Source organism: Lepidothrix coronata, unplaced genomic scaffold, assembly GCF_001604755.1.
Source record: "Lepidothrix coronata isolate B3197 unplaced genomic scaffold, Lepidothrix_coronata-1.0 Scaffold124, whole genome shotgun sequence".
Taxonomy (NCBI): domain Eukaryota; kingdom Metazoa; phylum Chordata; class Aves; order Passeriformes; family Pipridae; genus Lepidothrix; species Lepidothrix coronata.
In genome coordinates, this window is record NW_016690304.1 from 957,211 (window position 1) to 1,029,299 (window position 72,089).

General features: G+C 40.8%; 2 long non-coding RNA genes across 2 annotated transcripts; both read right to left on the minus strand.

Annotated features, from left to right (window-relative positions):
• Positions 1 to 20,599: 20,599 nt before the first annotated feature.
• Positions 20,600 to 30,938, minus strand: LOC108502745. The gene is made up of 5 exons (XR_001876583.1): positions 30,733 to 30,938; positions 22,606 to 22,709; positions 22,033 to 22,192; positions 21,344 to 21,472; positions 20,600 to 20,678 (listed from the first exon to the last, which is right to left on the minus strand). It is a non-coding gene; the product is annotated as an uncharacterized LOC108502745 (long non-coding RNA).
• A 639-nt stretch (positions 30,939 to 31,577) lies between these two features.
• On the minus strand, positions 31,578 to 36,905 carry LOC108502746. Its single transcript, XR_001876584.1, has 3 exons — positions 36,794 to 36,905; positions 35,337 to 35,427; positions 31,578 to 31,684 (listed from the first exon to the last, which is right to left on the minus strand). It is a non-coding gene; the product is annotated as an uncharacterized LOC108502746 (long non-coding RNA).
• Positions 36,906 to 72,089: the final 35,184 nt, after the last annotated feature.

The window sequence follows — 72,089 nt, forward strand, 5'->3', positions numbered from 1 at the left end:
AGGAAAAAAATCCAAAACACCAGCAAAACTAACACACTCTTGACAGTATCATCTACCAAAGGACTTGAGAGGGAAAGGTCTGAAGAGGAAATGAATGCTGAAGATACAGAGGACACTTGGGCCAGCAAGATGCTTTATTGGTGACCAAAGAAATTCTGATATATGATGGTTCTGTGAAGATCAGTAAATGATCAGTGATCTAATCCAGGCATTAGTTTCTTCCACTTCTAGCAATGGGTGGAAAATGAAAACTTACTCATATACATCTCCAGATTCTGAAGGCCTTTCTTTATAATGAAGACCAGCAAAGCCAGGTCCCACCACCTTCATATTTCTTAAATCCTGAATTTACGTGATGGGTACAGCACTTGGAAAATGGAAGGGCTGAGGCACGACTGACCCTGTGACTCTACAGTGGTCAATGTGGGGAAAAGGTTCCTCCCAGAGCTGCCCAGGGGTCACTTACAGCCTCGACCACCCTGTTAAAGGCAGCTCTGAAACACCTCCTGGGTATTAAGCTCATACACAGCACAGCACTTCAGTGTTTTCATCTTCCCTGCCTATGGGAGGAATGGAAGACAGCAATCTGGCTAAATATTCTCATAAAAGATAAAGGACAAGTTTCAGGGACAATATTTTATCTTAAGTTGGATGCTGATAATAAATACAGTTTTTGTAAACTTTACAGAAAATACCTTTTCAAAACTCAAATTGAAGCAACGACAGCCAATGCAGGGATCAATGGGGATATTCACTGAAGAATGTTGACATCCTTACTGGAGATCCTTACATCTGCTTCCAGGGGAGGGTTCATTTTGATACACTTACACAAAAAAACCCAGCAAGGCACTTTTTCAGGCCTGTGATGTGGGTTTCAGGACCTCACAACCTGAGATCAAACATAACCAGTCAAGAACAAAACACAGACATCATCCTCTCCTTGAATAAAGTTCACCAGCATTTATCAGATACTGACAGCCCTGCTCCTCTCCTGGATTTATTTTGTAAAATCTTACCTTTTCAGATTGCCCCTAACAAAAAGCATTAGCTTTGTGGGTCTACAAAATACAACATTATTTTTCTAAAGAATACAAGATTACAAACACAGTATAAAAGAACCAGAAATAATTAATAAATATTATGGTTATTCTAAAAGTATTTTCAAGCAGAAGAGAACACATGACTTGCCAAAGTTTCTTAAAATCACTTAGTTAATATTTAATTATCTACATGAAAGAAACAAACCTTGTCAGTCAACTGGAGGTCCTGAGAGACACTTAGATTGGAATCATCACATAATTTTTGATGCTTGAAGAACTGGTGTCTTATCATGTAATTTCCCAGGTCAAATTCTAAGACTAGAGGATCTTTTCTCCCTCCTCAGCTGCCTAACCCCTTGTACAGCCATGGCAGGTTGCTATTATCCTACACTGCCAAAACAAACTAGACAAAGCCCAAACCACTATCACACAATGCACTTTACTAAAACCGTGGATCATATTTTTATAAGAAACACTGTTAAAGTACTATGATGAGCAAAGGATGTCCTAGATATGTTGACTTGGCTCTAAAAATAAGTTAATTTTGTGTCAAAGCTTGTATTGGCACAGTGCAGCATTTGTGGAAACAGGTACAGTTGCTAAATTTTTTCCTCCAACTTAATTATCTAAACAAAATTTAACGTATACACGAAGAAGACAGTATCTTGCCCTCATATTATCCTTTCCTGCTTCTTTTTTCAGTGCTCACACTATGATCTTAAAGGTCTTTCCCAACCTTAACAATTCAATGATTCTGTGATATTCAATAGTCTTGGTATTAACCAACTTGAAAGGACAGTATTGGGAAGAATAAGTCAATAATTAAAAGAACAACCAACAGACAGAAGAAATACATGACAATGGAATTGAGAGATTTAACAGCAGAATTTAAGTCCTAAATTTGTAAAAGACACTACAATTGTAGAAGTCATATAAACATACACAGCTGCCTAAGTTTATATGAAGATAAAAGTTTTATTTCCAAAAATAAAGTAAACCTCTTTAATTTTCCAAACCAAGTATTTTGTTCCTTTCTCAATATTTCAGAGAGCCTTGAGTCCAAGGACACATCAAACTGTTACCCAAGAAAGAAGGTATCAAACATGACCTTGATGGGAATAGATGGTCTGCCTTGAAAGTAAAAGCATTTACTGAATAGCTAAAGACTAAGACATGTTCTGCAATTAAAGCAACTACATATCTTTGAACCACGCTTTCATTAGTTTTGATGAATTTATTTTCGAAGCTACAGCCCTTACACTCGCCTTAATGTATTTTAGAAAGAGAAAAAAACCTCATCACTTTTTCAAGGGTGTTTTATTTAGTTTTTATCAACTGTCATTGAAGTGTCTGCATTGGCAGTAACTCCAGTGAGGGGCTCCTGTCAGTAAAACCATGCAAACCGCAAACTTCCTTTCCTCTTCAAACAGGAAACTTGCTGGAAAACTTGGGATCACAAGAGAATCAAAATCTGCCTTCAATGCTTCTTGGAAATTACCTTGCCCCTGCCCGCAGTGCACATTTTAAAGCACACACGGTCACTATGCCTATTACCCTGTGCCTTCACGGTGGCAAAAAAGGAAAAAAGAACACAAATACTCTTATTTTGGAAAGAGTTTTCAACGAAATCCCCCTTTAAAATGAAGGTTTGGTGTCTTTACTGGAATTCATAAACGAACAAGAAGGAAACTGCCATTCCAAGATCAGCCCCAGTCCTGAGGATTGTATGGAACAGCCACATGGGTCAAGCAGCAGAAGCACCCACTACTGCAATTAGGAACAATAGGTTTTACAAGCTTACTGTCTATTTCCACCAAAGCAACAGTTCATTTGTTCAAGTTTAATAGTTTATTATACCTTTAATTGTAAAAGTTATTCCCATGCCACTTTAACTTCAGAAAATTATCTCATATAGTGAGTGAGTAAAATATTAAGTCACAGAGAAAGCACTGGCTGAATGAGATTTGGGAATTTATTGCTGTGTAAATGAGGTCATGAAAGCCTCAAGAGCTCCCTGCAGGATGACTTTATAGTGGAACTGCAATTTTGGAATATACATGCAGACGATAATTCTAAAGCCACAGAACATTAGATCCAAAACATTGACGTGGGATTTTGATGAAAGAAGCTGGTGAATTTACTCAAAAATAAACAGAAATAAACTGCATGCAGATCAGCTGTAATTACTCGAGATACCAAGAGAAAGTATTTTTGAACAACGTTATGACAGAAATGTTTGCATTAACATGTGGCTACTTATAATCAAACATTTAAAGAGGTTTCTTCAGTAAATACAGTAAAGCTTCAGGGTTACTTTTCCATCTCCAAAAGCGAGTTGGAGCACAGGTACTGATTCCACATAAAGCATGAACTCACAACTATGAAAATGTTCTGCTTTTGTCATTGCTAAAGAGTCACAGGAATTTATTTCTCAGCCTAATAAATCTCAGCACAAGAAATGAATGCAGCAAGCTATGGAATGGATCTGGATTTGTGGGCTATCCTGAAGAGAGAGGGCTCTACACAGCCCCTCCTAAAGGTGCAAGGGCTTTCCAGACAGAGCCACTGTGTCTTTTTGTAAATAAACTTGCAGGTTTTTTCCCTTCCATTAAGATTATAAGCCTTGACCCCATGATCATTTACACTTGCAAGAAAATAAACACAAACCTTCGCTGTGGAGTTTCCTCGACCTTAAGGAATCCCTGTCACCTCTTTGCTGGCGAAGAAAAAATGGTCCCCAGCTGCATAAGTCCTCTGCAGGGAAAGTTCATCTTATTGCCTGTCAGGAGGCCTCAGATTCCAGCTAAATTTACCTTTCAACCCTGCTCAGACATGTCTGTGACAACTTCTGCTTCATCCTAATCAAATCACACTCCATGTAGATTAAGGTGATTGACTCTCAAAATCTAGGCAGTGTTCCATTTTAGTTAGTGAGCTCCCACTCCCTCATCTGAGGTTACATTTTTAAAAAAAAAAAAGCAGAGAAATATATAGAAATAAAGGATAAAAGTGATAAGGACAAGGAAGAATTTATAGGAAAAAAGTAACAGCAGACAAGAAGGCACAAATACACGCCTTCAAATTGCAAGCTGCATGCTCTGACTGGACAGGAGTTGGTTACTGCCTTCCTGATGCTCAGCTCAGCCCCTCTCTCTCTCATGAACAGGTTTTCTTCTTGTGTTCAATTTTGCAAGCACAACAAAGGAGAAGCCCACATTGCCCTGCTAAAAGCAATCAAACAGAAAGAACTCAGTGCCTTTCCAGAGCAACAAATGCTGGATGACAGAAACGAACTAATATAGTCTTGAAATACTTGGAGTAAGTCAAGGAATGCGAGGAGAAAACTAAGGGAGATCTAAATGACATCTTCAGCTCCCCAGTGGAGCAGACCAAGCTGGACTTCTGCTGGGGTAGGGGGGTGATAATTGTAGAAAAAGAAATTGTGGGTTGAGCATAAGGGGGAAAAAAAGCCCCCACTGAGGGCACAGGGACTCCAGGGTCATAGGATGGTATCCAACCCCGGAAATATTCAAAACTCAGCTGGACAAAGCCCAGAATAATCCAGTCTGCATTTATAATTAGCTCTGCTCTGAGAAAGAAACTGAACCTCATGATCTTCAGAGATCACATAAATTTCGTGCCCTGACTGTGATGCTTTGTATCCCTGTTGGAGGGCTGGCCCCAGTGTTTTCTATGTGCTGTGTGCAAGTTGAGTTAGAGGGAACAAACTCCTTTCTTCAGAACAAACTAAGTGATCTTTCCTGAATCACCAGGATGTTTATACATCTCCTCTCTTCTGTCTTTCCTTCTCCCTCTTCCTTGCTGCCTCTCTCGTGCTCAAAATAAGGAAATGAGTTTGTGTCTCAACATCTAGATGTTTTTCTGCCCTTGAGGAAGGGGGAATGCCATTCCAATGGATTTCTCTGATTCTTTGTCTCTCTAGCAGAAAGAAATGTTATTGCAATAAAGACCAGGACATGTGCTCATTAGCCAAAATGCACAAGGTCACTGAATGAAGTAAACCAATGACTGAGGGACAGAAACTATATATTCTGCTGCTGCTGTTTCACTGCTTGCAAATGAGTCAGCAGAACTGACCAGTTATTGTTATGTGAAATCAATGACAATCTCTTTGTGGGCAGCAACAATTTTACAAAAGAATATGAGACACTAACACAAAATAAAGGATTAGAGAGATCCTGAGAATATAACTGATTCAAATCTCAGTTACAGGAAGGACTTTCTGAGTACAAAAAGAACTGGAAACCAGACTCTGAGTCAATGTCTACTATCAGCTCAGAGGTGCCCAGATCTCACCTAAATGTTACTGCAAACTGCCTGCCATCATCTTCACTGCCACCCTCATGATTTGCAGCTGCTGTTGAACATGCTGGAGCAATTTCAGCAGAACTCCAGCCCTTTGAATGCCCGTGAGTGTAACAACTATTTTGGCAAACCCCTCGAATTTCCCAGAAATACAAAGTTGGCACTGAAATAAAATGTTATGTAACTACTTATTTATTAGGGAAATCATAAATGGTATTTTTAAAGGACAGAATGAGGCAATCTTAATAATTCAGCAGCATCTTTCCTCCTCTCTCACTTTCTCATTTGATGTTAAGGGTTTCCCAAAAAATCTACAAATCCTATGAGTCTAAAAAAAAAAAAGTAAAGGATTTTCCAGTTTATAAACCAAATGTGGTTGTGGTAAGTTCATCTCTTTCTAGGCATATTACACAGGAAGAGATATATGATATAAAGGAAAAAAGCCAAAAATTGAAACTTTAAAGAGGAGAAGCAAGCTTTTTCACACTACATGTATTTAACCCAACATGCTCACTGACCTAAAAGACCAGTAAGGTCAACAGCTTAGTAAGACCTAAAAGGAGGATTAGCCATTTATATAGGCACTAAGAATTTCCATGGTTCTTCTGATACCATTCAACATTTATAAAGTATATTAATCCTTATACTTTGGGTATGACACAGCCACTTGCTGTCAAGGGTTAAGGAAGAGTGTGATGGGCCTGAGCACCATAAGTAGATGGCCCAGCCTTTTCTCCTAATTCCAGTGCTGGACCAAACCATATTTCTGTCTCACTGAAATTTGTTTCTCTGAGAGCTGTACCTTGATGGGGTGTAAAAAGGCTTGTGAGCACCACGGACACAGCAAGGGATACCAACAGCAATCAAAGGGGAAAGCACATGTGCAAAGCACCCAAATGATTCTGTGGACTCAGCTAGAGGAAGGTGACAATAAATTATGACTGACATTCTTTCTAATTAATTTTAAAAAAAGGATAAGTTACAAAAGTAACATGGAAACCTCCTTACCAAGGACACTAAAGGACCAGACTGTTGTTCAAACCCAGAAACAAAGTGGCTTTCCAGAACACTAAACCCACAACAGACACACTGTGGGTGAAATGAATTAACATAATCTTTTAAATCCTTGGAATACATTAAAGACATCTAGCAGCTAACAAAAAGGAAATTGAAAATGAAAAACGAAAATAAGAGCTGTAACACAAGGAGACAGGCATTTATTGCTCAAATGGAACAATAATGTGATGCCTTTCAACTCAGGAAGAAAAGCAGAAAATACATTTTCCACAATTAGCAGCAAATTGGCATTCATACAGCACAAAAAATATAACTTCCATACTAAGTTGTACAAGGAGGAGAATAAAGCTCATTCTTCTCACATCCAAGACTAACAAAATTCCCCAGACTTGCATCTGCTTGACAGTAGGAAAATTTCAGCACAAACTGGGCTGAACATTTACTAAGAAAAACAACTGGGAAAAAAAGAGCCATGGCAAAACAAGGCTTGGTTCTTAATTCAGAAGAGTGACATTAGATCTTCTCACTGAGGAAACAACACTGCTTCACAAACGAAATCACCCCAAAAGAAATCAGACTCTTTCCATGAAATGTGTGTGCATGGAGAGAAAGGTTCACACATCATTCAGCACGAACATGCTGATGGCATGCACACATGCCATCCTTGGATCTGACCCCACTTTTGGTGTAAATGGCAATTTTTCTGTGTTCCAGCTGCGTAGCCACCCACAAGAAGGGCCAGGAAGCCCTTTGATCCTTTCTAGGGATGGCCGAGTTTGGGCTGGGGGGGAATTAAAGGAGAAAAGCTTCCATCACTTTGAGGCGGTTTCTAAGTTACAGCCTAGCACATGAAAGAAAAGGTGGCATCCAGCATAGCAAGAGATAACCACCATGAACCAACAAATTCAGAATGAACACCAGCAATATCATCTATGGACACACTTCGGAAAGAAAAGAATACAGGGAAGGAGTTGGTCTGTCAATCTACACATCTCAGCACTGATCTAAAAAATCAGTTTTTGCCAAAAAATAATGGCATGTGTTACTAAGGTGGCAGAGAAAACACAAGAATTCATCACGAAAAATTTCCTTACAGCATGATTATACTGTGTATGTAGCCTGGACTGCAATCCTGCTGAGTCTGCCAGCCCACCTCTGTGGGCAGGAGCAGCCCACTCTGAGGGCAGATCCCCGTGAGGGAGATGTAGAGCAAATCCACCGTGGCTGTTTACAGAGAAGGTGACAAAGTATCTGATAAATACTGTTAGCATTCTGCTACAAATTCACAGTCTGTGTGTTAGGATGCTGCCTGAGGCTCTCCAACACAGGCTGCTGGCTGAATCCAAACAGCCAGAGACGACTCAGCACAGGAAAGGCCAGAGGCAGGCAACAAGCCTGGCTGGGTAGGTCAGCAATGGGAGAAAACAGCTGACTCAGGAATTATATTGCATTACTCCAACTGAACCTAAAATCTGAGCTGCGATGCAAATACAATGTAAATATACCCTTTAAGACACCAAATTGTAGAATCATAGTCAGAGAATCATAGGATGGTTTGAGTTGCAAGGGGCCTTAAAGACCATCCAGTTCCACTCCCTGCCATGGGTGGGGGCACCTTCCACCAGCCCAGGTTGCTCCAAGCCCCGTCCAACCTGGCCTTGGACACTTCCAGGGATCCAGGGGCAGCCACAGCTTCTCTGGGCAACCTGTGCCAGGGCCTCCCCACCCTCACAGGGAAGAATTTTTTCCCACTATCCCATCTAACCCTGCCCTCTGGCAGTGGGAAGCCATTCCCCCTTGTCCTATCCCTCCAGGCCACTGTGAAAAGTCTCTCTTCATCTTTCTTGTAGACTCCCTTCAGGTATGTGCATATTAGTTATACTTGAACATTGCAAAAGTTGGAAATCTACTAGAAATAGGTGCAAAACTGAAAGTTATCATTGATTCCAAGACCTACAACAATCTTGTATCCGTAAGCTTGCGCAGGAATATAAATAAAAAAATATTGGCATGTATGTTAAACCCACATCAAAATGTTTCTTAAAAAAAAAATTAAAATAATCTAGCTATGATAGGACAGATACTTTATGAAAATAACTGCATGGATTAAATTTTGAATCTTAATAATATTCCAAAGTTACAAAAATGTTTAAAAACAAGTTGCACAGAAATTTTCAATGCAGTTCACATATTTTCCCTCCACATGCAGGTATTAAAAGACATAGGAAATCATGTGGGTTTGAAATTACCTGCTTCCTAAAGATCTCTCCTCTTAATTTCAAATAATTAGAGGTTGGCTAATCTTCAGAAACATGAAATGCATCCCACTACTTAGTCAGAGTAAAGATTGATAATGTAAAGTATTTCTATTCCTTTAGTCATTTTTCTCAGAACAAAGGGATTTCACCTGATAATAAGTGGTATCAAAAAATGTATGGGAAGATCTACAGTGTAATACAAGATACACAAGAGGCTGAAGTGGCTGTAAGCAATAAAATGGAGATTCTACCCAGGGAAGTGGCAAAATAGACAACTTGTGGTGGGCTTCTTCACATCTAATATTAGATTAACTTAGTTTGGGGGTCTGCATCTGAATCAGTCTTTTGGATCAACTGTATAGTCAGTGGATACAGGTGTTTTGGGGTTTTTTTGTTTGTTTTACTTTTTTTTTGTTTGTTTTTTTTTGTTTGTTTGTTTGTTTGGGGTTTTTTTTTGAGAAAAACCCACAAACAAAAAAAACCCATGTCAACCTTGTAATGTGACTCATACTCTACAGTCTGGAATTTTTGCATGAAGGAACTTCAGAATGTGGGAGCAGATCACTACTATTTAAAGTCAATTATAAACTGTACCTTTAAGTAGTATTAACACGAAACCAGAAAAGACTGGTATTTATACTGCAATCACTCCACGTTCTACTTAAGTCAGAATTTATTCTCAGTAACTGTCTGCACTAAAACAAAACCTTCCAAAAAGGTTTGTTACACAAATTTCTTTCCCTACAGTCACTGACTAAGGCATATACGTACAATGTAATAGGCCTTTTATCAACTATATGTTCAGTTATAGGTTAATTATGAAGTAACTTAAAACTGAATCCTTTGAATTTGTTTGCATACACGACACTTTCCTTTTTTGCTCAGCAAAGATTTATGATCTATTGCAAGAAAAAGCATTATTATAGCAATTGGGAATCCTCCATGGATTAAAATCTCTGGAAGTCCCTGTAATCCCTTTGCGAGCTAAACAAATTTTCATTGTGTGTGGCATTAGTATTTTGACTCTTAGGCAGGAAAATAAACTCTTAATCTCCCCATGCCCCAGGGATCCATCATATATCCTGATACTCAGAATGGGCTCAATCTGTCTAAGCATTTTAAGACATATCAGGGAATAAGGTAATCTGATCCTGAACCTGGACTTCTCTTCATAGCTATTTGCAATCTGCACTGGCAGAATAAAACCACATACATCCTCTACCAAAAACCACACAGGAACAGTGCTCTTGCATGTCCCCAGATACAATTACACGGAATTTTTGTAGGGTTCCCCTTGTGAGTCCCCTTGCAAGACACATTTCCCATTCTCTGCTCCTACCGTGCAATTATTCTTCAGGTCAGTTTTTCCACTGTATTTGCTAGAGGCAGAGTCTGCTAACAGAATCCTTGGTTTGGTTCAGTAATTGCAAGCATCTTTTAAAATTTATTAGATGTTGTATGCTGTATCACAATACTTCACATACAGAGACAGTGACAATTTTATTAACACTAACCAGTATCCACGCTTATTCCTGGGACAACTTACTCCCTGGGGCAATGGGGGGTTTCTTTTCCCAAAGGTGTTATCTGCAGAGAAGACTTAGAATTTCAGGTAAATTTAAATGGTCAACCCAAATTCAGATATAGGCAATGACAAGTAACTGGGCTGATGAAGCCAGTACTTAATCCCTGATGTAGAAGCGTAACAGCACAACCCAACAGGAGCAAAATGCAATCCAGCTTTGTGGAAGCCTGCCTATGGACAGAGCAGCCAGTGACTTAGTGATTCCCTGGTTTTCTGCACCTCCTACACTGTAGGAAGGAGCTTTTCATATGCACCCTCCCTCTTCAGACCGCTGGACCTTTCAGCTGAAGGCATGATCACATCACAAACCCCCTGGGAAAGGGTGTGAAGTGGAAAGATTAACCTGGTTGTCACAAATTACTGTTACATAGATGAAGAATGAAAGCAGGGGAAAATTGGCTTCTAGCTGGAAATGTTGATTACAGCCTCACACCTAATAATCATCCTTGTTATTGGAAAACTATCAAAATAAGCAGCTTTTGTAGCATTTCTGAATCAGGTCGTTTCCAAGTGTTACTCTGTCTGACACTACAGGAAAAAAAACATTGCTCTTCTGACAATTTCATTTTTTTCCACAGTCTTTTAAGCATCTAAAGAAGATGCAAACAAAATGACATTTAACTACATTCTAGGAAGGAGAAACTTTTGTTCTCTGCTGGCCACACGTTGGCACCAGTAAAACTGAGCCACGAAGTCAGCACAGCATTGGTTGTGTGTCCGTTCAGTGGCACTTTGTTGCATCCTGGTTGAACACTACAAAAAGTGTTGCAGTGAAATAGCTTCAAAAAGACACATCTTGGCCCCAGCCTCAGCGTCTGATGTACATGATGGTTTTTCCTGGCTCTCAGCTGAAGCTATGCAAATGTATCTGAGGATAGAATTTAACAGCAGCAGCAGATCAAAACTACTTTGAGAAGCTTCCTAGTAAGTGATACAAAAGGGAGAGTAAAATAAACCAAACAACATCGGCTGGATATCTTTCTTTATGTGGAAAAGCATAAATGCAGAGCAATCCCCAAGCCAACAGGTACCCACGTTGAGAAGGAGTCTCAAGGACTGCAAAGTTCATCGAATAATAAGTGCCTAAGTGAAAAAATAGGAAATGCCAGAGCGCATTAAGCAATTTTCAGGGGTAAAAAGGAAAAGAAGAAACTGAATAAAAACAGCTTCACATAGATATAAAGCAATTGTATTAGGGAGATAAATGAATAGAATATTCAGTGGCTACAAACAAACCACAGACCGCCCCAGAAAAGCACTTATTCTTTTCACCTGAAAGAATCCCTCCTGCAGACACCTTCAATGAAACACCTGCAACTAAGAGAAAGGACCTGAAACACCTTGTGTCCCCCTCACCAGAGTTTTTGCACATTCCTTCCCCACAGGCCAGGCTGACTGACCCAAGCAGAACTGTCTCAAAAGATGTAATAAGCCATCGTCTCTCACCCTCCTTCTTAAGTTATGCGTAAATGTAAGAAAATGGTTTTATAAAATGCAGGAAATGCATCAAAACAAACGACTGAGGCGTCCACTACACAAAATGAGAAAGTACAGCTAAATAATTAATTTAGCAATTAACAGAAATAGTCAATATGGGCTCAAGTCATGCCAATAACTTTTGCTCTTATTCCAGTGAGACACTGTGCTACACACTTAAAAAATCCTAAGGGCCATTTACATTTTGCCTTGTCACTAATCAATCCCATTTAACTTAAAATAGGGTTTAGACAATGCTGTCATTTGACTGTGACAGAGGTCAGCCACCTGAACAGAATCGATTAACAATCTGAAGAAATACAAAAGCTGCAAATGTTCTCCAGTCATCACCACCAACTGTGCAGCAAGATGTAAAACAGACCCATCAGCAGCAACACCCCAGTAGTAACAAGAGCTTAATGAAAATGCAAACTCTGCACTAGGTATTGCAATGAATAATCCAGAACTACAAAGTATGACAAATACAGTGTGTAAGAAATGTGTTCAACATCTGCTTCAATTCTCTGCTGTGATGATGTGAAACTTTTGTTATTAAGTAGAACTAATAACTTATACAATAGTTATATCACACTAGGATTCCAGGAAAATTTTCATTATAAATGGAAAGGGCCCCAAAACATAATAACTGAATAGCAATTAAAGTTATTTGATTAACTTGTTCTTAATTTACAACTGCAATTCATCTCAGAAGCTTAGGGATGTAACACATGTGATCTTGGAAGTTTTATTCCCGGAGAAAGTTGTTAGTTAGGCTGTTACATCCCTGTGTGGTTTCGATGCTAAATTTCTCGACAGGAGCTTTCCATCTCCCTAGTAACTGTGCTACAGCCCCCTGCTCCATGGACACATTGCTCCCTCTCTTCCATCTTTTGCCTCTGCTCCTAGTCTACTCTCCCTTTTCTCTCTGACGTCCCATGTTTTGTCTCTCAAAGAGTTTTCAAGTAGCAGACTGAGTAGCAGGCCAGGACAAAGCCACCACGACTTCCTAGGATTAGGGGTAAGTCAGAGGGTACCCAAGAATCAGCCAGAAAACACCACAGTTCAGCCACGTGTCACAGCCAGGAGGGGAGGCCAGGCTGGACCACGGCACCAAGCAGAGTAATCAAGAGAAACGGGACAGAACTTCACAGCAGTGAAATGATACACCAACATCTGGCTTATTCAGTGCTTGGACTGGGGTGAAATTCGTTCTTCTTCACTTTCAATTTTGGTGCATTCACAGTCATCAGAGCACAATGTAAGGAACTTAAATCCCAGAGTTGAGTGCAGTAGAACAGACACATCTCATCTTTCCAGGCCAACAGCCAAATGTATTTTTCATGTAAATCTCACATGTTTATCAAAAATATAAGTCCAGAAATCATATATCAACAGTTATTCTCTTTTTCCTGTGTTTCCTCTGTGTATAGGAATTCTCATGAGCAACAAGTTCTTTTGCCATCATCCCTTTCCTGTGTGGCACAAACAACAAACTTCCCCCAACTTCTGCAAGGGATCAGCTTTTAATGCTATCAGATCTACATAACACTCATAATGGAGTCATATTTGGACTCCATTTCCCTCCCAAAATACACTTTCTGGGTGCCAAGATGGCCAACCCACAGCTACAGGTACTTCCTGTATTCATACTGCCATATCAAAAGGAGGTTGGAACTTGATGCTGGCCATAGATCAGGGCTTCCCAAATTTTTGGTGAGAACACTGTGAACTGTTTTCCATGACTGCTTTTCATGAAAACCACTCACTATCATTATCAAGTTTTTAATGAAAATAACAAGAAATTGTTTTCTCCTGAGAAGCAGCTTTGAATTGCTTTGTACAGCTTCAGTGACTGCTCTTTGGGAATGATTGGCTTTAATGGTTAAAATAATATAGCAAGGGTGTTCCATATGGGTGTCAAAATTTAGGCAATCAAGTAATCAGCCTGATTTTTCAAAAGGCTATGTACCGACAGCTCATTTTGAAGTTATTTCCGAAAAATGTGGCAATTTCAGGTCAGAGCAATGAAAAAAATGTCAGTTTACTCCCATGGAAACAGAATAGGTCTTTATTTAGGTACCTGCATTTAGACACCTGTGACTGAACATTGTTATCGTAAAAAAAGTACCTAAAGCTCTATTAAATTTATTTTCCAGAGTTTTTCTTTTTTAACAGGCATTTTAAAGAGCATGCAGTCATTTTCAGGTGTATTAACTACCCAATTAGCAGTACTCAACAGTGGACTTCATAATTTGAATTTACTTAAAAGGGCAGTTTACCTCATCTTTACAGACGAAGTATATGTATTTTTCAGTTTGCCTGTATCAAAGTGACCTTCCAGCTCCCTCATGTATTTACTTGCACGAGTCCTACTGCACCAGCCTAATATCAAGCAAGGAGCACAACTGCCTCTTAACCATTTAAAAGCCACAAGATTATAGCAGTGCATGTAACCTGTAATCACCGTGGCCTGCACACAGGATCCTCTCAACTGCACAGGACCTTGGCAAGAGATTATTCAGGGAGCACTTGAGACAGCCTGATAAATTGTCTGCACAACCCCACTTCCATCTAATTTCATCTGCTGCCTTTCTAAATGGATTATCAACGGTTCGATACTGTCCAAATATACTGAGGGATTTTGTTGAAAGAATGAGGGCTGCAGTACAGTAGAGTTCAAGAAAATAACTAACGTTCAATTAAACAAAAGTGCCTAAGACAGAGGACATAAGATATGCACAGCACTTGAATGCCTTCACAGCTTCCCCTGCCAGTGCACCAGGTTTTCTCTGACACTGCAGTACTCCAAGATCAAAACTGTGCCTACATATCCTACTCATAAGACAGAAACTAGCCCTCTTAGTTTCAGAATCTTGCCAGGACATGTTATGACACAGAACTGTCTAAAACAATATAATCTAGCAATAAAATACTACCCATTAATTTCCTTCCAGAGACAGAATATGTACTAAGATTTGACTGGAGGAACAAATCTTAAGAGCTGTTTAAGATAAAGTAGTTAAAAGTCTTTAGGTATCTCAGCAAAGCTTCTCAGTCTCATTAATCTGTAGAAAATATAAATTTAAAGATAAGCTTCCTTTACTAATTGCTGGAACTGTGTGTGTTCCATCTGCTGTGAATCAGTGGGAGCTTTGCCAGCCACAGCTACCTGTGAGACAGAGCAGCCTGGCTCCACAGACAGGTGTCTTATCCCCACGGCCTGAACCTCCAGTCAAAAAGCACAACATCTCCTTGGGGGCCCAGGTAACTCTGCTTCACTTGCCAGCTTTACACCAGACCCAGCAGGGTGTACCCAGCTGGCTCTAATCCTTCAACTACTCCCTCATGACAGTGAGATAAGGCTCCCTAAGGCTGTGTGTTTTCCCAGACTCCTCCCGAGAAAAAAGCAGGAAGGTGGACTGGGGACATCGGGGAAGATGGAAACATTCATCTTGCTTCAGCTTCTTACCTAGCACAGATCTCTGGTGAGGAGGGAGGACAGGGAGGCCACTGGGAATTATCTGCCTTCTTTAATTCCTCTTCTGAAAGGTTCTGCCTGAGCTGCTTCTAAAGAGTTACTTCTAGGATGAGGGAGAAAGGAAAAAGGTACTGATGCAAAGGATACAGGCATGGCCTGGAAACCCACCAGTGCAACATCCACTGGGTGATCTTAAGCTGGGAGGTGGGTTATCTGGAGACTAAGGCTCCTTTAGAGAAGGTAGGGCTCTGCCAGAGGAATCCCTAACACAAGCCTGTCCCCAACCCTCCTAGGACATACCATGAAACACTAATATGAGGGAATTTTCAAGTAGTTCAGCAGAAACAGACTTTCTTTTGTGGTTTGTTCAATACCTACTAAGGGGCCAGCCAGGCTACTATCTTCTTCAGCAGCAGAACCAGTCAAATTAATATTGGAAGCAATGTATTCCTCAGAGGAAGCACTTGGCTCACAGTATTTTGCTATTTGAAATATATATATATATATATATATATATGCTTCACTGAGTTTTTAATGAACATATTTGGGCCAACTCTTGAGAAATGATGAGTATTTTTGCCCAACAACTTCAATTAAAATTCAGCCCATGTGGCTGGTTAACGGATGTGCTATCCATTTCTGCTCCTTGATGATCAACAGAAAGAGTTCCTGAAGAAACCTATCAGTCAGGCAAACAGGTTTAGAAAATGGTAGTACCTTTTTTTGGTTCCATTCCAGACACTAGATGCTCAGAATTTATTGTTTGGAGGTTTTCCTTCAGCTCAGATGCTAACACAGAACAAGCAGGTATTTGTTGGTTGTTACCATAGCAATAGCAGGCAGGGAATGTTCTGACAGCACAGTGCTTGGCATAATGTCACCTCTTTAGCTTGCTAACAAATGTCTGATTAAACATTCATGTTCCCACAGACACCCAATCCATATGGATAGCTGACTTCATAAACACTTGACCCAAATCCTGGTTCGTTATGTGGGTGAGGTAGGAGTGAGGTGATGGGGAAAGAACCTGTCACAGCACAGCTTTGCTGCTACAAGGCATGGTTCTTATTTGGAAACTAAATGAACAGCAGGCGTGAGATCCAGCTCCTCTCTCTGCACATACTACTCGAGTGAAATGTGTCTTACAGTCTTTATGATATGCACAGACACAAAAGAGTGCTGAAATCACCATGGATCACAAGCAAAAATATCTTTTGGAAAGAGTCATAAATATTTCTTTGACTTTAGATGGGGTCTCAGTCCCTCACTGGTCTCCTGCTGGAGCCTGCCAGAACAGGTGCCGCTTCTCCACTTTGAACATCTCTGATAAAGGGATCCTCCTCCTCCTCCTCCTCCTTCACTGCCTCTCAGGCTGGAATGAGGATGCTGTGTATGTACTTCCAAGGAACACACATTTGTGTGTCAGAAGCTGGGGCCTCAGCCGGGGCACAGAGAGAATGCATGGCTCTGTGAGAAAGGATTAGGGGCAGCAGCACTGAGAGAGCACAAAACATGTTCTGTAGATACTGGCATTGGTGCCTCATGACTTCAGGGAATGTTGTTGTTGTTGTTGCTGCTGAGTTGTTTTGTTCCTTTGCTTTACTTCTAGAATTTCATGTTAGTGATGTATTACCCTCTGTTAGGAGGGACTGCACAGGCTCCCTGGAGAGACAGCTAAAGGCTGAGGTGAGACCTTGGTGAAGTCACTGAACACACTCTTGGTGTGCAAAAAGTGTTCTCTGCCCCCTTCCACAGTAACAAACAACACACTTCTTGCCACCTTTTTTCCCACCTTAACGCAGAAGAAGTTTAAGCCACACAAAAGAATAAAGGAACATGTTTAAGGAAAATTTATCCTATGTTCATGCACAGTATCCAGGAACAACTTACAGAAGTGAAAGAACCATAGGAGATTTCAGCTCATTTCATCACATCTTCTGTCTCGCTTTAAAGATCCCTTCTGTCCTTCCCTCCTAGAAGCCATGCTAGCAAGTGTTGGCTGGTGACACTACAATGATATATAGGGCTACTAAATCACAAACATGGCACCTCTACTCACTAACACTGTGGGGGTGTTTGGGTCTGTGTGTTATATCAGCAGAGTGTCAGAACTGCTGATGAATTCGTGTGAAACACCAGCTGACAGGACTTTCCTGACTGGTGTTGGGCTCTCACAGCCTCAGCAGCAGGAGGAACATCTTCTACAAACGTGGTTCATGTGAATATTCCTACTATAATTAGCATCCCAAATTAGAGGCCGGTTTTTTCTGTTGTTTTAAAAACATCATTTGTTGCAGTCAGCTTCCATGAATGTCAGTGGTCATTCACAGCCCCTGTGAAGCTTTAGAGCAGCCTTCATCTCACTGTCAATGGGACACAGTTGTCTTGGGTCTGCGCCAGACTAGACCCAGCATTCAGGCAAACTGAGTCATTCCAGTGCCTCCAGCCCAACCACAGCTCACAGGAATTCATGTGCATCATCACATTAGCCATAAAACAACTCACAGCAGCAAAACCTATTGAAAAACCTGTGTGGCAGTCCTACACCTAGATGAATTGTAGAGTATAACTTTAAAATATATGTTGCTTTTCCCTTCAAATTGAATTATTCTGTTGTGGATGGAGGTGGCTTTGAAATGTTTAATCAAGCAAATGTCTGCTGTTATCTGTTACAAGCCTAAACTTCCCTTCTCCTCTCCAGATTGTTTTCATAAATAAACCAACAGAAGGACTTCATCTGCTTATATATGAAAGCATGTAACTCTGTCACTTCTTTTGGAAGAGGTTATAATTGAATTCATTTAGTACCAATTTTTTGAAGAACACAAAATACTTTACAATCCCTCATCAATTAAAATTTCCATATCTTAAATAAAAATATGAAGCCAAGCCACCAGGAGCTACACAAGTCACAAAATTAATAAGAACAGCAGCTTTTAGCCATCTGAGGATAGCATAACACTTAGGGACATTTCAAAAGCTGAAATTCAGACACTTCAGTAACTCTAACAGAACATTAACTCACACAGACTTATGCTTACATTTCAGTTCTACACATATTAAAAAAATCTGTATTTTTCTGTTACGTGTGTTCCTGTCTCAACATTACTTTAAAGATAGGAAAACACCGAAAAAAGTGGTTGACTCTAAGCCCACTCCTTATATATATATATATATATATATGTCCTGCCTATAATTATCCCTGACACTTACATGTCCCGTTTTTCAAAACTGTCATTTTTGACTGGCCCTGCAGAAGGTTTTCATACCTATGAGATTACTGTGCTGACCCTTCCTTCCCCTGGAACAATTTCATCCCTGAAGGTCAGAGACTTCATTTGCAGAATTTGTAATGAAAAGACATTTGAAGAATCAACATTTCTTGGAGCTCCAGACATGCTGCTCTCCAGACCTCTTGCTGACAGCAAGTATTAAAATCCTGAGCTTTCTCTATCATGTCAGGCAATTGAGAGGCAAGGCAGGCTCAAAAAACCAGAGCAAGTAGGCAGAAGCAGTTCTGAAAGCATTAGAAATCCCAGAAAACTCTCAGGAGACTCTGACTATCAATCAAAAAAAACCAAAAACAAAACCAATCAACCAACAAACAAAAACAAACAAACAAACAAACAAACAAAAACAAACCACAAAGTTTTCAGGCAGGTCTCAGGCTCGATAACACAAACATGTGAAAAATGCTAACAGTCTGCTAACCCTTCATCTGTCAACAAACATGGGGGACAGAGCCAGGAGGGGGAAATAGGCTGAATTTCATGAGACATAGTAATTTGGTGAGTGAAATACTACTTAAATTGTGATGAATACCTGTGCCTGCTTCTGCCCTCTTCCTTTTCTGTATTTAGTCACCAGTCAGAGTGTGAATGCTTATGCTTGTTTTTCTCTTGAGGCATCTTGAGAATGATCCCAGCACTTGTCTCGTTCGTCTGCTCAAGACGCCCACCTCTGTAATCCCTGCTTATAGAAATAACTGGGCATTTCTACCTAGACACATATTAAAATTTCACTTCTTACAAGCAAGCTACAGTTTGTCCAAGCACTTGCACTACAAGAGTAGAGAACAAGATACAAAACAAAGACTCAACACAAGCCAGACCAACAGGAACACAAATATCCCAAGAACACAAAGATGACGAACACCAGCTGACAGGTGAAAGCATTTGACAGGCTGGGAGAGCTGGGGCTGTTCAGCCTGGAGAGAGAGCCCTTTCCAAGGCCTAAAGGGGCTGGAGAGGGACTTGGGACAAGGGCCTGGAGGGACAGGACAAGAAGAAATGGCTTCAAATTGGCAGAGGGCAGGGTTAGATGGGATGTTGGGAAAAAATTCTTTTCTGTGAGGGTGGGGAGGCCCTGGCACGGGTTGCTCAGAGAAGCTGTGGCTGCCCCATCCCTGGAATTGTCCAAGAGCAGGTTGGACAGGTCTTGGAGCAACTTGGGCTAGTGGGAGGTGTCCCTGCCTATGGCAGGGGGTGGAATGATATGATCTTTAAGGTCCCTTCCAACCCAAACCATTCTATGACTGATATCCTGCCACAGTACAGTCAATTGAGAAACTCAAGACAGCCCTTGCAGCAGGATTGCAGTGGCAGGACACTCTGCCCGCCAAGAAACCAATGGGGGAAGAAAAAAGACATCATCAGTGTGGGAACATCATCAGTGTACAATCTTACAGTGCTTTTAGGCTAGTCTAATAGCTAGCTGCTGAAAAAGAACAGGCTAATAAAGGGGTGTTCCCACCACTGTTTCCTTCCCAGCAGCTCCAAAGATACCCTCCTGCAGATGCAGCCACTGCAGGTTTTCCCAGAGATTAGCTTCTGTCAGCCAATCCAACAAAAAAGTAACCATGCCCAATATTACTTTGGTCAACTTTCCTAAGTCAGATAAGTGCCAGTGCAAGGAAAAAATACTGGGACACATGTCTAGGAGGAGTTCTGGGTTGCCTGTTCAGTGGCAACTGCAGTGGTTCCTGTACCCAAAGGAAGCAATGCATATAAGACCCTGTTGCACTGTGAGATACAGTCTTTCCCAACTGGAGTTACCTTTTCCAGTGTTTTTATCTTCCCTGTCGTTTCACAGAAAACAGCTTATTCCTACCAGTTCAGACCAATTCCACTGAAGAGATCCCAATAATCCTACGTATGACCAGCAACTTCATACTATCTTCATTCACAGCAAGGAGAAAACAAGTCTGAAACACAAAAGCCAGTTGCTCAGTTCCACTAGATGTATGACAATTCTCACCCAAAAATTTCAAAATATATCAGGTTCTTCTCTGTCTCAACATTCCAAGAAAGGTCATTATTAAGTCCTCTCTCACACACCCAGCTCACAGTGAACACATACAGTGATACCCCTGTGATCTGAAGGGAACACAGAAACCCCTCATCCTTGCACATACCTTTACCTCCCGGGTTTTATTTACAGCTTTGATTGCAAATATCTCAGGGACCACCTACTAGGTCCTCTTTCTGAAAGTCATTCCTCTAGAATGTGGAACAGAATGCAAACTATTTCAGAAATGGGAGGGGGTGTGCCCGGGGCGGGAGGGGGGGGATGGTGAGTGTGTGTGCACATCCTGAGCAAGATGGGCAAAGGCGTTCACAGCTTCTCCCAAAGCCACCCAAAAAAACCCCTGATGCTCATATACCTTAAAGTAAACTTCTGACATAAAATACAAAGGCTCAGACTCTCCAGCCAGTACTGGGTTGGCACCGTCTGAAATGCAGTAGCTGTTCTGTTTGCTTGGATAAATATTTAATTTCTATCTCCTCTATCAGTCATTGTAGGAGGCATTTGTGATTGAATGAAGCAATAAAACAAACTCATACTAGTAATTTTGTTTCTGTGTTTACAAGCAAGATCAAGGACCACCTGAATTAATAGTATAGGGTTACACAGAGAGACGAGTCTGCAATTCTTGCCTTCCTAAACAGGGGACATCAGCATCACAACTCAACCTTTCTTCCCACTGTGTACCCCAAACTGGGCCTCCAGCTTCCTAGTCTATGTCTTCTCCTATTCCCTTAAGACATGGCTCTACCTCCCCAGCCTGGGATCCCATCCCTGTATCCTCAGAGATTTCTGTCTCCTGAGTCCCTGCTCCTTCACCTCTAATTCAAGGCCTGAACAGGTAACTGCTAACGCTCACCATGGAAGACACTGGTTGGCAGCAGTACAGAGACATCACCTTCACAGAGAGGTGTCTAAAATGGGAACAGAGCTGCAAATCTGGAAAACTGCGGCTTAGTTATGTTTACTCAGTAACTGGAACCTAAACCTATGAAAATGCAACATGAGCATTGACAGAACTCCAAGTACAATTCACCTCCACTGCCAAAGAGGACTTCTGGACAGATCCGTAACATAAATTCATAGTTATTATTACTAATGCATATAAATTGCCTTTTAGACTGTCAAAGTGGCTCAGTAAAAACAAATTGAACATTAGCATATTTCTTACAATTAGATTCTCATCACATTGCTAATCATAGTAATCCCAGTGATTACTCTTGGTTGCATTCTTTTATTGAAAGAGAGACAGGACAAAAGAGATTTTCTGTTAGAACTGGGGAAGCCATACAAAATGCATAATTAAGTATTTCACAACTGCTCGGTATAAACAAGAGTAAAAACAAAATGATGAGTTACTTGGAAGCGTTGTCAAAATATGACAGTATTTTAATTAAACTACTGTGTGAAGAGAGAGTTGAAGGAAACATTGGTACAAGATATTAGGACTAAGAGAAATAGAAGTTAATACATAAGTTTTGCAGTAAATCTTTGACTATAACATTATATAAAGTTTTAAAGTAATTCACCAATCTCATAAATATGTACCTGCAAAAACTAGTCTAATATTCTCAAGTAATGTTTTCTTCCATGGAGACATTCAATTTGGTCATTTCCCGTCACTTCACGAGAAATCCATCCTTGGGCTTCGCAAAATGAGATCTCATGCTGTGCCTCAGCCTCGTGGCACGTGACACATGGAAACAGGCTGCACACAACATGGAATGAACTCATCAGTCTCCGTGCACAGGTGCCAACAGCCAGCACCTGCACACCAAACCCACAGACACGCTGCTGCAGTGCTGTGTGAGACCAGCACTGCTGGATTTGTGCCATTCAAATCACTCCAGTGCCTGCAGATTGCCACAGCACGCCTGACTGAGCAAGAACAAAACCAGATGGCAGAAATAAAGCCAGACAACAAAAAATATTGGAAGCATAACACACATTGTGTATAAATCGGTAGTTCAAAGTTGGGGGAAAATGCATTCTGTGAATCACTACAGAGGTAAAAGTGTGAATTTGAGCTGACGTAACTTAATGGAGTGCTGTTGGCCTTCCACATTTGGAAGAGCTTAGGTACAGTTTGATATGTTTTAAAAAGAAAATGCACCTTCCTACCTATGTGATTCACCACCAGCACACAGCAGATGCCAGAAAAAACTGCACTGCGAGTCTGAAGTGCCAGGTCCACTGTCGTGGGGTACCTGTGGGAGGCCTTGGTCCTGTGGGGGAAGAAAGACACGTGACACACACACACTAGGATGAAGAGACACACACCAGGATGAAGAGCCAGAGAGATGTCTGCCTGCTCAGCGCAGCAGGCAGCTTTTCATTCAGTTCTCCCACTTCTGCTTTCCCACACACACAACACAAACATATTCCCACAAAAACACCGAGGAATGCCGCACCTGCACTTCAGCCAAACAGATTCAACCCTGTCCTCCTTATAACTCAAGGCTGTGTCCATGGGAACTATCTAATTAGCTCCACTGCTCCCATGGAAAACGGCCCAACACTTTGTAACATTCCAAACCCCTCAAACTTCAGTTGTGGGGCTGTGACTTCACCCCACAGTCCACCAGAGGCAGGGCTGTTTGGTGTTCAGCACTACCCACAGCTCTGGCAGCAGTGCTGGCTGCTCACTCACTCATGTTTGGTGAACCTCCCCACTGGTGTAACATGACCACTTACACTGGTCTTAAAAATGTCAAATGCCCGTAAATGATGACTTATTCTCCAATCACACGAGCAAAAAGGGTTAAGATAGGGGCTACATAACTGGTGAGTCAAGTTGATTCATTTGTCCAACTTTATTGAGGGACAAAGTCAACGTTTTTCAATCTTCCACCTAAAGTTACCTCTGCTTCCTACAGCCTGTTCCAGGACAAGCAATGCCACCTAAGCTGCCTTAATAGACGAAAGGCATTTCAAACAGGGCCCTACTTCTGTTCTCAGTTTTGCCAAAGGCTTAGATGCTGGAATGTAGAATATATTAATAAAACCTATGGATGGCTCCAAGCTGGGACAGACTGTAAACACTTTGGAGTACAAGAACAGAATTCAAAATCACAGATCAGGGAAGTGGTCTGAAATGAAAGAGACTAAATTCAACGTGACACAAAACAAAGCAACCAAAACCTCCAACCTCTCTTCAGAGAATAACCCATTTGGGGGAGGAAAACCAATGCCCAAATGTACTAAGAACCAGATTGTGGATCTCAAAATGTGATTACAACACTAACCACAGGAATGCAACACAATGTTGATAAAGACAATGCTCGGGCTGTGATGCACTAACAGAAAGGCTGGGTTCCCTTTCCCTTGTTCTACTAGGGCCTCAAGAAGCCACTTGAGAGCACCACACTGACATAAAATTATAAATCAACCACCAGAGGGGGTAGAACTAGATAATTTTTAAGGTCCTTTCCAACTCAAACCATTCCAGGATTCTATGATAAACACAAAAACCTAAGATACAGTTTCTCAGCCACCAGTTCACAGACACCTGGCATCAACATACATGTTTAAGGAGTAATCAAGATAGTCATGTCTTCAAGCAATAAATTCACTACAATGGAACACACTTCCGTAACAAGAAAATGGCTGATGTTTAAAAACAGAACACCTGGAAACCCATGGGATAGCTCATTTCTTGGGCTGCTACTTCTTTTTATTAACAAAAAAAGAGCATATCTAAATTTAGAGACAGAAACTCAGAGACTTTTGGGCCAGTGAACACTCCTGATTCTTAAGACACCCAGGAGATTTTTCCTTTCTACAGCTATTAAACAACTGTGCATGAGGATTGTGTTAAGCAAGAAGGGACCTTTGTACAGTTTTAGTATAAGAGGGGATTAAAGTCCATGTTTCTGCTCTGAATAACACAAGGCTTAAATATTTAGAACAAGTTGCTTCTCAAGCCATTTCTAGTCTCCACTTTTATCCCACTACTTTGGTATTTTTAGAAAACATAAGTCTCAGAAAGAAAAATCTTGTTTGTCTTCTGTGCCAGTGTAGACACAGGAACTTTAATATCCTACTTTCTAGAGGGAACTGGCTGAGAGAGACAGATGGCCCATTCTGCCAGAGTTGCAAACAAAAGCTCAACTCTTCTACCTGAGGAATTTTCAGCATCTGAAAGTTAAAACATTCAAGCTACAAGACTTTTGAAAAATGAAAGTGAACTAGGAATTTTTTATAATATTAAACTTCAGTTAATGTGAACATAGCATTTATGAACATATAATAAAACGGAAGAATGAGGGTCAAGCTCAAGAAAAAACTTGTCTGACTGAAAAATAGGTAAACAGATACAGTTTATATCGAGGGGGAAGGATGATAGCAAGGTGATTGGACCTCTCTGTGTGTAATCATAGAATCATAGAATGATTTGGGTTGGAAGGGACCTTAAAGATCATCTCATTCCACCCCCTGCCACAGGCAGGGACACCTTCCACTAGCCCAGGTTGCTCCAAGCCCCATCCAACCTGGCCTTGGACACTTCCAGGGATCCAGGGGCAGCCACAGCTTCTCTGGGCAACCTGTGCCAGGGTCTCACCAGCCTCACAGGGAAGAATGTCTTCCATATATCCCATCTAACCCTGCCCTCTCTCAGTTTGAAGCCATTCCCCCTCGTCCTGCCACTCCAGGCCCTTGGAAACAGTTCATCTCCAGACTTCTTGTTGACTCCTTCCAGGCCCCCCACAATTTGGTCACCCCAGAGCTTCTCCTCTCCAGGTTGAACAATCCCAACTCTCCCAGCCTTTCCTCCCAGCAGAGTTGCTCCAGCCCTCGGATCCTCTTGGGGCCTCCTCTGGACTGGCTCCAGCAGCTCCATGTCCTTGCTGGGCTGTTCCCAGGGCTGGAGGCAGCTCTGCAGGGGGGTCTCCCCTGAGGGGCAGAGGGGCAGAATCCCCCCCTGCCCTGCTGCCCACGCTGGGGGATCAGCCTAGAACACAGTTGGCTTTCTATACTGTTTTCAATCTGTAGCCAGAAAATATTTCTTTTCAGCACTTTAACACTTTTTATGTCTTATAGCAGTGTTAGTTCTGAGTTTCTTACTCCACTGCCTCTCCTCTGTATTGTACTTTCTCTCCTCCATGTCCAAAGTGCCAGAATTTTTCTTTCAAGTGCTTCCTCTAAAACTGTGTGGGGTTGTTTTGGAAACCCTGAGGATTCAGAGGGGACAGAATGAGAAAAATGCCTCGATTACACCATACAAGCAGAAAATCACTGCCATTCTTATGATAAGTGGGAGAGAACCAGTCCACAGTGCCAGCATCAAAGGACACCTAACCAGCCATGCAGGGTTTCCATGTTTCCTCTGTCTCACTCCCCACTTCTGAGAGGCAAAACCAGCTTTTCTTGCTGCTGATTGATCTGGTGTCACCAATTCAAGTGGGTATTTCACCACTGCAAAGGGAGTGTAAATGCAATATGAAATCAGAACAGCCAATGTTTAACTTGACACTTTGTGCTCGTGTAAGTGGCCAACTTGAAAGGAATAAACCAAAGGAAAATGCAGTCCTCCTTCTTACAGTCTCCCAACTTCTCCTGTTATCCAAAAGGCAAAGAAGGTAATCTATCAGTGGTTTTAAAATTACACAAGGTTTGGCAGCCTGTAATTTGCAGTGACTTTCACCTCTCCCAACAACACAGTCTCTTTTCTGTGAGAGGATGCTCCACAATTCCCTTTGTTTCCAAGCAGGGAAGGCAGACTTGGCACTATAACATCTGCTTACTGGGCATTCCCAATACCAACATTCCTTCAGAGAGGAGTCTCCTGGGGCCACTCACGTGATTTCTTGGCTTTGCCTTTTCCACTATTCTGCCTGCAAGATGACAACTATCAAGGATTTTTCTTCATTGTGATTTAGATCCCTTAACTGCCAACAGCAAATTTAATAGATTTTTCGGTTTAATAGGTTTTTGGTTTTATGTGTGATACAGCTCCATCTACAGTGAAATTCAGCCTAGACACAACTAAAAATCAGTGAAGAGGATGATATGTCTGAGCAGAAGGCTGCTCTCACAAAACAGAACATATCAACTGTCGCAGTACTGTCACATAAAATAGCAGTAAGCATCTGGATCTGTTTAACTTTGGACTATTTATTAAATACATTAAGACACACAGATAAAGATTCTGTTTTATGAGTGGGATTTGCATTTTGCTAACAAAACCAGCATTTCAGACCTGTACTGAAACAAAAGAAAAAATCAAATCCACAACCTCAGCAATAATATTTGTGCTGAAGTTCTTTCAGCACACCAATCCTGGGAAAAGGGCCTTCTAATGATAGCTTAGCTGAACTAAAACTTTCCTTTCAAAAGACTAAATCATACAGGTGATAAATTGGTAATGAAAGAAAAAAAATCACAGAAGGAAAATTATAGATGGTGTAGTATAGCGGAACTACAAACAAAAGATTTTCCTTCTTCATAATTTTCCTTCTCATTTTAACGAGATAATAGTAAGCATATGAAACATATGAATTAAGGTAAATGGAGAGTAGGGACCAACAATTAAAATATAAAATCAGAAATTTTGCTAAAAGATCCTATTATCTTATATAACTTTCTTATTAGTTCCTAATGTCAAATATCTGGAAAATAGATTTCAACATGACAATTATAGTGATAGCATTGTAATATTGTACAATAATAAGTAAGAACATACAATCTGATTCCCTGCTTCCTAAAATGACTATTAAAGGTGCAATCCAGTGCAAAATAGTTATATAATAGTTCTATAGTAAAATAATAAATGAAAATAACTACTCAGCGCACACAGCAATAAAAGCACAGACCCGTAAAATGACTTGATATTTTTAACAAACCAAACCAGATTGATCAAGAGGGCTAAAGCCAAACTGGTTTGTCATTTATGGCTCTGGCACAGAAGGAAGAATTGAAACACAGGAATTTTCTTTCCACTCACATTCACCTTTGTCAAAGGGTTAGAGAATTTGATCATTCCCCTGGAAAGCAGCTCTTGGAGCTTGACTGCTGCATGGCACAATCTCCCTGGTTACACCTCGTACTGAATATTACCCCATGCCCATTTGCCCTACCCAGCTCAGCACTTCTCTCTCTCACCTCCAAACGCATCCACAGCCACTTGGAAGAGAGAAGGAGGATCCCTCACCCAGCCCCCCTGCACTCTGATCTCCCACTCAAGGCACACAGCCCCTACTCTCATCTTGCTTGGATTCATGTCATGCAGATGCGGGGGCAGGGGGAGACAGACAGAGTAAGAGTCCCCAGAATGTTGTAGTTTGAAAACTGCAGCCAAAAAACCCCTTCTGTTACAAGTTTATGATGCCCTCTCAGAAAAGTTCCCGTGCCCTTTGTACGTGCCTTTGCTTTTTAGCATATGCTTAAAGCCACTCCACGAAGTAATATAAAACCCTGCAAATCTTTACATTTTATAATAGTTCTGGAAAATGCAATTTGATATTTATAATTACACATACCAGACCTAGCAAGAATAATGGCAGATCCCCTTTCACTTACGTTAATAGAACTGGTGATATAATCATGTCATTAAGCAAGTCTAGCTTCAGCATTACTGTACTCAGATGGAAAGGGAATTATACTGTCATGACCTGTAAAAACATTACACAGCTCTAGGCTTGTTTAAACTTTACTGAATGTATTTGTACTAATCTACAGCAGAGACCTGGATGATCCCTGAGTATCCTTTGATTACCAAAAAAAAAAAAAAAAAGTCATGAAAAAGCAGGGGGGAGTAAATCCTTTCTGATTTTTAATACTTTACATTAAACAACAGGGATTCTCTGAGAATAGCTGGAGAGCTGGAAGATAAAAGGTGAGTCATTGGTAGAGATCTTTTCCTGGGACTTTCAGACATGTCAGAGGTTGTGTTGCATCACACTTCCATGTGACTCTGGGACTACTGCTATCTCTGTGTCCCTGTTACAGCCCTAACATGAAACCACCTCTCCCTTACAGACTTGAGAGAAAAATGGTAAGGACAAATATACTGAAGATTCTAAAATCCACATACACACCACTAACTGAAGATATTAGTTCTACACAAGGTGCCTGGGTGTGGTTTGCATGGGTGAGCTGATCTTAGGTCACAGCACCTCTAAGTTACGGGCACTCCCAAGGGTGTAGGACTACAGCAACTTGTTCTAGGAGCATAAATCAGGATGAAGTGGCTTAGACGATGACAAATCAACCAGCTACCAGACACCTGCTGCCAAAAACCAGAGAATACAACCTTGTCTCAACGTGCACAGCAACACAGATGAATTAAATGCGTGCCCTCAAACTGTGTCCCATTACCTACCACAGGTATTTCATCTCTCTGAAGAATGTTTGTAGGTTACAGATAATACAGCTGTTCACACCAACACAAACATTTGAGAGCAAAAGGGTCCGATCTGCTATACATTTGCAACACTCTCCAAGTATAATTTAGCTTTTCTTGGCTTGTGGAATTGCGTGCATTTTTAATTTTAGGGAAAAAAAAGGAAAAAAAATAAACATAGTTCTCTAGACTACAGAAAAAAAAAAGACCTGTAGAAAAAGGAACCAGAGGCAACAAAATCTTCTGAGGTTTGTGTAGCTTCAGTCTGGACCAGATAACTTCCTTTGCTTTCAAAATTCAAATTACTTTGAAAAAGGTTAATTGTGATTCTTTCCAAACTCTCTGGGGTTTTGCTGTTGACGTCAACTGCAAGCTCCCAAGTCCTCCTCCACAAGCAATTACAAATTGCAATAATGTCTGCTCAGTCTTAGATCAGACATTATCTATATTTTCATCTTTTTAATTGAACTCTCCAATAATATCAGTTTCGTTTCTAGTTTGAATACTGTGTTCCTTACATCTGGACTACAACACAGTTTCAGAGCTGCCCCCCCCCAGTCAGTTGAAAACTATTAAAAGATAAGAAAAACTAACTTGAGAAAGAAAAATAAACCAATTCCCAATATTTTTTTAAGCTATTACATTTTAATGAAGAAGCAAATGCTGTTTGCACACTTTTCAATCGTTCTCCCACATTCACGCAAGAATTTTCAGAAGACTTTTGTTTCTGCTATACTTTCATTTGGAGATTTCCTTAGGTTTCTCTGCACCTAAAACCACGAGCTGCCGAGGAATTAGCTTGAGTGCCTTCATAGGGAAGTTCTTGTGCAAGAATAAACCGTGAACCTCTGGACAGCCTATCATCATCACCAATTTAATCTGGCTTAAGTCACTGGTAAGTCTGTCACAGGTCTCCCCAGATCCAGAGCTGTAGCTGTAAACCACTTTTAACCTTCCAGCAAAAGATATGTACACACCCATTAGGAGATTAATGCATATATTTTTTCCTCTGTACTTATGACATGAATTTAAAATGATTTAACACAGAATGTACTTTGCAATTCATTTTCTTCTTTTTCTGTGCCTTTTAAAATCCTCTGACTGTACTTATTGAAAATATCTCTTTTTAAGCTACCCCTTTGAGAAATATTCATTTCCCAAGTGTGTCTTGTGCAGGACTTTCACTGACCTTGTGATTTAGAAAATCACTTTATTTCTGTATCAAAAAAAAGCAGACTTCTTTCAAAAGATATTATCTTATGACAATGTCAGAATATCTTGAATTCCATAAAGGAATGAATAAGGAAGCCTATATAATTTATTTTAATAGGAAGCTTGAGAGAGGCTGAAATATTAATTTGTATTAAATAGAAAATATAAAACCAGCTATACACTAGAATGAACATCTTGGGAAGAAAGGCAGCAGTCTGCCTTTCAACTTTCTCTCATTCTCCCTTCTGACATTCTAAGTTCCTGGCAGATGTCGTCTTTATGAAGTCTCCAGGCCTTTTCACAACACTTACGTGGACAGAGCCTTTCCCAAATCTTCGTTTGTGAAGCCCAGCCATGATGATGAGTCCTGTACCAGCAGCCCTGTGACAAAATCGTCCCCACAGGGCCACTCTAAGCTCACTTCTAGGTCCACTGGAAGCACTTGGAATAGCTCAAGGGCGAAGCCAAAAAATTGGCCAAAGGCAGTTAAATTAGCCAGCTTTGTGATCCAGCCTTCACACTCGGGCTATGGCTCCATAAAACCACAGACAGAGAGCTTTAGGGCTCCCCGTACTTCAGCAGCACTGAAGGAGTAAGCTGGAATAAGCTGACACTGCTGACCCTGAAAAATAATTCTTCTGGACCTCAGCACCCAGGATGCACACGGGAACAACCTTAACTTGCAGATGTGTTACCTGGCAGCCTGCAAGGCAGAAGCATTGTCAGCCCAGGAACTTCTGACATAATTTCTCCCAGCAGAATAGTTCACTCGGGACACAGTGACCTCTTGGAAGATGGATTTTTGTCTCTGCAGCCGCTGCCCACACAGCCTTACTGCTCCAGGGGGCCCCTGGAGGATTCCACTCCACAGAACTTAGAGGAAGATCACGACTCAGCTCACAGTAAATCTCAACAGACAGAAGTTCATGTGATTTGTTAAAGTTCCTAGCATTCAGTTTTCAGGTTCTGTATCTTCCTACATTTTGCTTTTTAATTAAAATGTATTTGTGAACTTCAAAAAAAAAATCTAGCTTCTAGACATACTTTTGGAGTATTCAGATCACTGTAGTATTTTCTTTCAGCTGTAAACTCTTTGTTTCCTAGAAATAACAGTTGACAGGCCTAAACAGGATGCAGGCAGCAGTCACATCCCAGAGCAAACAGACACAGGGGCTGTTTTGGGGAATCAAGAAGCACCAAATGCAAGCACTCAGTCTCTGTACTAGCCCACAAGGCTCAGGTACAGTCATAACAGGCATGACTTTTAAGAGATTAACCATACATTCTTTATGTTTGCTACATTTCTGCCTGTTATTTTACTGTTTTCTGTACAGCTATGCACAAAATATATCATCTAATATATATTTAGAAGAATAATACATTTATATAAATGTTCATGTTTATAAATCTATATAAATATTTTGTTTACATTTATATAAATATAAAGTAAAGCAAATACGGGTAAGTACATGAATTTACATACTTAGTAATGTAGCCTTCATACAAATCAGCCATTTCATTTTTACATGTACCCGCATGACTACTGCAGAGGAATAAAACAGCTTCTGTTCACAGCAGCACTGAGGCAGAAGGTGGTTTCCTAAATTTCCTCAGCATCCTGTGGCATGCATGTCCACGATTTTACACCTGTGGTGTGTTAAGAAATCTGACACATATATAACTGGTATTGATTATTTCATATCTGCTTCATACCACCAACTTCAAAAAATAATATCATCTAATTCCATTTGAATTAAAATGAGCTTTTTAAATCCTTTCCTTACTCTTAAATACTTCTGAAGTACTATAGCAAGATTTTCCTTTCTGATTTGTTCCATGGATCTTTAAACTGCAGGACAATCCCTTTCCTGTATTGCCACCTTCTTCATGCAGAGAATGTCCATGACCATGATTGCGTGTTATGAGTATGTTGATGCCACGTATAATTAATTATATCTCTCAAGTAGAGAAATCTAAGAGAAGTACATTGGGAGCAGCAGTAAAGCAGGACTGTGTCTGGGTCAGAGACTATGGAACTGTGGGGAGAAGAGAATGGTAGCCAGGGAAATGGCATTGGTTAGGAAGAAAAAAGGGAATATTAAGTCTATATTGCATCAAGTTATTCTGCTCATAACTAACAGCAATTCCTGTCTGTATTTCAAGACTTCTTTAGCAATCGGTAAAGTGTTAATTTTTGTTCTCTTCCGCACAGACACAAGCAGCCTAATTTTCAGTGAGAGGTTAACAATAAATAATTTAAAACCTTGACAGGAATGTATGAGTTTTGACTGCCTGTGTAGTCAGTTTGACAACTTGAGAAGCGAGAACAGAGCACTGGCAAGGATGAGAAATCCTGTGGTGGCTGCAAGGAATCAGAGAAAGTGCAAAAGCAGCCTCTAATGATCTAAAACCAGGGAAACATGAAACAGCCTCAGATCAGCCCATCAAATCCATTTATGCTGCACAGAAATCCGACACAAGGCCTGGCTTGCCAGGCTGACTTTGCAAGGCCATGAGGATTCAGGGGGCAGGCTGGAATCTCGGAATCTGACGTGAGGGCAGCACGCACTGGCAACGTGCCTTTTCTATTTTACAGGAGAAAATAAATGCTCAGGGCTAAATACTGTTGAATACCTGCTCCTCCCAATAATTTTAGTAGAGGCTCTCTCTCAAGATCTGGCATCAGGCTCATCAACCCCTGGCAATCCTGGCACATTTTGTACCTGCTTTGAGAGGTGTTTTTCCTGGGCTGCTCGAGGAACCATCTCAAATATCAGTCTCCCCTTATATCAAATTCCAGACTACAGCCATACTCAATTGAAATGCCAAGGATTTAGTCTCTTCTATCTCTCAAGGCTTTTCATGCAATTGTCTTGAGAGCTGGTGCCCTCTGCCCAGTGATTCATGTTTTGTATTGGAAATGGTTTAATCCCTTTATAATAATTTATGGTTTATATATACAGGGCATCCACGGACTGACTGGCATTTCTAGAGTCCCAGGAAGCATATTTTTAAAGATAGATTCAAATACTCAAAATCAACATCTTAGTGGAAAAGTAAAGACTAATCATGTCATCTACTCATATATTCTGTTTAATTGAAAAACTTGGGATTTTATTGGAAGACTTCAGCATCTTCTTTATTGAGAAGGACAATGAGAATGGTTGCACTCTTATTTATGATTAGAACTGTCCTGCTAAGTTTTTCATAACTCTTCATCCTAAACTGTGCTCCTCTGAGACAGTATATGTACAAGGATTTCAAGTTATTTTATACACATCCCATCTTTTTCTGTTTTTAATACCAAATCATTCTTAATTTGATATATCCTAAAGCAGAAGTTTTCTGTCATTTCACATAGTCTCTGGACATCATTTTCCCTCCTCCTCCATTTTCTAATACTGTTTCAATCAATTTTAAACTCATCTGCAAGATGCTTTTGTGGCATGTGCAGAACCTGAATTTTTAGGGGTCTGAAAAATGACAACATCTAAGATAGTAAAATGGTCGCTCGATATGAAGCTAAGCACAGGCTTGTATTCATCACAACCAACCTTAATCAAAAGCAAAAACATTCCACTATTAACAGAAAACTAAAGACAGGCAATCAACATTGATAAACCACTGCTTAGTTTAAAAGTTAATTGGGGAGAACTTTAATGAGGGAAAAGGGAACACTCTATCTGCCTTCCAAGCCAGTCGGCCTCAAAGTACCAAAACACTGCATTAGTATGGTGCTTTTTATTATTAGTTATCCTGGCCACAGCAACTTCACTCTATTCCTCATTGCTCTGTGCAAAATCCCAGGAAGCTGGTAAACCCTAGCGATACAGAAAAGGCCTTCCTGGGTAATGTAACAACTCCTAATTGTTTCTTGTCTAGCATAGCTCCAAGATTTTGAAATGATATTTAGAAGACAATCTCTATAACTTCACCCAAGAGGGCAAATTTTGAAGTAAGTATCTATGTATCCCTGCATTGGTGTTATATTATAATGTGCACTTGCATATTAGATCTAATTCAACGGCAGACCTCTGGAATGCCTCACATGATTTAGAGCACGAATCATTCAAAGTCCCTGACGAAAAGAAAGGACTCCAGTAAGAATAAGGGTAGAGAGCTAGTCTTGGGACAGTCATGGCGCAAATACAGGGACAAGAACAACTGGGCAGACAGCAATTCTGTAGAAAATAGTCTAATCCATCATAAACTGAGTATAACTCAGCCTGCTGCAGCACTGGGCCTTTGTGAGTGACTCATACTTTCTGATTTTTCAGGAGGGTGCTCGAACACTGGGTCACGGCGGCTCAGCTGGGAGATGTAATTACCAGCACAGAGACTGTGCCTTCCCAAACTGCCTTTGGCAGCTCCTGAATATTTAAGACCTGCTGCTGTTTTAGTGCAAGGGGGAAAAAAGAGCAGCAATCTTAAGCTCATCTATTTGCTTTTGGCCCATTTCAGTTCAAGTCATTCACAAGGTGAGACGCGATCAAGCAATTTTCTAAAAGCTTCTTGACTCCAACTGTTTGGCTACTTTTGAAGGCAGCTCCTACTGCAGAGTCAAACATGAAACATGTGATCTGGAATTCTCCAGGTTGACTTTGCCTTTAAGTGGTGTAGGAGTTTTCACACAGGCTGTACCTGCTCAGAAGTGGGCAGGTTTAGCAACCTTTGCTTGGGAAGATTTCAAACATGGTCTGTCCCCCTTTCAAACCTGTCTGACATCAGGCATGACAATTTAATGCAATCCAACTGCTGGGCCAGTCCACACACACTCAAGTGTATCTCAGCAGGTACTACAACTGGTTTGAAGTAGTACTAAATATTTTTCTAGACTAACTGCCTTTTTCAAGCCATGTTCCTTTTTTGATACATTTCCATGTGCTATCACTGGTCCTAAAAAGGATAAAAACGTAGAAACAGTACTTTGAAATTGTAAACCTTGGGAGGAGGTTTCTGAAATGAACATTACATTTTTGTCCCTAAAGCAGTTTCATCCCAACCAATAATGAAGACCTAAAAATTTCTATGATTCCATAATTTGACACAGAGGTTCTGTGCCTGAGCTATGAAAGACTTCTCTGAGAGAGCTTCACCATGAAGATTAGCAGTTCCTAGATGTCAAGTCCATAGGTACTAATTTATGACATCAGTACATTTGTAGTTAGGACTACAACAGATGCCTTATTCCTATTTTGATTCCCTGTGATGCACATAAGGAATCATTACTGTTCCAGCACCTGGCATCCACAGATCCACACACATCCCCCACAGTAAACTCTGTGAGCCTTGTACTCACTCTGCACAGCTGAACGTCCAGGCTTTGGCTCTGCAAATTGCTTAGGCTCCAATCTGGGATGCCAAGAGACCTCAAATGAGTCCTTATTCACCTAGATATGGATAATGAGCACTAATAACTTCAATGAACTGATTAAAGGAGACATTAAAATTAATATTTACATTTACTGTTAGAATTTCCAGGTTTGTTCTTTTAAAAACTGCATTTACAGTACACAACATTAATAAACAGAGAACTGGATATATCACACTGGGGATGTATCACACACAGCTTTACATATTCTCACCCATTTTTCTCGGAATTCAGAGTACCCCTTTTTCTGAAGGTATCAAGAGTGAAATAAAACTATTTGCAAAGGCAGAAGACATAAAATAGACATAATATACAGAAATAAAACAACAGCAAAATAGGTGTGCCAGAATACTTCTGCTTTAGCAAATGCTCCAAGCTCCATCTGCCTTGTAGTGATACAAATGGCCCTTTAGAGCACCAGGTACTGGACAGGCAGTAAAACATTCTGAGTGGGGCTGAAAGTAAAAGGGTTCTAAGGCAAAGAGGAGTTGTGGTATGGCAAAATGGCACATCATTTCTGTGATCAAAAAACACCCACTCTGAAATGTAAACTTTAACTTGGACCTGTCCCAACATCATTCATGGGAAACTAACAGTTACAGATTCTGAATTTGTAGCTTTTCATAATGGATTTTTTTCCTACCATTTGTATTTTCTTGGTTAGCTTTAATTAACTTCTTTCTATGCTCATAAACTTGGAGAGGATTTGCTCTAAGCTCTTACATCTCTAGCCTATATTAAGATACTTTAAGCTTTAAACCTCCAGTATATTTAATGGGTTTAGACAATTTAAGGAAGGAAAAAGTGATGGCAAAATGCACCCAAGCTGAACATTTTTGCATGAACTTTCTATTTGACACAACTTAAAATTTATTCTAGGATGGCCTAAAAACTTCTGAATGGGCCCAACCAAAACAAAAATGTACTTTATTTCCCATGAAATAAAATGTGGCAAGCTGGGAAAGAAAAAGATGGGGGCACAGGGGACGGAACAGAAAGAGCTAATGCAAACTGAAGCATAAAAAGACTGTAGTAAACAGTAACTAAAAGGGCTGCTTCAGGGAAGCAGCTTTTTGAGTCCATTAGATTAAGAGGCTGGGCTTTCAAAAATGCTGGGAAAAACGGAATATTATAAAGAAAGCAAATCTCTAATGAAAGGTAATAGTTATGGGTGAGTGTTTGAAAAGAAGCACAGTCGTTTACAAAGAGATCCTTCTTCTGGTACATGCTGGACCTGACTCTAAAATGCCTATCTGTATTATTCATAATTCAAAATATTTGTTTTATCTACAGTGACAGAGCAATTCTCTTCCATTTGCTAATACACAGAGCATTAATAGTGTACCCTTAAGCATTATGTCCTCCCCATGAAATACCAGTCTTACCAGAACATGACAGGAGATTCCTGCAGATAATTTTCCCTTTTAATCTCGTCATTCAGGGGGACAGAAGATATGGTCCCTACTGTTTTTCCTTTCTGCTCTTCTCCTCATTTTTACCCACACAGAGATCCTCAGCTAGATGGAGAAACCTGACTGCTTTTGGTACCAGCAGAATCGATGGCATGACAGACACAACTCTTTCCTGCCCACATGAGATGGGAAGAAAATTCTTACTTTGAAGGTCAAGTAAATACAGATTTTGGAGTCCCAGTCACCTTCCAGGCACTAGTTCAAGCTCTTTCCCTCCTTTTGAGGAAGCACTGCTCTCCCCTGTAAGCACACTAAGGCTTGACTCTCTTTCTCTTACTTGGATAATAAATATAGCTGAAGGAGCACAAGCAATGCTGGAAAGGAACGTGGTCTTCACCATTCCTGCTGCCTGAATCAACCACAGACACAATTCCTGTCTTTCATCCAGGCATCCATCATTTAAAAAGGAGCTATCAGTCGGGTTTGTGCTCAGCCATCTGAAGCACCATGAGTCAGTTGGACTCAATGACCTTAGAGGTCTCTTCCAACCTAAATAAATCTAGGAAAAAAAATGTGCACAAAACATCCTCCTGACTTTAATTTTTAGTATTTATCAGGACAAAGCTCACAAAAGTGCTGCGTTATACAAATCATCATGTCTGATTTGAACTATCACTTTTCTAAAAAGAGAGTTACACAAGGGTTATCTTATTTTTCTAATATTTCTAGGAATTGTGTGATCAGTGGAAATCTTTCTCTCACGTCTCTGGTTGGGTCCCTATTGAACAGAGTAGAAGGGAGCATAAGGAACCCCCACTTTTATGGCCTGCCAGTCCTAACTTTATTTCTCACAGTGACTTTAAACTACTTCAGCATTCCCTTCCTTTCTTTTGAAAAGAGGTAGAGACGATGTCATTCTGGTCCTGTTTCAAGCAAATTTTCGAATGGGTCCTGAAAGCTTGATAGTATGAAAGCAATATAATTCACCCTCTGGATATACAGTTAGAGCTTTCAATCAGAAAGATTTGAAAGCTGTAATGTTGTTTCTGTATTCTCATTTTAAGATCTCATTTAGCAGACCTATATAATTTTGCTCTGAGGGACCTCTGGGCTGACTCAGCAAGCAAAGAAAAACTTTGTCACTGGCCTTCTATGCTGCCAGGTAAAGTTCCTAAATCTGGAAAAATATAGAGCCAGCTGTAAGAACATATAATTTCCTTTGTTGAGTATACACACCAAAGAGACTGCTAAAAGGACACAACAAGGAGAACCAAAGGAAAATTGGAGGTAGATGTGGCACCTTCTACACTGACTGTTGTTCTGGCCCATCCACAGCCTCATCAAAGTATTCCTTTTCCCCAGTGACCTGGTGGTGATTAAAGTTTGGACCAGATAATCTTTCAGGTTCCCTTCCAACCTGGGCTGTTCCCTGTTTCTGTGACCTGGAGACACTCAGCACGTGGCTGGGTACTCTGGTGCACTGGGAAAAGAGAAGGTCATCCTCGTTCTGAGATTGTTGCTCTCCTACAGGTCCTCACCTGCACAGCAAACAAAGTTTGCTCAAAGGTCTTCTAAGACACTTCAGGTGTCCTGTCACCACTCTCAGGAGCAGTGTTAGCTTTGCTTTCAAAGGTATCTGCAGGGGCATCTACAATCAAATATCCAGCCAAAATAAAGAAACTATGTGTAAAATTAGAACATTTGCATTGCAATCTGGACATTTTAATAGTCCTTCTTTATGCATGAGGCACTCTTGCCAATTCCACACAGTTCAAAAATCCTAGGCAACTGGTGCAGTGCTTATTTACCATATCTGATTTTACCTGCTTCTATACTGAACCAACAGCAATTCCTGACATCTCTGTAGCTGGTATCCTCAAATTCACATTGCATAGAGCTCTCCATCACCCAGTAATATTTGTGTTACCTCATTCACATGTTACCTGTGGGACCAGATGCCTCAGGCACTGTTGTCAGTGACTGGGCACACAGTGCCTTTTGTGTCTCCTGGATGAAGCCTCACAACACCTGGGCTTTAGAACTACAGAAAAGCAACTGCTGCTGCAAGAGAGGTAGTTTGTGTGAGCAGTACCTGCACTGCAGCTTTGCAAACGGGTTGGGCTGTGAGGCCCTACAGCTCCTACTGCTCCCCTTCCACGTCAGCATCCTGTTTCCAGGACTCCAGTTTCCAGAGGCCCTCAGAAAAGCCACATCATTTTCACACTTTATCTCCATTGGAGAAGTCCCTATGTTCTTAGGATGGGAGTTTTCTCACTTATATAGGATAATAGAATCATAGAATATCCTGAGTTGGAAAGGATCCACAAGGATTATTGAGTACAGCTCCTGGCCCTGCACAGGACACCCCAAAAATTCCACCTGAGAGTGTTGTCCAAATGCTCCTTGAGCTCTGTCAGGCTTGGTGCTGTGACCACTGACCTGGGGAGCCTGTTCAGTGCCCAGCCACCCTGTGGGGGAGGAACTTTTTCTAATATCCAACCTAACCCACCCTGGACCCAGCTTCATGCTGTTCCCTCGGTCCTGTCCCTGCTCACAGAGAGATCAGTGCCTAATATCATTTGCTATCCCTTGTTATACTGAACATAGACTAATATGAGCAAATATTACCAGCTAAAACAAGAGTTGTGAGGCTGTAGCCAAGTTAAGAACACCTCTGTAGTGTTTAATGCAAAATACCAAGCACAGACCAAGACAGTTTGAAATAGGAAGGACAAGGAAGCTTACCAGTTTGTCTCATGTTCTCTGGAGGCAAACAGAAGGAAAAATAATCCTAAACTACTGTACCTAGAGGACAATTCAAATGGAAAAAAAAAGTGTAGCTGAGAAAGAAATTCAGTTTTCTGCACTGGAAATACTGTGCTATTAGAGAAGCTGACAACCTATCAAGACCAGAGCTTGCTGATACCACCAGAGAAGAAAGATATAATAGATATAGCAGAGGTCCACAGAAGGGTAACAAAACCCTCAAAGATATTTAGAGCCTTTCCACATGTGTGCACCTGTTTAATTTTGAAATTTTTAATTTCAATAGTGAGTTAGAGAAATTGATTAGCTGTTCTTATCCTTCAAACAAAAGCACTAGTGTGACTGGTGAAATTAAGATGTAACACCACGTGCAGCTTGTAAAAAAAAAACCAACTTCTTTATAGAGTTGCATGATTCAGTTGTGAAATTCTACACCTCAAGTTACAAATGAGATTTAAAGCACAGCAGAAGTTTAAAACACTAAGGTATTTCCTTATTATGCCATTCTAAATAAAAATAACCATGAAGAACATTAAAAAATAGATCAACAAGGCATCTAGGCGAAGAAAAATTACAGCAAAATTCACATCATTGCATAACTCAAATGTTATTTATTTTTTTAATATATGTGAAACATCTGACACTTGACTACTGGCACAGAGAGGATCCTTGACTACAGTGACCAATATTGATGCCAGTTACTGTGCATTCAAATTTGTTTTTTACTATTTTATGGGAGTCATAGAAACACCTTACACATTCCTTTTTTAGATATAGAGCTGTCATGCACTGGTCCAAAGAGTTTAAAATGACAGAGAAGTGGCAAAACATCCAAAAAAAAGGAAGAAATTCTCTGCCCTCAAGAAAGATTAATGAGTTATGCAGTGCAGCCTTGCCTTGGAACTGGTCAAAATCTATGTTGAGAGTAGATTTTCCTTGACATACTAAATAACCTATTTCATTTTTGGTAAACCACAGTCACAAAGGGATAATATTCAGTGAATAAACATGGAGTAAAATGGTACCTATCCAGCTGGCTGGGAGACTATTGCACCCAGTGACAGACAGACAGAGCACCTGAGCTGTGGCTGGACAGAAATACTTAATTTTCTGTGAAAGGCTGGCTGCTTTCACCTTTACAACCTTAATTAACCAGCGTGCTGGCACACTCTGTTTTGGAGAAACATCTGAAGTACATGTTCGTAGAAAAATAGATTACCAGAAGTCACATTCAGAAAGTAATGAGATTGCTTCTAAGAAACAAATGCGTGAATTATAAAGTGGTACTAACACAAATTTTAGCTTTTATTTTATCGTTCTTTTGGTGTGTGCAGAGAAGGCGAAAAGCCTCAAGCCCTGCTGCATATGTCTCCCCACAGACTTGCAGGACACATTGGGCTAGAAAGTCTCCTCTGGAAAGCTCAGATGAAAATTCACAGCTGTCCAAGCATTCGTTCATTGGGGAGAACTTTAAACAAGAAAATTGCAACTGTCCAGATAATCTTCATTTGTCAATGCTCTTCTCCTCAGAGATCAAACAATCCCAAGATCTTACAGGAGTAAGTAGCAGATAATTAATGTACTTGCTTACCAAACACCTCAACTTTATAGACTCCCAGCCCTTACAGAAAGGGAGAACAGCTACTGCCACGTTCCCCATGCACACCACCAGCTGTCAAGTGCTAGCTGTGGGCTAACATGGCTTTCAAAACTTTATTATCCAGAGCTGCTAATTATCCCTAATGGGCCTAGGCAATATAAAGTTTTTTGATCGTTTTTATTTGAACATTACTTCTTTTGAACAGATTTTAAGCCGTGGGCAATACTGTTCTCTGTTGCTGTGTCTTTCTGCTGAGTTCCCACTGGTCCAGTTCTGTTGTTAGGAAAGCAAAGCAAACCCACAAGGATCACTGGTTGGACCATCTCATACAGCAAAACACACTCTGCATTTCCTAACAGGAAGTGTATCCAATTACCTCTAGGTTGTCTGTATCACTGTCTGCCAACAAATAGTTTTATTCTGCTCAGCTTGCCTTTGGGAAACAACTTACAGAGAGCTGTTCACTGAAATTTTGTTGCCAGACATCAGCATTTATTTCCTTCAGCATTTAGTAATAGTTACCTGACTCCACCTGGTTTTTGTTTTGTCCTTTCTTCTGCTTCTTGCAACACCCTGGCTTTGATGGGATCCCATAGTTTCCATTACAAAGCTAGGGATAGAGAACAGGATGGCCAGACCCCTCCCAGGTAGCTGTACACGGAGCATGAGAGCAGCCCCTTACAGTAGGGCTTCTGTGTAAGGAGTGACTCTCCTGGGACCCCCCAGCACTGCAGAAACTTCCACATACTTCTGAACATGGTGAACACAAATGTTGCCACTCTGCTTTTTTGCCTGATCCTACCTCTTCTCCTCTCTGTTCCTGTTCTTTGCTCCCCACACAAGTTCTTCAGAAGGTAATACCTCCTCTGTCAACAATGGACTTGATCCTTGAGTCAAAATGTCACGTATTCCAAAAGGGAATTATCATAGAATAGCAGATGGGTTTGGGTTGGAAAGGACCTTAAAGCCCATCTCATTCCAAACCCCTATCATGGGCAGAAACACCTTCCACTAGCCCAGGCTACTCCAAGCCCTGTCCAGCCTGGCCTTGGACACTTCCTTACTGCCAAGTTATGAGAGAGCTAATGAAGTTCAAGACCAATTCAATACAAAACGAATTAAGGTTTTGAAACTTAGACAAAGAAGGGTTTCCCAAACAGAAATGATAAAGTCACTACTTATGGTTCTGACCCCCTTACCTCAAAGGAGTACAGCAGAGTTGGAAAAACATGGAGAGGGTGACTAGAATGATCAGAGATAAGAAAACTGTTTCTGGCCATGGAATGATTTGATTAGCATCCTTCTGCCAGGGAACAAGAAACTGAAGTGGGAAATGATAGATGTCTCTAAAATCATGTTGGGCACAGCAAATAGTGCTCACTGATCACCTTCTCTTCTTTCTTGTGATTTGGAGGATATTAAGAGTACGACAGTACTGATTATGTTGTCTGAAAAGCTCCAGCAGGATGAGTTAGTGAATGGAAGATCATCACTCCAATTTTAAATCAATGAGATTTATACAGTTAACTCCCTGTATCCCTTAATACAAATTATCTCATAGAACATAGTAATCTTTAGGAACCTCTTCCTTACCTCTGGTGTCACCTGGCAACAACCAGACAATGGCACCTGGTTCTTCTAATAGGCATTTAACCCAAGGAGAAAGAAAACAAGCAGAAGATGCAAATAAATTAAATTCCTGGGAACTTGCCTTTATTTTTCAGACTGTAATCCAAATTTTTAAATTCTTAAATCTGAACAGCTTGATGGTAGATTACATGCCTCCAATATGGTAATCAAAATTGTCCCAAAGTTCAACTCTCAAACAATTTTCGTATATAAAGCACCAAAAGTCTAGCCAACTGTAGAAGGAGGAGGAAAGTGGCAGTCTCAGCAATACTGGAGTACTTTAACCACCTGGTACAGCCAGCCTTTGACACCAGATCTCCTTGCAGAAGCCAAGCTACTCCCAGCAGCACAACTTCCAAAGGACTTCTCACTGACTATTCCATCTCATACACCAAGGTGTAAAAACACTGAAGAGCCAGGAGAAAAGTTCAGTTAAATATTCTTTCATCAAAGGACTAATCTGCTGAAAGTAAAGCTTCCTGCAGGATTTGGGATATTTTGGATATACAGATTGCTCCTAAAGAAGAGAAAGCTACAGGAAAATTTCTGAAAATGCTACACTACGTGCCATGGAAGCGCCTCTATAGCAAAATCAGAGCATTCAACCTGAACTTCTTCATGTATGGGCCTGACAGATCAAATTCACTATTTTTTGTTGTCCAACCCTGGATGCAGTGAGGAAAGCAAACCACAAACACAACAGGTTATGTCTCCTCAAATGGCAAACTGAGGCCCTAGAACATGGAAAAAGTCCTCTGTGGTGCAGAAGGTGAAGGAAAATTAAGGATCTCAACTGGATGTCTCTGATCTCTTCCCATTTACTTTAAGACCTGCTTAGAAACAGAGTTTTACTGCAGTTTAAGCTTTAAAGGTCGACTTCTCACATAACCTCAACTTAAGGCGTGGAGTGTTTTAGCTCAGCTTTGAGCTGGGTGAAGGAACGTCGTTTCAATTTCTTAACACCTAAAGTGCCCTATTATCAGATTAAATGTAAAATATAAACAGCAGCACTCTGTTGTGTGATGGCTTGACTTACACTTTGTGAAAATTCAGAGGCAGAGATCAAATGAATGTGCAGGGATATATTAGAAAAGAAAGAACAGAGACGAAATAATTTGTGATCCCCATTTTCTGTACTTAGCATCTTACAATAGTAACTGGACTTTTAAACTCAAGATCATGATGTGAAGAAGGGTGTAACAGCTATTTGAAGGGAGTGCTTCCAAAGACATAAAAGTTATAATAAAGGTTATACAGATAAATTGAAACTTTTAAGGAGAATAAAGTAATGGAGAATACTTTAACACAGCTGAACAACTTCACTACAACTACACCAGCATACTGCTACTGAGCAACTTCACCATTCACTAGAACATCCAATTAAAGCTAACTTAAGTGAAAATACTAATACACCTTTGGAGGGGGGGGAACCCAAAGCCCCTCATAAATCCAATGTCCTATTTCTTACATGACAAAGGTTTCCAGGATTAAATGCCAGCTAAATTCTAAAGTATATATTTCCCAAATAGTATCTTACAGTAGGCAAAGCCTGCAGCTCGAGCCTTTTAAGATGACCATTCAGCAAAGCTTTACAAATGCCATTTCATATCCAAGACAGGAAACCCACTTTTGAGTGTTCTGGCCATCTGAACTTTCAGGCAAGGCAAAAAAGAAAAGCCAAGCCCACTGCCTGAAATGTCTTGAAACAGCTTGGTAACAGGCAGATAACTACTGCACTGTGTTTTAGGAGGGTTCCCAAAATTCATTATGCCACAAGCAATTTTCAGTTATCTTCTGTTGGAATAGTAACAAGCCAACAGTAATTGCTGTTATTAGCCAAGAGTTCCAGGAGGATGTTGGTGACCAGGAGTAGAAGGTGTGAAGGATACTACACTAGGGCCTATGGGACTCACATGCTCTCCCAGTGTCTCCCTTCATTAATCCATCCTTAGCAGTCAATCCTCTGTCCCTAACAAGAAGGTGTGCTCCAGCTCCTGGGGGTTGGGCAACTACTCACTCAGTGAGCTGACCAGAGCCAGCTTCAGTTGATCTCTTCCTCCCAAACTCCCCCTCCAGCTCCATTTTTCAGGACTCTCTCTCCAATCTTCTTAAGATGTACTCAGGCTCTTACATCCGGGGAGAGATCTTAGATCTTAAGGATGAACTTCTTATTTCTCTACCATGCCTCAAATGATGGGTTCAGAGCAAGTCCTGTTCCTTCCCTTAGTTTTGTGAGCCTCCTGCTTTTGCTGATATATGTGTAAACACACAGACTGGTGGAAAAACAGCCCCACATTTTCTCCTTGCTCTCCATACAGAGTCATTCCAGACTTTCTTAGGTACCAGGCAGGTGCACAAAGCACAGGGATTAAAAAGCTCCAGTGGTAACTGTGGAATCTTCAGAAAAGAAACAAGGATAAACTATCCATGCATAAGAAAGATGTGCAGGATTCTTTGCTGGACAAACTATATATGTAAATATTCACCTATTTGTATGCTTGGTAGCAAAATGTGTGTTCAATAATATATAGACTGGTTACAAAATAGTCTTTGTTTCAACAAACGAGCTCCTGAAAATTACAAAGACTGAGCAAATAAAAAGGATGTATGTTCTTTAATTGTATCACCATAGCTGCAGTTAAACTATCTCAGTTGGAGGGAAACTTCCACAGTAATCTCTCTTTCAAAACATTACCACTGATGAAGGAAACAAAACCAGTAACAATCTTAATTCTCTGCAAGGTATGACTCTAGAAGGATTACCATGAAGAGTTAAATATTTTTTATTGGTTCTAAGTCTCATATATAAATTCCTGTCACAGCAAAGAGCACAAGCTGAGAAGACATAAAGAGATAACCAGTCCCCATCAAATATTGTGCTTATTTATTGTAGCATTTAGATTATGATAACTTTTTCGTTGCTGTAGCACTACTGGATTGTTTTCTGATTCTAGCTTGCAACAGGCACCTACCTGAGTGCTGACTTTTAACAACAGGCTATTGAATCACCACAGGAATGAAATAAAAAAAAAAAAATCTTATCTAAAGCTGGCATGAAATTAAACCACTCAGTGTAAAGCTGCTGTGACATTAGAATTCGTGTTGTAAAGATCTGTTCACCACAAATTTCAGCTGCAGCGAACAAGACCCTCTAGGCTTACGCATACAAAGTAGTTGTCGTGTCACTTGTTAAGGTTGTTGTATGAGGCTCATGAGGAAGAACTGAAACTCTTATTTTGCCAGCTTTAAGCTGGAAGCCAAGGATAATGTTCGTTTTTCCCTCACACAGCTAAAAAAGCACATTCAGAACAAGCTAATGAAACAACCTGGTGATGTGAGAGCTGTTCCCACGACTGCCTGCTGTGCCAAAGGGTGGTAAAGAAGAGCACAGGCAGGATGCAACATGGTGAGTAGGACAGCAGGTACAGTGCCTCAACACCAAATACATGAAAAAGAACAATTAAAAGGGACTGTTGTAATGTTCTGGGGGTTGTTTCAGGCAAGCAGATTGGATTACTCTTCCAAGATAATACATGGGCTCTCTAAGCCCATGGGAGCCTAGGGGAACAGACCTTTGCTGCTAGAAAATAGCAATAATGGAAGAAACCAAATAATTCCAGGGTTATTTTTGCTGATTGTACTGACCACCTCACTGCAAAATACTCTGGGAACTACAGAACCAGCAGGAGGCCTGAAGTGTACACATTTCTTTTTTTCTAACCAGTCAGGGATGATATGGAAGAAGCCAGTATTATTATCTGGCTCCTCTCTTCCAGAACTCTTTACCTGTTGGCTTCTCTTGAGTGGGAAACACTAAGATGCTCTGCACTGGCCTTCACATTAAAATCCTGGGACACAGTACACCCCAAAGCATCCTGAAGAAGAACTCTGCTACCTGTTTCTCAATTCTGTTGCTGGAAAAAAACTTTCCTACAGATTTGGGTGAGTTTACTCTAAAGGAGAAGATAAAAACCCTCCTGGTTGGAGCACAAGATATTTATTGGACTGAAAGATGCAAGTGAGAATTGTACTTATTAAAGCAAAATGAAAATTGAGAACTGTAAGGGCTACACTCAAACTCAATCTGCCCTAGTATGAAGAAGGAGAGCAAAAAAACAGTGTCCTCAGCTAACCTGGTTCAACTGCATATACACAATTCCAGTTTAATCTGCACTTTTCAAACATAATGACTAAAACCATGTACCAGAGAAGATACATCTCAGAAATACACAATTGATCTGGAAATTGAAGCAAGATACCATGTTTCTTTTAAACACAGAGGCCCCAAATCCAGTATTTTGGTTTCTGATGTCTTCTGAAAGCTAAGTCCATCAAAATCCCTAATTCACACAGCAGACGCTTCACTGCCAACATGAAAAATGCCTTGAACCACATTCCAAAATAAGTACTCCCTTTACATCAGAGATAACTCTTGAGAATTCATTCTACCAGAAAGAATCCTCTTAGTTCAAGCCCTCTTGCTTCAGACACTACTCTCTGATCAACACAAACCTCGCACTGTGGTGGCTGTCTCACTGTGAGCTTTCAACAGCCTCAAGGCAATTATTTAAATTACATGTAGGATCATCTATTAAATAACTGAAGACGATAAACCATTTGGAGAGGGAGGAATCAATAACATATTGAAAATGTGTATCGAGACCTGCAGTGTCTCCCAGACAGTATTTCACAACTGACCAAATGTAATTTACAGCATTATGAGGACTGAGGAAACTCTTCTGTGATTTTTCACGAGCTAACTCGTTCTTTATTGAGCATGTCTGTAAGAAAACCCTGGCATGCCTGGCAAAAATGAGCCCAGATCCACATCTTTAAAAACTACCCTGTTGATTCTTCCTGGAATACTCAGCCCAGTGTGCTCATGGTCTTGTTGCAGAAGGGAGATGAAGTCATCATTTGTCTTTAGCACTACATAAAACTGGGCCAGATCCGCTCTGATAACATAAGTAAGTGACTGAAATTTCCACCTGCCTCCCCTCAATATTTAAGATGAATTGGAGATAAGGCATTCCTGCTTTTAGAGAGACAAAATAATACAAAAGCCCAATGTATAAACCTGGTCTTTCATGCCAACCTACGACATCAAGGATGCAATACAGTTTTTTACATGCACTTCCCTTTGGCATATTTCAGTTTTCAAACCTACCTACCCTTAAGCACAAGTCGTACAGCAACTGAAAATCTGAATATTTAAAGTGCCCTGTATTGGAGGTGTAAAAGTGGACCTGGATAGTAAAAATTTCCATTTCCTAAGAAGAAAAAAAAAAAGTAATTCATACTATCTCCAGAGTTAGCTGAAAAGAGAAAATTGTGTCACCAATACAAACAGTGCCACAGAACTTCAGTTAAAAAAGTGCCCTTTCATTCAACCAAAACCAGTGAAACATTCTTAATTCTGACTAAAAAAATGATCGTTTTGGAATATATTGATTTATTTACAGTGTCCACATCTTTCATTTAAACCTTTCTCCGTGCTGTATGAGAAGCTAAGCTTTTTCTTTCTTTCACTGATTTGAACAATTGAACAGGAAATACCAAGTAATATTTAATATTCTTGTTATAAATTAAAAAAAAAGGAAATGTACTCACACTTTGCTGAACTTCCTATGGTTGGTGATCATCCAGTTCTCTAGTTTGTTGAGCTGTCTCTGCAGGGCCTCCCTGCCTTCCAGGGACTCAACAGCTCCTCCCAGTTTGGGGTCATCTGCAAACTTACTCAGCGTCCCTTCCAATCCTGTGTCCCAGTCAGTGATGGAGATGTTGGAGAGCACAGGGCCCAGATGGAGCCCCACTAGGGACAGGTCACAGCCTGATGTCACCCCAGTCACTGTCACCCTCTGTGCCTGACTCAAGAGCCAACATCTCACCCAGCACAGGATGTGTCCATCCAGCTGTGGGATGGACAGTTTGTCCAGAAGGATCCTGGGAGAGACAGGATTGAAAGCTTCACTGAAACCCAGAAAGATGACAGCAATTGGCTTCCCTTGATCAGCCAGGTGGGTCACCCTGTCACAGAAGGAGATCAGGTTTCATAAGCAGGACTTTCCTCTCCTGAAGCCGTGCTGGCTGTGACTGATGACAGTGTTGTCTTTCAGGTGTTTTTCAATGCCTCCTAGAATAATCTCCATAACTTTACCAGGCACTGAAGTGAGACTGACAGGCCTGGAGTTTCCAGGGTCCTGCTAGAAGCAGAACAACATTCTCCACCTTCCAGTCACCTCGGACCTCTCCAGATTCCCAAGAGAGCTCAAAAATCATTGACAGAGATTTTGCAATGACATCAGCAGCTCTTTGAGGATTCTCAGATGAATCCCATCAGGGCCCAAAGATTTGTAGGGATCCAGCTGGAGCAGCAGATCCTGCACTATTTCAAGGTTAGCTGGGAGTTGCTCATTCTCCCAGTCATGGTCCTGCAGCTCAGGGCACTGAGACCCCCTTGGTCTGTCACCCCTGTTGAAGACAGAGGCAAAGAAAGCCTCTGCCTTGTCCATGTCCCTGTTTGGGAGGTGACCAGTCCCATCCTGGAACAGGTCAATGATATTTCTGTACTGCCTATTGCCCTTAACACATTTGAAAAAACTTCCTATTGTCCCACATATTTCTGGCAGCTTCATCTCCAGTTGAGCTTTAGCCACATGAATCTTCTCCCTACAGTGGCAAGCAGCATCTCTGAATTCTTCCCATCTCACCTGGCCTTGCTTCCACTGGGCACACACTTTCCTTTTTTACCTTATTTCCAAGGGAAAATCCCTGCTCAGCCAAGCCACCTTCTGCCTCGCCTGCTTGACCTCCAACTTTTGGCAATTGCTGCTCCTGTGCCCTTAGGAGGTGAGGTTTGAGAAGTGACCAACACAGATGGTCCCCAGCACCTGCAAAAACATTTTCTCAGGGGACCTTATTCCCTGAGCAGCCTCAAGTCTGCTCTCCTCATGGCCAGAGCTGAGGTTTTCCTGGCACTTTGCCTCCTCTCAACAGAGATTTTGAGCTCGATCCCTTCGTGGTCCCTGTGGCCAAGAGGGCCCCAATCTCCACTCCACTCACAAGACCCTCTCTGCTGACAAGCAGCAGATCAAGGAGGGCATCTTTCCCAGTCAGCTCCCTTAGGACCTGCTCCATAAAGTTGTCATCCAGGTTTATCGGGAATCTTCTGGCCCAGGTGATTCCAGCTGTGGGATGCTCCCAGTTAATTTCTGGCAAGTTGAAGTCCCCCATGAGGACAAGGGCAGTTGACTTGGAAGTGTCCCTCAGTTCCTCAAAGAATAATTCATCAGCGTCATCGTCCTGGTTGGGAGGTCCAGAGCAGACTCCCACCATGAGACGTGCCCCAGAGACTCCCAACTGTGCCACTGCCAACTGTGAGCTCCAGACATTCCAACCCTTCTATTACACCTGCACTTCCAAAATACACTGTTCTTTCCAGGGACAAGAAAACCTGTGCCTACACTGCATGTAACTGATGAGATTAAACGCATCATAAATCCAGCAGCCACACTGCATCTGAGAGAACATTAACGTCTCTCTCCTGATGCTATTTACAGCAGTGTGTTAAGGCTCACCACTCATATTAACATTGGCTACTTAGCAGGGAGAGGCTGCCCAGCAAATGGCCAGAGAATTCTGGTTTTCATGGCACTGGGCTTTGCAAAGCATCAGCTCAGGCTACTCATGGAAATAATTTCTATTTGCCCTATTAGCACTCTCCTTGTTTTGATCTGGTAATATTTTGGAGAGAACTTCTACTGAATAATTTCCAAGAGTTGGCAACAGAAGAGATGAGAGTCCTGTCCTCTCCAAAAGGACAGAAAAGAGAATGTATGAGGGGCTTTCTCCCGGAAACATGAAGGGCACAACACAACAAGCAAACAAAACCACACACATAATCAAGAAGCTTGCCATTAAGTCATTTCCATTACAACATTAGCACTCATTTTTAGATCTAAAATTAGATTTTAATCTGAGAAATTTCATGTGACATGCATAATCTTGAATATTTTAGAGGTAACACGATTAACAAATAGCCAATAAGTTGTACAACAGAACATTATTTCATTTTTTACATGCTGCAGTACTTGTAAGAATCATAAGATTACTGAGAGTTAAACAGAAGGAGAGAATTTGCCATATAAAAACATCTAATCTCATGCAGACCTTCTTATAGTAAACTCATACATACAAGAAATGTACGTCCATCATTTTTGTACTCTAAAAGTTCATCCACCGGCTGACGTACCTCAGTTCTTTTCTGGTTTGGTAACAGCTGAGAAATAATCCATTGGTTTAGGTAGGCAGAAAACTGTAGCAGGAGTATTATGAATAATCCCACTGACTCCTGATTATGTCCTACTGTCATTGTCTTTACAATTTTTCATCCAAAAGGTTAGGAAGTAATCAAATTGAGGAAAAACTGCAGTGGGATTAATGGTGTCTGCAGTGCTCAGCACGATTATGTTTGTATCATCTTTAAAATGAGAATGAAAACTGTTTCATCACCAGCTGTGGGCAATTCACATTCCCAACTCATTGAAATCAAGTCTTTTTTCAGAAAGAAGAATTCTTCCAATGCATTTAATTTGAATCAAACAGCACAGCAGAGCTCTTAAGACTCCCACTCAATAACCACTGTGATGTGGTGGCACAAACCTAGCAAGGTGTATAACATTAAAAATAACCTGTCCAAAGCTCTATATCCTAAAGCCAAGTAGAATAATCAGTTTGAGAAATGGGACTTGATTTTATTTAAGAGCATCAGTTGTAATACCAAAAATGACTGCTTGGACTCACCTAAACTGAAAACTCATCACTGAAAGGAAAAGTCGCTTTATTGAGTCATTTCTCACAAGAAAAACTGTCTCAAATTATTCTCATTCCATCTGCAGAAATAAAACCTCATGGGTTTGTAAGAAATTCTGGCTTTTTGCTAGACCAGATTCCTCTCTCCAAAGTGAAAACAAGTCCCACAAACTCACACATATTTCTCCAAACATACATGTGGCTTGTTTGCTGCAGAGCCATGACCACAGCACCTTACCTCTGTAAGTACCTGCTTCACTCCCCCACCTTTTGGGTTGCCTGTTTAGATGGGAAGGTCTTGGAGCAGCAGTACATTTCCACACTGGTACAATGAGAATTGTCACACTGAGTAAAGTCACAGGCCAGCACAGGCCAATGTCACCTCTGACACTGGCCAGCAGCAAACAACCAGGGCAAAACAAAGCCAAGTGAGTAGTATACAGAATTACTGTCCCCTGATGCCAGCAATCTGTAGCCTGGGGGTTCCTGAAACTGAAGTCATAGGAAGTACAGAACCCTGTGCTTAATATTCTACTGCATGTGTTCTCTACAAGCATCCCTTTCACCCCCACCTTCATGAAGTATGTTTGGCCTCTGTTTATGGTTATTTTTTAGGCCTCCAAAACATTCCATGGACATGATGTAAGTATGACATGACAAAATAGGGTGGGGTTTCCTTTGCTTTAAACCACATGCCCGATAATTTTACAAGGTTGTCCTGATACTTTAGCTCCAAGGAACAGTGAGAAACTATTTTCAGATTATCTGCTCCTTCTCCCCTCGTGACTTTCTAGACCACTTTCATTTCTCCTCTTACCTTGTTTTCGAGAGTGACAATCCAGATTAGTAGTTTTCCTCCTGTATAGAGGCTGTAATATATTCTTCTCAGCCTTCTCTGCATCTTTCCTATTTCTGCCTTGTGACCTGGGTGACCAGAACACTGCAAGTACACCACAAAGTTGTACAGCGACACATGGAACACACAACCACATTTGCAGGACCCAATACTCTGACTCATTATAATGACAGAAAATTTTAAGAAAAAACAACCACCTTCACATCCACTCACTAGGCACTGTGGTCTTTAACACATACTGTGTGTAATCCACCTTTTCACTGCTTTGCTTAGAAACAATACAATATATTCCACATACCAAATTGGTTTCCTTACTAGATGTGGACTCCAATTGGACAAGACATTTTATCCAAAGCTGTTCAGCAAAATGCCACACAAAAGTAATAGTGAGGAGATGCTGGAATGATAAGAACTGATAAATTTACCATCAGCACCTCTGTGCTGGCAAACATCAGCACCAGATGAAACTGAAACAGAAGACAGGGATATGTAAATGCCTCAACCTCTTACTTTGTGAAGTGAGTAGAAGGACCAAGGAATTCTTCTGACTACATGAATTTGTACCAGTGACTAAAGCTATTCACAGAAACTGTGCAAAATCTAGAGGTGATAGCCAAAAGATGACTCCTTTTATTCCTCATTAATTCCATTTATCTCATGTTTAGTCCTCCCAAAGACACTTTCCTCTGACAAAGTCCTACCTTTCAAGCAAATAAGAATAAACATGGATAAAAAAAGAGATAAAAGGCACCTTCTTATTCACTAGGGACATATTATTACAGGAAAGCTGTGTGTCCTGGTGATAGACCTTCTGGCCTCAGGTTGCCAGCACTTCCTGACTGAGCTATGACTAGTTAAGCAACATACCCATCCTCTCCTTCCTTTCAGTAATTTTCACCTGCTTGTTCTTATAATACATATAAAACCTCAAAATACATTTGGATAGTAGCTGTGGATACCAGAAACTGCCCAATATTCCTTTTTCATGGCTTTAATGGGGAAATGCTGTTGCCAGCCCCCTTTCCTTTACTCTCCCCATCTGGAACTGCTTCATTTTTTGTTGCAACTGTGCTGGGCACCTGCTAAGGGCCCTCGAGGGCTGGGCCCAGTTCTGGGCCCTCAACAGGAGAGACCCGGAGGGGCTGGAGCGTGTGCAGGGAAGGGAACGGAGCTGGGAAGGGGCTGGAGCAGCAGGAGCGGCTGAGGGAGCTGGGGGGGCTCAGCCTGGAGAAAAGGAGGCTCAGGGGGGACCTTCTGGCTCTGCAAGTCCCTGACAGGAGGGGGGAGCCGGGGGGGGTCGGGCTCTGCTCCCAGGGAACAAGGGACAAGAGGAGAGGGAACAGCCTCAAGTCACACCAGGGGAGGTTCAGGTTGGACATCAGAGGAATTTCTTCATGGAAAGGGTGGTCAGGCCTTGGCAGGGGCTGCCCAGGGAGGTGGTGGAGTCCCCATCCCTGGAGGTGTCCAAGGAATGACTGGACATGACACTCAGTGCTCTGGGCTGGGGGACAAGGTGGGGATTGGGCACAGGGTGGACTCGGTGACCTTGGAGGTCTTTTCCAACCTTAATGGTTCTGTGATTCTATATTTGTGAGATTCACACTTTTGTAAAAAGTTCTGCTGGAGGAAAAAAAAAATTAAAAAGGCTACAAAAAAGATAAGCAGTCAACCTTGTTCTGATTTTGTCATGAAATAAAAGCTCAGACACAGGAAGTCTGCAGCCTCCAACTTAGTCTCACAGCACCTCCAAGACTTACCTAACCTTGATCCCTGCTATGAACCTGCCACAGTTAAAAACTAGGTTCCAATCATTGATACATACACAGAATCAGTAACTATCGAGTAGAGCTGTGCCATGAGAGGTGTGGGAACACCCAAAATTTCAATATTTGGTATAGTTTTGTTTTTCAGGTACACAAAGCCTATGGAGCCCAGCACAGAGGAGGCACAAGTCCCTCCTATATTCTGTCCTCAAAAAGCTCCCTGCAGCTCAGAAACCTCTGTGATCCTATCCATGATCCCAATTTAAAAAAACGTACTTGAACCTCGACTATTCTTGCTAAAATAATGCAGTCCAACAGTAGCCATTTTCTGTGTCAAACCCCAGAAAGTCAGTCACTGTACCCCAAGGCTTTCCTTCCTTGGAAGAGTACAGAGTAACATTTAAAATGAGGCTCAGTGTTTCCAGCATTCAAAAAATAGGATGAAAACCAGAATGTCTCATCTATCAGGCTCTGAACTTCAGCATCACTCAACAGAACATATTTCATGAATATTGCTTCTTAATTGTATGTTCTTCTGCACCAAAAATGTCAGCTCCAATTAGGGGATGAACTACTTTTGGTTTCAGCTGAACTAATTCACCCATACTTAGTCTTACCTTTATTTGACTATTTATCTCCTTGTGCTTGAAACAGTTCCAGTGCCCAGGCTGTTCCACACCAAAAGAGAAGCCAGGTGATGTCTGACTTGTGATCACATCATGGAGCCTGAATAGCGAACAAACGTATTTCATACTTCTGGCAAGAGCTCACTGATGTTCATTTGGTCTTGAACTTCACATAAGCACTTACAAATCAGCCATACAAAGGCTGTGGTTGAATAGCAGATGATGTATTCCTCATTGCATGTCTGAGCTGGCAGTAAGTAAATGAATGTTATGATTTAATGATGTTGCAGTTTCATTCTAAACAAGTACAGCTGACTTTGCCCAGCATCTGACTTGACAGAAAATTTTCAGATTTTTTTATTACATGGGCATAAGTTTAATGGAAATGAAGCCAAAACAGTGAGCTGCACATTAGTTAAGCTAAGAGTGATTAAGATAAGCTGTAAGGGACAGGAAACATGGAGCCACAGAACAACTAAGCCATAATATATCTCCCAGTACCAATATAACTCAGGCATGATTTTAAAACAGACAGAAACTCTTGAGGCAGCAGCAAATAAATCAGAGAGGGTACAAGTTCAAATGCTAACTCTGTATATATGATTCAAAGGCTGCTTCCTGTCAAGTACTGACAGAACGCAGTATTTCTGCAATCATCTGGCCAAAGGGTTAACGTAATAAACAGTGACAAGCTCACACAGACACTACGATGAGAAATACAGACTCAGCTTTGGCTTCAGATGTGCCTGCAACTCATTAAGGCAGGCAGGACTCGATGCACGTGCCTGCTGTCAGCATTTCGCTCACGGACGTTCCCTATCAGAAAGTCATTTGAATCCATTTCCTTCGTTACTGTATCCTTCATCACCGGATACAGCAACTTCCTCAAGCACTCCGGGAAGCTGCTGTCTTCATTTATTTATGCAATTATATTTGGCTGCTTGCTTTAGTATGCAAAGGAGGTTGGTACCCTGAAACAACCAACAAATGGTTGTGTCTACTCAACTGAGCTCTTAAGGACCCTCAAGAGCCACCCAGCCATACATTTGGACACTAATCCCTTACATGATCAACACCTAGTATCTGTGACAAGGGACTGATGTGCAGGTACATGTCACATCATACAACAGGGGGGCACCTACTGTGTGCCATACCCCAGGCCTGTGTAGCCCCACTGCCTGCAGCCCCCACGTTAACCACAGGAGTTAAGGACCCACCAATAAGGAATCCCAATTACTAGAGGTACTGACCTGAGCAGGGAAACTGCTGTGCTTTTAAAACTGGAAAAGGGCACCACTCCACCTCTGTGAGATTCAACCTGCCCCTTCCACCACACGCACTTGAGTTGGTCCGAGCCAATAATTAATTACAATAATCCAGTGTCTCACAGGTTGTTAATGTTGATGCAGAAATACAGCTGTTGAGAGATTTTATCTGCTCCACAGTTTTCCCAGAGATACTTGAGGAAGTTCCATAACTAAATACAGAGAATTCCTTTTCAGCAGAAAAGGCTGGCAGAAGGTAAATGACCTTTCCACCTTCTGAGAAGTACTCATCACTGACAGGGCAGTACATGACTATTTTACTGTAGCAAGGGCTACTGTCCTCTTAGAACAAGTTTCTGCAGATGTTGACACAGAATTCAAGGAAGTAGTAATGTCCAACACAGCACTTTCTTGGAAGCAGAATAAGCTTGCCAAAGTGCAAGTCAACAAAGCATAATGGTGCTTAATGAAGCCAAGGCAGGAGAGGGATTACTAGTAAAGGAAAACAAAACTAAAAAAAGATACATTTGACAACTAGTTGTTTCTGCCAGTAGGTAAGGTACCACCTTGCAGTTTCTAGTATTCAAGGATCTCAGTTGTCTGGATTTGGCTACCAGAGTTCCAGGTCACATTATGGCATTATCTAACAAGCCTTTGTTATCAGAAGCTTTTCCTGTATACAGGGAAGGTATGCGAGGCAGTGATTGTATTACTTCAATATTCCCTTTGGGTGAGCTCCATAGCTTGAGTTTCCCAAGCGTTTACTCATTCTGGCAGGCCTTTTCAAAGTATGTATTTTTAAATAAAAGTAACGTATTTCACCACCAGCATCATAAACACTTGCTCAAAAATCATACCACCTTGCTGTTTCTACAGGCTGTTTTCTGTGCTCAAAGGTCTGCTCAGTCAGGTATTGTAACATGCTGTTGATGTTCAGCCAAAAGCCCATGACCCCTGTCACTACCATGCAAACGAGCTCAGTGACCTAAAGGTACCACATGAGTGAAACCCAAAGGAAATTAGACGCCTCATTTGTAGAACGGACTCGAAGAGCCAGACTGCAAAACAGCCTCACAAAGAGGACCTGAAATCCCTGACCACGAGACGGAAGCCACCTATGCCATGTCAGGCCCTGCCCCACCGCAGCACCCCTGATCTGGCACAAGGGCCTCCAAGCACTCAGATCCAGAGCCCAGGAGTCTCTCTGAAAAGCTTCTTTTCCAAACTACTATGCTGTGATCAGGGTTCTTACCTGGAGAAGTCTGTAGAAAGGACAGAGCATTGGATTCCAGCAACCATTTCCAGGTTGACTACTGAGTTTTCCAGGTAGATGTACCAGGAGTGCTATCTGGAAGACTCTCTTGTCCTTGCTTTCCAGGTGGAAGCCCTACCTAGAACCTCCTCCTCTGTTACCAACCATGTGCTCTCTGGGACAGGACCTTGGCTCTGGAAGTCCATGCTGAGTGTCCTTGCCTCACAAGAAGCTGGTATTACCTGTAACTTCCACCAAGCAAGCAGGACACGTGGCTTTCAATTTCCTTAGACTGTGGAAAGGAAGAATAAAATGTATGTTTTTAAGGAAAGATTTATAGAGATGTATGTAAAATTACTCTTGGTAACACCTATTCAGTTCCATTCATCTAATAGTTTTCACCACTAAAAAACAAACAGATTTGTTTACCCAGAGCCTTGTGGGAATTTTGCTACAACTAGAAAGATGAGGTGTAACACAAGAACATGAAAACATGATAAAATGGCAGACAAAAAAAAAGTCATGCTTAATTAGGAACTGTCACATAGGTAGAAGCTGATCAAAGAGTTTTCTAATGAGTCCATGAATTTCTCCTGCTAAGTATTTTCATTAATTACCATGGCCTAAAAGGAGGGCTACTTAAATCTGCTATGACACAAACTCAGAGGTCATCCTCAGTATTCTAAGCAATACTTTGGAGGTACTGGAAATCTTTGCTGCTACAAGGAAATGGGATGAAAGGCAATAAAAAAAAAAAAAAAAGAACTCCTTAGGAGTAAAGAATATCACAGAAAGGTAAATTAGTTGAAAAAGTGAGAGTTCTTCAATTGCAAACACTAAATGAGAACGAGATTTTAAAAAAAACCCTCTATGGTAAATATTTCTTTCTTCCCAGTTGTTCCCAATTAACGAAAATTCACTGTTAAATATTCTCACAGATAGTTGTACACTCAAAAAAAAAAAAAGTAAATACTGAAATTGGGAACTGAATCTTCTCAGAGCTCTGCATAACACCTGTTTTAACTATAGTGCATATTTTAAAAAGTAACAAAATTGCAAAGGCATATTCTTTCAGAAATATTATAAAATCATATCTTTAACCACTATTCATCTAGCCCTTGAATAATTTAATTTCCTCCCAAAGATAACAGTTATTTCAGTCTGTTTGACAGCATTACCTATGTACAAAGAGCATACCACGATGAACCCAATCTCACTGGTGCTTCAGCTGCATTACTAATAATCTACTTTTTGATATTCTTTTATTTTAAACTCTCTGGTCACATAGGCACTGCAATATTCTTCATGCAGAAAATAAAACTGTACAGATATACTTGGAAAATAATGCAAACCTCTACAAATAATCTAAGTGCTCAACATGGCCTGTTTTTTAATAAACTGACAGCAATGATCTCTCCCAGCGTTCTTGATATTTTAATCACTCAAGTGGTAGTGACTGACAAGAGTAGGATTTACAGCTTTCAGACATAGGCCACGACACCACATCTGCTTCTTGTTCCAAAGAGATCCTTTCACACAAAACTGCAGAATTACCACCTTGATCTATCAATGCAAATACCCAAACATCATTCAACAAGTTTATCTCATAGGATCCAAACTTGAAAACACTAAGAAAGGTTCTTGGGAACCAATTTCAGGCAGCAGTTACAAACCCTTCAGAATGCCTGAGGACTGGATTTATTGCTTGCTTTTATAGTAAAAGTGTGTTGAACATTAGATTGGCTCAGTTGGTTAGAGCAGGGTGCTAATAACACCAAGGTTGTGGGTTCAATCCCCAAATTGGCCATTCCCTTAAGAGTTGGACTCGATGATCCTTGTGGGTCCCTTCCAAGTAAAAATATCCTGCGAAATCTGTGATACTTAAATGATATATATGGCTAATGAGTACAAACTCACCTCTGCTGAGACATGCAAACTTCATCACAGGAGTATATTTTGTGGAAATTACACCTTAATTCTTCCATTACCCTTCCTCTGTGAATCCCAACAAATATTGGTATTTATACTGAAATAACAATTGGGGTAACCACTGTAAAAAAAAAACAAACAGGTTAAAAGTGCTTATAAACAGGTATATGTCCATTGCTCTTCTTCTTTCAGAGGTTCAACACTGGAATTGTTACAAGCCTTTTGTTTTAAAAATTACTTAAGAAGTACTGTGTTGTTCTGTGACTGATCCAGTGGAACTGCAAATACACTCAGCTGATGAAAAATACTCTGTAATTCTGAAGGACCGATTTCTTTTTTGTATTGCTCAATACAGTTTTTGTCACAGAAATATATCAGAAGTACTGTTGCTCTCAATGGGTTATGGATATGAACTGAGTTTTAGTAATTAGGAAAAAGTACTTTTTTCTTTATTCTCTTAAAGGTAATTTGAAAGGTCTCTATTTTTTTTTTCTGGTTAAAAATGGCAGTATTAAACTCAAATTATTCAAAGGTTCAATGGAATTGAACAGTAAGAGGACAGTAGAGTTAACCCAGTTCAGCAGTTGTCTCGTTTACCTCCTCAGTTTCTTCTGTTTTCTTAAATAATTTTAATAACTGGCCTTTTTAACCTGATTTCCTACAGATCACATCCTGGCTGTGAATGCAAACTTTAAAGAGTATTTGTTTTAAATAGTAATATCTAATTCTTTTTTAGATATTTTTTTACTTACACGGTAAAAACTTCCAAATTCTCAGATGTTAGGAAATGAATTCATTTTAGGAACAATAAGGTTCCTTCCCCTAGTCTTGCTGCAAAGACTGTAACATCACAACTTGCACTTTGATAACTGTAGCTGGCACACTATCTGGCAGCACATGGAAAACATGTTATTGAAATCACTCAACTGTATATGAAATAATTAGAAGCTAAATATTGTTTGCAGAAATCACTGGGGAAATACTTTATGCAATGGATGAAGACAATAAAATGGAACTGTTCACGGAAAATTTTTGACCAGAAAAGAAAAATAAACAGGTCAAAGAAATTACTAGCAAAGGACTATTTACTGGTTTGATTCATCACAAAAGGAAAAGAACAGCAATGACATCATTTGCTCCAGGAGATGAAGTACACACATGACCTGGAATGTTCTCATTAATAGATTACATCTATTACAATGTGTTAGAATAAAAAAAGATCATTGTTAATCAACATTTCTTCAAACATTTAAAGGTTCAACCCTAATAAAAGGACATAATTAGATTACACTGATAAATGCAAATCTCTTCAAAATATTTGTAAGCAAACACATGTGACTAGATGCTTTCCAATGAGACTTGACAAGTGGAAAGCAGAAAGAAAACATGAAAGACTTCAGTTCTCCTGTGCACTATGAAAGCTGTCAGAAGTTCATGTTTCAGTTCCGGCAACCTCAGAAAATATTTTTAATTGCCAATCACCTGAGCAAGGATTACCACAAAGGTGAGCAAGGAAAGAGACAAGCACTTGCTAAAAATTCCCCTAAAAATGGGAATTTTTCACGTAGACCGAGCCCCATAAAATGTGAGGAAAAAAGAAAGACAAAGCTAAAAAACTGGTAAGGAATAATACCCAAAACCCCAAACAAAATATGAGACAACGAGTTTTAACGTAACTCAGGCTGAATGACCATTTCTTCCCCAGAAATTACAGCTATCACACCGCTTAGCCTTTAACAAAACTTTAACAAAACCGTAGATAAAGCAAGAAAACACAGCTGCAAACATTGTGGGTCATCAGAGGGGCTCCTCTACTAACTCAGGGTACTGCAGGAGGGCTCCAGCTGTGCTCACCAAGGGTTCAAGGTGTTTTGACTTTAGGCATGCAATTTAAGAGCCAGAATGAAGAGCACAGGCTGTCTAAGGGAAAGAGACTACAGACCAGGTTTGCAGGATAACTAGTCAGAGGTTAAACTAGGTTTAAGCCCCTGAAGTTACTGCGAATGCATCCTGGGGCTTCCACCAGGAACAAACCACCCTATTTAGAAATCCCCCGCCCCAGTTGTTGTTTTATTTTTCCAGTGGATGTGGTAAATTCTTATTTGGGATTTCAAGTCCAGGGCTCCCTCTGATAGTTTTGAAAACACTGGATTTTTTTGCCAAAACTTAACCCCTGCTGGCATTTTCATATTTACACTTCAGAGGAAAATCACGTCCTGAGGTCCCAGCCAGCAGACTGTGCTCTTGTCTGAATTCCAGTAGATCTGAGCCACTGCTGGATGTTTGCTCTCCTTCAGTGGATAAAGACCAAGAGGAAGAAAAAGCGAGGAGGAAGTTGGTCCTGTTGCCTCATTGCAAGGAATCCACTGCCAAAACAGCCCCAGCAGCTAATGCCTGTGTCTGCAGCTCACATCTTGCCTTGGGGTCCTGCTGCTTTTAGCAAAGCAGGGCTTTCCCGTGTCCTGCCACACCCCTCAAGCACAGTCTCCTCCCCTCCAGCTGCAGACACAGGACCTGTGCTCCTGCAGGTAGGAGGTACCTGCCCCATTCTGCACAGGTCTGTTTGTGCACCAGTTCCAATTAGGTTCATTTTCAACCTGTTCTAGAACTGAGCATCTTCTGCTTGACCATCTCCTAGCCCCCAGCTTTTGCTGCTCCCATTTTGCCTTTCTAAACCCCTCTCAGTGCCTCACCCCACAGTGAACTGCAGAGACTCCTTAGAAAGGAAAGGTGAGTGCTCTCAATCCTGCCACGAGCTGACTTCAGTTATCCTGTGCCTACTTTTTCTCTTCCCTGCCTTGGTTAGAAAATATACATCTGCTCAAGTTTTGATCCATTAGTTGGAAAATTAAGCAATTAATGCAGACAACATCTGTGGACAGTGATTTATCAAACACGGGTTCAGTAACCAAAGTGTAAATTGAAGCCAACTTCAAGAGCTGGAGGCTTAATATATCTTCAGGAAAAAAGAAGGAAATAAAAAGAGAGAGAGAATGACTCTTCACAGAACCTAAACCTTCTGGCAATTACAAATGGGAAGATATTTAGAGGTGTGATGAAGAACAAAGAAGAAACCATTACAGCAGCCTAGAAAGGCTAGTTTTATTTTAATCAGTGTGGAATGATGCACTGGTTTAAGAAATACATCGTTACAGCAATGGTCTAGTGATCTGACTTTGTATACGCTACTGAATTTAAGCTATGTGATACAAATCCTGTAGGTAGTCAAAATTTAAAAGTGGTTTTGAGGAAAAAATACAACATTATTGGAGGACAACGATACCTCTCATAATCAAAGGTAATTCTGAATGTGATTTTGTGTTATCTTGATTAAACAACCATCTTGTGGACTTTTGACAAGTTTCATTAAGAATAAATTACATTTTCTCTCCTGCAAAATTAAGAGAGCACTAGAGGGAATCATCAGTCCTCACTAATCTTATCAAAGATTATATCAATATTTGATATTTTTATATCAGTAAGCCTCTCATGCAAAATACTGCAGATCTTTTACACCTATCTGCTCTTAAGAAACAAGAGCAGCTAAAAATGCCAATAGTAAATACTTGTGGCATTAAATAACCTCAGACGTGAGATGATTAGACAATAGCCTTATCTCGAGTCCCCAGTCACAGTCCAAATTCCAGTCAGGCTTCGGTGGTCCCAGACAGGCAGTTGCTTCCTTGTAGTTTGACAAAAAGTCTTTCTGTGATTTTGACAATGTTTAAGACATTACCGACATTTCAGTCCATCACAACTACGGAGGATGCTATCAACAGGAAAATAACAAAGAGGATTACAACTTTGCCTTCATCTACATAAAAAAAAAAATTGTACCGAATAATTTGGCTGTTTAATTCACTCTACAAAAGTTCCTGGCTTTTGGGTTTGTTGAAGATTTTGGTTATTACTTCCAGTGTTCTGCATGGTAGTCACATAATTTTTAGAATACTTTGGTGACATTACTAATGAGTTTGAGAGCTTCAAACCAACCAATTTGGACACTAATTCCTACACATTCCTATTTAACCATAATGTCTTTTTTTTCCAATTTCAATCAAGCGCTTCATTCAAAATAATCTTTGTAACCCCTTACTTGGGACTCTGTGAGCAATCAGAGGCACTGGAAATGCAAGCCACAGGTATACCCATCACCTTCTTGTTCTTTGTAGACACATAAATTAACCCTCCTCCTCATAATGTGCATATTGTTGCTCATTCTGTCCCCGTATTTTCTTCTAAATTAAGACTAAACTGGATAGCTTCATTTTGCATGGAGGGACCTCCAAGTAAAACACTAACCAGACAAGAAAAAAGTAGAACTCTGCCTTTAAATTGAGATCCAAAAGTTTTCTACCCATTTGAATAGAGCAGGAAGATTCCTGCTCCATAACAGACATATCAGGTATCATTACACAGGGCAACTTAAGGGGCAAAGGTCTTTGAGAGGCATTGAGTAAAATATAGGTTTGGTCATGCTCAAACTATAAGCTCACTGAGCTCACACACAGTGAATAATTTTACCTGGGAGAGGACAAATAGTCAGAGCTAGGTCCAAAACACAGCAGTGTCACTTCAGGGTGTTCCTTTTATCCATTGCACTGGGGTTGGTCTCTTCTGCCATGTCTCAAGCGAGAGGATGAGAGGAAATGGCCTTAAGTTGTACCAGGGGAGGTTCAGATTAGGTATTAAAAAAAAAAAATTCCCTGAATAAATGGTCAGGCACTGGAATAAGTTGCTGAGGAAGGAGTCACTGTCTCTGGAAGTGATCAAGAGACATCTGGATGTGGCACCTGGGACACGGTTTGGGGGTGATTATGGAAGTGCTGGGGTGACCTTGAAGGTCTCTTCCAACCATCATGACTCTGAGTCTGTGTTACACAGGTTGTAGGACGAGCTCAAGAGCAGATTTGGAAATGCACACTGTAGAGCCAGGGCAGACCACTGTGGAGCCCATGCAGGGCTGGGGGGGAAGCACAGCATCCCAGGAAGGCAGGGAGAGTTTGGCCCTGGGCTCCAAGGCAACGCAGGTATCACCAGTTACGTCACAAGCAACAACTCATCTTTCTGAAAAGCAGCAGCTCCCAGCTTGTGATAAGTTCCTACCAGCACACTTCACCTCTCATTTAGGTTAATTAATATCCACCACCTGCCTCTGGAAAGCTGCCAACCTCAGCACAGTGCAGTTAACTTCCCTTCAGGCTTCTCTGTGTAGCAGATGAGCTGCCAAAGCAGGTGTTTGCACAGCTTTATAGTGAACTGCATGTCAATCCCCCAACTGCAGAGAAAATCCTACAGTGTTTGATTTGGCCTTTGGACGGAAATCAGAGTATAACAATGCCTGCAGAAACTTCTATGAAGTAACTCCTACATGATGCAACTGATAAACAGAATCCAAACAAAAATACATCGTACAATGCGACACGTTTGTTGTAACAGGGAAGCCTGGACGGAGTCTTCTGGAAAAGAAATGAGAATTCTTGCCTTAGAAGGGAATTTTTGATAAATTTATGCTGAGCAAAGATAATACACAATGAAACACCTCTCCTCGGGGAAGAGTCTTAGGCTTTTATCCTATTTTGTACATCCCTACAAAATCATAGAATCAAAGAACGGTTGGGTTGGAATGGACCTTAAAGATCACTCCATTCCACCCCCTGCCATGGGCAGGGACACCTTTCACTAGTCCAGGTTGCTCCAAGCCCCATCCAACCTGGCCTTGGACACTTCCAGGGATCCAGGGGCAGCCACAGCTTCTCTGGGCAACCTGTGCCAGGACCTCCCCACCCTCACAACCAAGAATTTTTTTCAATACTTCCAGAATAATCCTCTCCATAACTTTACCAGGCACTGAAGTAAGACTGACAGGCCTGGAGTTTCCAGGGTCCTGCATCTTGCCCTTCTTGAAAATCAGGACAACATTCACCAGCTTCCAGTCAGCCGGGACCTCTCCTCCATTGAGACAGCATCACTGAATCCAAGAAAAAGCAACTGCGTAGAGTCGGGATAACTGCAGAATTCCTCCAGAACCAATCCCTGATGCAAAGCACCACCTCCTATCAACTACTTACTCACAAGAAATATTCCACTTTTCCCAGTCCAGAAGAACCCTGGAGACATAACAAGGACCTGCTCCAGCATCCCTTCCTCTCTATGTCCCAAACAGTCCCAGGCTGATACCTGGGAACATATGCCCCAGTGTTTGTGAGCTTTAGGAAATCATGCTGATGTAAGAATGAATGAGAATGAGGCAAATAAATTCTGTAAAATAAAATCACTTTCCCTGAAGTTCACACATTTAGTTTTGTCATGAAAACTTTCTAAAAGCATCACTGGGTTTTATTTTATGTATCAAAGGGCAAGCAACTACAATTTTTTAACTACCTTTAAGGCTTGCAAGAAACTGATAAACATTTACTTTTACTGTAAAAAATTAAGTTTTCTGAGTCAACTGTGTATTATATATTTGTCTTAATTGGGCTGATTTTAGCCTCCTTTAATTTTGTCTAATTTTTTAACTTGGACTTTTATTTGTTGCAGAGTTTCTCATAAAAATCTGCAAACAAAGTACAAACTGTGGTTAATGGGCTATGCATAAACCTTCTCTTTTCCTTTATCTTTCTTACCATCTGCTTTGGCTGTTTTATTATCAGCCTGTAAGCTAATAATCTATCTACTTTATTTCCTATCTCACTTGGAAAAAAAAGATGAAGAAATCCACAAAAGCTTTCAAACTCCCTGTCTTCTCTGAGCAGTGCCTTATGGTCCAATCTGTTTCATGCTCCCATTTTCTCCATCGCAAAATCACGACTTCCAATTCCATTAAAAAAAACCCCTTTGGATATCCAACACCCTTCTTTCCCCCAGGAAAATGTCGGGGCAGCAATTGCAAGACCAAATCAATCTATTTTACCCTACTCCCCCATTGCTACTAAGCAAAAGTAATCCTTTCTCTCCCCATCATTCCTATTTCGATCTTTACTGAACGTGGATTTGATGCAAATACAACTATGGATTTTCAGACAAAAAATGGAGTATTTATGTCTTATCTATCCACGTAGAAGTATTTAACCACAGTATTTTCTCTCTGCACTACAGTCTCATATGTGCTTTGATAAAGCTGTTCCTTCTCTTTCAGTTAGGGCCAGCAAGTTTCTGGGCATCTGTATTTTGGTATGTTCCATCAAACTAGTATCATTGGGACATTAATCTAATTAAATTCCCTCTTTTTGTCTAAAATACCATTAAAAACCATAAGCATTCTTTTCTGAGCTAGGCCAGTACTGTATATGACCAATAGGACAAGAGTGAGAAACAGGACCAAGTTCTTCAAAACTCAATGAAAAACCCCTTAAATTCAGTGCTTTATGGAATACAACCATTGCTAAGCAGTGTAAGGAAAAGTTTCATCATGGTCTCTCCTTTCTATTGAAGCTACTGACAGTTGGATAGCATTTGTTCTTTATAATGGAATGAATGACTTGGAGAGAAGTTGGGAAAGCCAGGAGCAAGAAATAGGCTTTATTTAATGAGGATGAATTTGTGAGACATGATCACAAAGTAAGTAAGAGTTAACCACTGAGCCGAGAAACTTCTTTTGGATCCTCTGCAGATTTCCTTGCAGAGCTGCTGTTCTTGTGCCTAAGCTCTGCAGAGACTTTAATCCATTTTGCACCCCAAACAGGGCATGTGAGTGAAATTATTATAGTTTCAAATGCAAGCTCAGGGGAACTTAGCCTGGTGCTGAAAACTGATTCTGAACTGAGCAAAAAAAAGAAAAACAAAGCTTGCATAGACATTCTGAGGTGCATGTCTGTCTCAAGCATGCTGTGTACAAAAGGCACCTGGTAGGTTCTGTTATGAGCCCATGTATTTATTAGCCTTAACCAGGTTTGTTTTCTTACTTTCTTGTGCTCTCACATACATTATAGCACTTCAACAAGCAATCAGTACACCAACAAGGCTGGCTGTTTCCCACGTCTTCTGATTTACTATTTGTTTTATAAACCAAAACAAACCTATCTGAACAATTTGTATTTATTTTTTTTAGTTTACTCTCAGCAAACTTATGTGAGAAAAAGAACTTCATCTTCCCATGTACAGAAAATACAGAGAGAAGAGTGTGTATACCTGCTCCGAGCCACTTAGAAGTCCACAGAAAGACTATGGGTAACATTCATCTCTCCTAACTGGAATGATTTAAAAGTTGTCTGGTCTAAGGTAGCTGCAGAGACCTCCACAATCAAACACAATTCTGTCTTCAAGCATGATTCATCACTCTCTGCATGTACCAATCTCTCCCTGTCGACTGTAAAGAGGACCCAGATGGGTAGTTGAGGTCAGGGAGCCAACTTTTAAGACTGTTGTGGTTAAGTAATATCTACATTGCTGTTGACTGAAACAGAATGGATCCTGACAGAAACCAGGTAGGACTGTGGCCAAGAAGGGCTATGATTTCTGAACCTCCAGTCCTGTCCCTCAGCCAGGAAAGACCATCATTCTTTGTCACAAACAAGCTTACACTTAATGGAGTCCTAAAGCAGCGTGCCAGTCAAGGGAAGAACAAACACAAAATATGTCAGTTAATTTTTAGAAAGGTCAATTAATGTACAGGTTGACTCTATTTCTTCTTCTAGAGGCATTAACATTTATTACTTTTCCCTTCTAATTAATCTACATTCATACCATGTTGAGTGAAGCACACACAGCTTGTAAACAAGGCACCAGGAAAGTGCTATGACACCTGGATGGGTCCCACACCCAAATTCACACTGCAAATGCTTTTACTGCAATTGCTTTGTCGCTTAGTGCTACAATACTAACATATTCTTCTCATGCCAAGCAAGCTGTAACTTAATAGTAAGCAGTACCACTTCTAGGATTAACTAGCTGTGGGCCAGAAGACAAAAAGGGCCTTTTCCAGCCTGTTTTCCCATCCCAATGAGAATGCAGGCTGGTGTCATTCCTACGTTACAGTACTTTTGTTCACAGAAAGGCAGGAAAACAGGAAGCAGCAACACCTTTCACTTTACACACTCCATCTCCACAAAAACACTCAAAGGATAAGAGCAAAGGGCAACTCCATGAAATCAGCACTCACTAGACACTAACCATGTCTTTGCTAGGCTTCAGTTCAAGACAGAGTTTAAGCTCTGATTAAGCATACAGCACACCCTTGTTAGCTATTGACTTTTAGAGTCTACAACTGATACACTTGTCTGTCTTTATCTCTCTTTTGTCCAGTTTTTCAGGTCTGTTGTACACTAAAACCTGGCAGCAATAAAGCTGTCACTCCTGTGATCTCACTTGACACAGGTTTTGCCTTGCTCGGTGTTCCAGGCTGCAGTTCTGCACTGCTTTTCCCACTAGGCCAGTCGACTTGCTTCCATCCAGCTCAGCTAAAAGCACAGCTGCTTAAATGCAGAAACCTTTAAAAGAAACCTTGGAAGCAGTTCAGAAGCAATCTTTCTGCCACAAAATTTTTGCTAGCAATTGGGAGTTTCAAAACTTCTCCCTTGTCTGGACGGACGGACGGACGGACGGACGGACGGACAGACAGACAGACAGACAGACAGACAGACAGACAGACAGACAGACAGACAGACAGATAGATAGATAGATAGATAGATAGATAGATAGACAGACAGACAGACAGACAGACAGATAGATAGATAGATAGATGATAGATAGATATTGTGCACCTGTATTACTGTTTTAGTTAATACAAGATTGTGGGTTGAGGGGGATCCCCACAGTGCCCCACTCACCACACTCAGATCATCCAAGGAAGAAGTCGCAGAACTCATGAACTGGGCTTATTTTGGAGGAACTTAAATGAGGTGTGCTTCACCTCCTGCTGCTGTCAATTCAGTTCAAGGGCCCACAGCAGTGGTAGCTCTATGTAAACTCGCCAAAACAGATGTAATCCTGTGGCACCCTACCACATGCCAGTATGGACACAGTCAGACAGTCCCATCTGTGTTCCTGGCTTGGGAGTCATTCTCCTTCCAGAATCTTGCCACTTTTAAAAGGAGGGAGCCCCTTCAAACACTGCCCTCTTTCTCCTGGTTTATCCTGACAGACAGGCGAGATGTCATCTACTCCCCTCTACTTAATTACAGGCTGTGAAATATTAGCCTTTATTATTTTCCTCACGAGAAAAACACCCCTGCAGAATACTGGGGAAAGAGAAATGAGGCTGTCTTCCCCTGACTAAAATAATTAACAGCAACGGAGCTCCAGACTTGTCAGTCAGCCCAGCTGCAACCAGGAAAAAAAGCAGGGACTGAGACCCCGATTTCATAATAGCAACTGTGGATATTGATGTCCACTCATCCCAAGGAGTGACTGATCCTCAAAAAATGATTGCTCCAAGCTGAGTAAGAGCTTGGCAAGGTCTAAGATGACAGAACTAAGAAAAGTCATAATGTTAAAACATACTGCTTTCATGGAAAAAATTTTCCAAACAAACAGAAATTTGAAATGCAACAGAAGCTGTAGCAAACATGTGAAGCTAATCTTTAACCTCTCTGGTCTTGATTCACATAATTATAATTGTGTTAAATGCAATGCCCTTTGATTCAAAAATATCAACATTACTGTAGTGGAAAAAGTAATTAGTTTTTTTAATTAATGAGAGGCTTGAAAATGCACGAAAGGAAGCATTAATTTCTGTTTTTCTTGAGCTATTAAAACAATTGGATAAAAATATCACGTCATGCTAGGTCTAATCTTTATGGCTCTGCTAAAAATTACGCTTTAAGGTACCAAATGCAAATATTTGCATGTCAAGAAATAATCATCCAGCTGGACAACCTAAATGCCTATCTCTTACTCCCTAAGGGTAAAGAAAACCCATGGCATACAACAAAACCAGCTCAGCACAGCTAGTGAGAAGAACAGCACTTTGTGCCAAGCTGCTGTAGCAGGTGCCCCATCGCCCATGGCAGCGCTGGTTCCACCAGCAGATCCTCAGCACAGACCTGCAGGGCAAAGGACAGGCCCTGTTCAGACCTAGAGATTAATCTCTCCTGATATTAGGAGCTTACAGTGTAGACATTTACATCTGAATTCGTAACCTACAGATGATGGCACTGCTAAATCCAAAATATTCTAGCCGTTGGAATAGAGAGCGTGGGATGGGACATTACGTTCACAAAACATCTATTTCTGATCATTGACCATAAGGGAACTAGAGATTACCAATTCATATTTGTAAGAATAACTTATAAAATAGTTCTTTTTTTTGGTTTTAACTAAATTCTGAATATGTTTCCCCTGCTCCAACTGTATTTCAGTCTGATGATGGTGTCTTTACAACATGAATTTTTTGCAAAGAGGCAAGTACCACTGCAATTTACTGCATATTCTGCTTCTCCACAATCCAAAGGAGGATTGTTTCTTAGACCAAGGTTACCTTTGCACTAAAATGCCCATTCTGAGAGAGGGCTTTTCTACCACCAAAGCTCAATACAACCCATATTAATTCTGGAAAACCATCTCTCCTAATGCAGATACTGAAAGCACTCAGGGGATTACAAAAATCAAAGAAGCTTCAAAACCATCCAGAAGGCTTTATAATATTTTCAGGAAGTATACCAGGTTAAAACAAAGATTTAAAAATGCAAATTCTTGAGGAAAATAATTCTGTACAGTGTGCAAGGCAAGGTTGAAAATAATTTAAGCATGGCAGCTTAGTTTTACAGAATCTCCCGTGTGGGACCAGCTACTCCTCAGTGTAAGTCACTAAGTTCTATGTCATGATCTTACTTTAAAATAGGCAATTTATCTGTTCAAAATAAGTAATTCAACTGGAGAACACAGGGGTACAAGAGCTAGTATAGACTTATTCACTGAGCCAAGTTAAGGCAAGCACAGCTGCCACCACAGAGTGACCTATCCCTCTAAAAAACTGTGTTTTGAGACATCAGGAAGTTCTGTGTAAAGGATATTCACTTTAGTACTCTCTTGAATTCAAGAAGGTAATTGAAAGGCTCAAAAATTCCATAGCTGTGGTATGAGTATTCAGTACTGAAGGTTAACAACAATAATTTTAGAAGCTAAATAAGGAGCTAAACATTTATCATCAATAAAATATTTTAGATTCTCTCCCACTTAATTCCCTTGGCTGAAGAAGTGAAGGAAAAAGAAGGAAGAAAGAAGAGAGGACTACAGGTTAATGATGTATTTAAAAGAAGAAGTAGGAATTCATGCTTCTACTTGCATTTGTTAGATTATTTCATATGTTACAATAGATTGTGCATCACAGCTCTGGATCTCCAATTCTAAGATTGCCCCTATGATTTAACACTTTAAAAATGATCTTGGCAAGCCTGCCGACAAGGGAAAAAAACACCAAGAAACTGAATGCCATTGATTAAACTTGAAAACAAAAGGGTTTGTGTTCCTTCAACACACAAGGGGAACTCAGGTGCCACAGCAAAAAGAAGACTTGAAAATAAGGTGTTGCTGCAGTAGGTGTATTAATCAGGTACATTAAGCAGATACACTGTGACACAGATCTTAGACTTTATGCGTTTGCGTCAATGACAGAAACAGTTTAAACTCTTCTGTTCCAAACAAAGCCAGCCTCACTGTCCTTAATCTCCAATTATAATGCTGTCCTCTCCCTCATCCTACAAAGGAAAAGAAGGAAAAAATGGACAAGATAATTAGGGATTCCAAGAGCTTTTTCAAATGAAACTTGAAAGTTAAAACTTTGAAAAGAGGATGTTTGGTTGCAGTGCTTCAGAGCACATCAACAGCCCTCCCA